Source organism: Primulina tabacum, chromosome 17 (assembly GCF_025594145.1).
Source record: "Primulina tabacum isolate GXHZ01 chromosome 17, ASM2559414v2, whole genome shotgun sequence".
Taxonomy (NCBI): domain Eukaryota; kingdom Viridiplantae; phylum Streptophyta; class Magnoliopsida; order Lamiales; family Gesneriaceae; genus Primulina; species Primulina tabacum.
This window is the reverse complement of record NC_134566.1, coordinates 27,452,593-27,509,132: the sequence shown is the minus strand read 5'-3', so window position 1 is coordinate 27,509,132 and position 56,540 is coordinate 27,452,593. Positions and strand designations below refer to the sequence as shown.

The 56,540-nt window shown below is 35.0% G+C and overlaps 3 protein-coding genes across 3 annotated transcripts; 2 read left to right on the top strand and 1 right to left on the bottom strand.

Annotated features, from left to right (window-relative positions):
* The first annotated feature begins 25,208 nt into the window (after positions 1-25,208).
* On the top strand, positions 25,209-26,851 carry LOC142531452 (uncharacterized). The gene is given in 2 exon segments (XM_075637571.1): positions 25,209-26,245; positions 26,247-26,851. Coding segments are annotated over 2 exon segments (1,407 nt in total). The 5' UTR covers positions 25,209-25,261; the 3' UTR covers positions 26,670-26,851.
* A 634-nt stretch (positions 26,852-27,485) lies between these two features.
* Positions 27,486-30,902, bottom strand: LOC142531179 (uncharacterized). Its single transcript, XM_075637248.1, has 14 exons — positions 30,693-30,902; positions 30,321-30,469; positions 29,748-30,112; positions 29,427-29,531; positions 29,220-29,303; positions 29,036-29,151; positions 28,842-28,943; positions 28,645-28,758; positions 28,499-28,552; positions 28,339-28,405; positions 28,195-28,248; positions 28,029-28,103; positions 27,917-27,952; positions 27,486-27,830 (listed from the first exon to the last, which is right to left on the bottom strand). Exons 4-14 carry the CDS (start codon positions 29,454-29,456, stop codon positions 27,717-27,719), a joined length of 846 nt encoding a protein of 281 aa, XP_075493363.1. The 5' UTR covers positions 29,457-29,531; positions 29,748-30,112; positions 30,321-30,469; positions 30,693-30,902; the 3' UTR covers positions 27,486-27,716.
* A 6,785-nt stretch (positions 30,903-37,687) lies between these two features.
* Positions 37,688-41,650, top strand: LOC142531477 (E3 ubiquitin-protein ligase RGLG2-like). Its single transcript, XM_075637610.1, is given in 14 exon segments — positions 37,688-38,058; positions 38,180-39,040; positions 39,042-39,101; positions 39,312-39,396; positions 39,481-39,621; positions 39,736-39,849; positions 39,932-40,029; positions 40,118-40,197; positions 40,276-40,381; positions 40,456-40,583; positions 40,694-40,718; positions 40,720-40,881; positions 40,994-41,050; positions 41,232-41,650. Coding segments are annotated over 13 exon segments (1,341 nt in total). The 5' UTR covers positions 37,688-38,058; positions 38,180-38,836; the 3' UTR covers positions 41,313-41,650.
* Positions 41,651-56,540: the final 14,890 nt, after the last annotated feature.

Sequence of the window (56,540 nt, the reverse complement as noted above, 5' to 3'; positions counted from 1 at the left end):
AATGCTTACGCAACGTTTGGTAGGAGTGATTATTGTAGGATTAAGGAAGGAATAATATATTATCCTATGTTTGACTGGTTTTTTAGTTCACAATTGATAACTTACAGCCCGTGATAGACACACTGTACGGGCATGAAAAGAAGAGACATTAGTCCCAACTTTTTGGTGGTATACACAATCCTTAAATGAACGGGAGTACATATTTATCCGACCCCTACCCAATTTACCTTTTATCTCACCAACCAAAAACACCAAAATCTTCCCATCTCTCTTCAATGACGTCCTTTCGTATTTCTTCAGGCTTCGAAACTGTTGAAGGGTGAAGTACTTTTCTGTCTTCTGTAGCCGTTTTGTAAGCATCCGTTTGTGTAGGTAAATGTTGTATGGGTTTTTTTGGGCGAAAACTTCATTTTCCCGCTTCTTATTCGTGAACTGATAATGATTGCTGCTGATTTTTCGTTTAATTTCTTTCTATCTGCGACCGTATGGAAGCTTGTGCTATGCTACGGAAGTGAGATTGGGTTAATTGTGAATTTCCCCCAGAAGTTTTGAAGCTACGTTTTCGGAATTTCTTTAGGAGAGTGAAAGAAGTAATTTCCTTTCTTTTCTGTAGTAATCTCAACGTAAATGATAGTTCGTAAGTCTACTTTTTTTATGTAGAATTTTATTTTGAAATTTACATTTCTTAACCGAAAATGTATGGAATTTTTGTTCACTGAAAATTGAAATACAATTTTGCATTGTGTATTTTGGTTAACATTCATGTCCATTAATCGTGTATCCATTAAATCACATTTGTTAGTTACAATGTTCATGTCATTTGTTTGGTAATCACACATAAATTTCTAGTTTTCTGTTGACTTTACTGACAACATGGAGCACCGTAGTAAACTTGTAATCCTTCTGCTGGTCTACTGTAATGCCCGAGAATTTTATCCTAGTAATCCGTAATTCATTGATTTATAATTTGATGTGATTATGAGAGTATTAACCAAGACACGATTTGAGGTAACGTGTGATAATTTATGTGCGAGGACAGTGCCTCTCGCGCACGTGCGCGACGTGATGCGCACCCATGCGCCAAATGGGCAGAAGACCTCGCGCATATGCGCGAGCTGCAGAGGTCGAGTCCAGAGAGCCTCGCGCATATGCGCGGAATTGAGGCGCAGATATGCGCGAGCGGCTGGGAAGACACGCGCCGAGACATACTGTCTCGCGCATATATGCGCGAGAAGGGTCACGCATATGCGCGAGACGCGTTGCATGTAGAATGAGACATTTGCTTTACATGCGTGAATGTATATATATATATATACAAAATGTACGAAAATCCTTCAGAATCAGAAGAGAATCGAGAAAAAGTCTCTGTGAAGTTATAGAAAATCCTTACGTCTTTTGTGAGAAATTCGTCCGTCCGATTTTGAATCCGACTTTGATACTGTGTTCCTATCGACGCAGGCTACAACTGGACGTAAGTTTTACTACGTTTTGATATGTTTCGAAATTATGCTATTGTCAGAATTGAATGGAATTCATATATGATGTTCTTGACATGTTAGACATCATAGAATCGAAGTCAGATTAAGAAACGGACTGATTATGGAATTGTTATGAATTTTTTTGTGTATATTGATTTATACCGGACAGATTTGAATTGGAACTGGATTATAGACTATATTGGATATTGGTTATGGATTGTAACTGTTATCTGGTGATGTTGTATTGACGGAAATATTGAGATTGTACCGTTATACCGTTGATTTTGAATTAAATCCAGATTAACCAGATTCAATATTGAATTGAGAATGGAATATTGATATTAGTATTCCCGGTATGTCATTTCAGATTTACAAAGACAGTCTTGAGTTCAGAACTGAGATTGCTTCAGACAGTGACTACAAACGAAAGGTATAAGTCAATGTGGTATCGGGAGATCGACTTAAGTCGGTTTAGACTTGAGTTTCCCTAAATCACATACTTTATTTTATTGCATTGATATTTGCATTGATTTGATTGATGTACTTGTTCTCTTGATTTATAGATAACAGGTATTAGACGAGTAATCTTGTGACAGAAGTGCCTGATAGTGGCGGGATCGCCACAGGCACATTGCACGATGTCACAAGATAGTGTATTGGCGATAGTGCCAAAGTCTGTCACCGGATGATTGGCTATCGATGTGGATAGAAATGTGGCTTCTTATATTACTGGTGATCGGTATTGTATCGATGTGGATAGAATCATAACTCTTCTATTACTGATGATCGATATTATATCGATGTGGATAGAATCGGAGTTTCTTCTATTACTGGTGATCGGTACTATATCGATGTGGATAGAATCAGAGCTTCTTCTATTACTGGTGATCGATACCCTATCGACGTGGATAGAACTGGAGTCTTTTCTATTACTGTTGGTCGATATGGGAATGCCAACTTCTGGAAACCGGGATCCCTAGACTAGGATTGAGTCTAGTCTGAATTGTAGAGTTACAAGTATTGTCGACAGTCTGATATTGATTATGTTTCAGATTTTGATACATATTGCTGTTATCTGTTACATGCCTTATATTTGTTTATATGATTGCATGTTTCGTTGATTTATACTGGGATTATATTCTCACCGGAATTATCCGGCTGTTGTCTTGTTTGTATGTGTACATGACAACAGGTGGGACATGATCAGGGTCCAGGAGAGGAGGAGAGATCGTGATAGAGTGGAGACTTCGGGCTTTGATGTATATAGGGTTTTGGCACTTGATAATTAGATGTTGAACCTTAGTTTTTACTGATTTGTAGACGGTACAGGACTTGTACTTTATTTTATACTGAGTTGTATATTAGTTTGATTGCACTACATTCCGCATTAAAAAAAGAAAAAAATTTTATGACCCTAATTACTTGATTAGTAAATTGATCCTGATGACGATTAAGAACTGATTAGCGTCCGGGTCCCCACAACAGGTGGTATCAGAGCGATAGATCCTTGAGACTGAGATAGGAGCTAGTGAGCGGGGTAGATTGAGGTTTTCTTTCCTGCTTTTGATTGCTAGCATGAATTACTGCTTTATAATGCATGTTTATCTGTTTATCTGACTTGATTTGAAAACATGTGTTATTGAGAATGGATCAGCACCGATTCTGGATCAGTAGTAAGATGATCGGAGGAGGACTGAAACATATTTGGGTATTGGGATTACTAATCCTTTTGATTATCAGATATGCCTCCGAGAAGAGTACCTGAACAGGGTAGTACTTCAAATCCTCCAATGGATGTGACAGCTACTCCCATGGAGACCTTGTTAAAGAGATTTCAGTCATTCCATCCACCAACTCTGAAGGGTACGGAGAATTCAGTGGAATGCGAGAGTTGGTTAGATGATGTGGCAAAGAACTGGTGGATTACCACAAAGCGGGCCTTGGAACAACGAGGTACGACTATCACCTGGAATGTCTTTAGAAATGAATTTTATCAAAGGTTCTTTCCAGTGTCGTATAGAAAGGACAAGGGAGCCGAGTTTGCCAACTTGAGGCAGGGCCAGCTAAATATTGAGGAATATGTGGCCAAATTCTCTACACTGCTCCGATTTGCTCCCCACGTAGCTGAACATGATGAGGCCGTTGCAGACCAGTTTATAAATGGCTTAAATCCTGAAATCTTTACCTTGGTGACTACCGGGAGGCCAAACAATTTTACTGATGCCTTGAATCGAGCCAAGGGAGCCGAAGTCGGTCTGATGAGACAGAAAGAGACTTCGTTTGTGCCTGCAGCACCAAGATCACAGATGTTTCCACCATCTTCTCGATATGAAAGCGGCAGTGGTAGTGGGAAGAAAGATTTCCTGAAAGCTAAGAGGAAGCAATTCAAGAAATCTGGAAGTAGCTCATCCAGTTCGAGTGGCTCGAGACAGATTGGTCAAGGCCAGAGTTATACAGGACCTTACTGTAGCACTTGTGGAGGGAAGCATTCCACAGAACAGTGCCGAGGAGTGTTCGGCAACTACCGCATTTGTAAACAGCATGGACACTTTGCCCGAGTGTGTCCACAGCGAAGTGCCCAGGGATCCCAGGCCGCTGAGTCATCTAGATCAGTGGCTCAGACAGGGAGACGATCTGCTGGCGTTCATTCCTTCCAGCCAGCACCGCCTACTCAGTCACAGCCGAGGCCAGGAGGGAGCCAGACAGCGAGCCAGCCTCCTAGACAGCAGGCCCGAGTGTTCGCTTTGACTGAGAAGCAGGCACAGGATGCACCTGATGATGTCGTGGCAGGTAACTGTTTTATTTCTGGTTATCCTGCATATGTATTGATTGATACTGGTGCATCGCATACCTTTATTTCTGAGAGGTTTGCATTGAGTCATGCGTTACCCATTGAGTCATTGTCTGCAGTAGTGTCTGTTTCTTCTCCGTTAGGGACAGGTTTGATGTCAGTGAAATCTGTGAAATCTAGTATACTGCAGTATGATAGGCATGAAATTGAGTTAGACTGTATTGTGCTTGGGATATCTGACTTTGATTGTATTATCGGTATCGATACGTTGACCAAGTACAGGGCTACAGTCGATTGTTTCCACAAGATTGTTCGATTCAGACCTGAAATGGCTGAGGAGTGGAAATTTTACGGTAAGGGTTCTTGAGCTAGACTTCCTTTGATGTCTACAATAAATATGACTCGATTATTGCAGAAAGGAGCGGATGGATTCCTGGTATATTCAGTTGATTTACTGAAATCGAGCCCATCATTGGCGGATTTGCTAGTGGTGTGTGAGTTTGCTGATGTCTTTCCAGATGAGATTCCTGGATTGCCTCCGATTCGAGAGATAGACTTCAGCATTGAGTTGATGCCGGGAACAGTTCCGATTTCGAGGGCTCCGTACCGGATGGCACCTATCGAGTTGAAAGAATTGAAAGAACAGCTGGAGGATTTACTGGCCAAGGGATATATCAGACCGAGTGTTTCTCCTTGGGGTGCTCCAGTACTGTTCGTGAGAAAGAAGGATGGGTCGATGAGACTTTGTATTGACTACCGGCAACTGAACAAGGCAACGATAAAGAATAAATATCCATTGCCTCGTATTGATGATTTATTTGATCAGTTGCAGGGTTCTTCGGTGTATTCTAAGATCGATATGAGATCTGGATACCATCAACTGAGAATCAGGGATTCTGATATCTCAAAGACAGCATTCAGAACCAGGTATGGACATTATGAATTTATTGTCATGCCTTTTGGTTTGACGAATGTACCAGCGGTATTTATGGGATTAATGAACCGTGTCTTTCAGAAATATCTCGATGATTTTGTGATTATTTTTATCGATGATATTTTGATCTATTCAAAGAATGTGATGGAGCATGCTGAACATTTAACAACTGTGTTGATAATTTTGAGGGCAGAGAAACTATATGCTAAACTGTCGAAATGCGAGTTCTGGTTGAAACAGGTGGTATTTCTGGGGCATATTATATCCGGAGACGGGATATCCGTTGATCCCAGTAAGGTTGAGGCAGTGATTTCTTGGCCGAGACCGACCTCTGTACCAGAGATACGCAGCTTTATGGGTTTGGCAGGATATTATCGCCGATTTATTAAAGATTTTTCGAGTATTGCCAAACCGATTACACAGTTGACTCAGAAAAATGCTCCGTTTGTTTGGTCTGAGGAATGTGAGACCAGTTTTCTCGAATTGAAGAAGAGATTAACCAGTGCGCCTGTGTTGAAGATTCCTTCAAGTACTGGTGACTTTGTGGTTTATTGTGATGCATCTCACCGAGGATTGGGCTGTGTGTTGATGCAGCGAGGACATGTTATTGCTTATGCCTCGAGACAACTGAAGCCCCATGAATCTCGTTACCCAATTCATGATCTTGAATTGGCAGCCATAGTCTTTGCTTTGAAGATATGGCGACATTACCTCTACGGTGAGAAATTCGAAATCTATTCTGATCATAAGAGCTTGAAGTATTTGTTTTCACAATCCGAGTTGAATATGAGACAGAGGAGATGGCTTGATTTGCTAAAGGATTTCGATTGTGAAATCAAATACTACCCAAGAAAGTCCAATGCAGCAGCCGATGCACTGAGTCGAAAGATATGTTCTTTATCCTTATCGACGATAGGTGTCTCGAATTTAATAGAAGACTGCTGTATGTCTGGATTAGCTTTTGAAACAGATTGTCAGCCTCTGAGATTATATGCAATTCGAGCTGAACCAGAGTTGATATTGAGAATCAAAGAGGCACAAAAGTTGATCAGAGCGTACAGAATTCGATTGCAATGGTCAGAGATGGTCATCAATCGAAATATCAGGTTCGGGATAGTGTTTTGTATGTGAATAATCGTATTGTTGTGCCAAATGTTTCAGAATTGAGACAACAAATACTGACAGAAGCGCACAACAGTCGTTTTAGCATTCATCCTGGTGGCAGAAAAATGTATAATGATTTAAAGGCACAGTATTGGTGGAAGCAAATGAAATATGATGTTACTGAATTTGTAGCCAAGTGTCTGAATTGCCAACAGGTGAAAGCTGAGAGGAAAAAACCTGGAGAACTGTTACAGAGTTTGTCTATTCCTGAATGGAAATGAGATCACATTTCCATGGATTTTGTGACACAGTTACCCCTTTTTTCCCGAGGTTACGATGCGATTTGGGTCGTGATTGATCGATTGACCAAATCAGCATGCTTTATTCCATACAAGATGACATATAGATATGATCAGATGGCCGATATCTACGTCAAGGAAGTGGTTAGACTGCACGGAGTGCCGAAGTCGATTGTTTCAGACCGAGATCCTCGATTTACTTCGCATTTCTGGCATAGTTTGCAGCAAGCTCTTGGTACAAAGTTACATCTGAGTACCGCACATCATCCTCAGACTGACGGACAGTCAGAACGAATGATTCAGACATTGGAAGATATGCTGAGAGCTGTGGTGCTTGATTTTAGCACTAATTGGCAAGATGCGTTGCCTCTTTGCGAGTTTTCGTACAACAATAGCTATCAAACGAGTATTGAGATGGCACCATTTGAAGCGTTGTACGAAAAGAAGTGTCGATCCCCTCTTTATTGGGATGATATCTCTGACGTTCCGGAGACTGGACCTGATATGATCAGAGATATGACTGAAAAAGTGAAATTGATTCAGAAGAAAATGAAGGCAACCAGGACAGACAAGCTAAATATGCCAACCTTCGGCGACGACCGTTGGTATTTGAAGTAGGAGACCGAGTGTTCCTGAAGATCTCTCCTTTCAGAGGTGTGGTCCGATTTGGGAAGAAAGGGAAGTCTCCACGATACGTCGGTCCTTATGAGATTCTTGAAAAGATAGGAGATCATGCCTATCGACTAGCATTGCCACCTTCATTATCTAGAATACATGATGTCTTTCATGTATCAATGCTGCGGAAGTATCTCCCTCATGATTCACATGTTATTCAACCCGACGAGACCGAGCTGGATGAGACATTGAGTTATGTCGAGAAACCGATCCGGATTATCGATCGTAAGGAAAAACAGCTCAGAACGAAGATGATTCCGTTGGTGAAAGTACAATGGACTCGTCATGGCGTTGAAGAAGCCACTTGGGAGACTGAATCAGATATGAGACAGGAATTCCCAGCATTATTTCACTAATGTAAATTTTTAATCGACTATAATTACATTCCTTCTTAATGATATGATTTGACTATCTGTGATTTCGTCCTCGAAATCATATCTTAGGGAGGGAGAAATGTAATGCCCAAGAATTTTATCCTAGTAATCCGTAATTATTGATTTATAATTTGATGTGATTATGAGAGGATTAACCGAGACACGATTTGAGGTAACGTGTGATAATTTATGTGCGAGGACAGTGCCTCTCGCGCACGTGCGCGACGTGATGCGCACCCATGCGCCAAATGGGCAGAAGACCTCGCGCATATGCGCGACATGAGGGCGCGCATATGCGCGAGCTGCAGAGGTCGAGTCCAGAGAGCCTCGCACATATGCGCAGAATTGAGGCGCAGATATGCGCGAGCGGCTGGGAAGACACGCGCCGAGACATATTGTCTCGCGCATATATGCGCGAGAAGGGTCACGCATATGCGCGAGACGTGTTGCATGTAGGATGAGCCATTTGCTTTACATGCGTGAATGTATATATATATATATACAAAATGTACGAAAATCCTTCAGAATCAGAAGAGAATCGAGAAAAAGTCTCTGTGAAGTTATAGAAAATCCTTACGCCTTTTGTGAGAAATTCGTCCGTCCGATTTTGAATCCGACTTTGATACTGTGTTCCTATCGACGCAGGCTACAACTGGACGTAAGTTTTACTAAGTTTTGATATGTTTCGAAATTATGCTATTGTCAGAATTGAATGAAATTCATATATGATGTTCTTGACATGTTAGACATCATAGAATCGAAGTCAGATTAAGAAACGGACTGATTATGGAATTGTTATGAATTTTTTTGGGTATATTGATTTATACCGGACATATTTGAATTGGAACTGGATTATAGATTATATTGGATATTGGTTATGGATTGTAACTGTTATCTGGTGATGTTGTATTGACGGGAATATTGAGATTGTATTGTTATACCATTGATTTTGAATTAAATCCAGATTAACCAGATTCAGTATTGAATTGAGAATGGAATATTGATATTAGTATTTCCGGTATGTCATTTCAGATTTACAAAGACAGTCTTGAGTTCAGAACTGAGATTGCTTCAGACAGTGACTACAAACGAAAGGTATAAGTCAATGTGGTATCGGGAGATCGATTTAAGTCGGTTTAGACTTGAGTTTCCCTAAATCACATACTTTATTTTATTGCATTGATATTTGCATTGATTTGATTGATGTACTTGTTCTCTTGATTTATAGATAACATGTATTAGACGAGTAATCTTGTGACAGAAGTGCCTGATAGTGGCGGGATCGCCACGGGCACATTGCACGATGTCACAAGATAGTGTATTGGCGATAGTGCCAAAGTCTGTCACCGGATGATTGGCTATCGATGTGGATAGAAATGTGGCTTCTTCTATTACTGGTGATCGGTACTGTATCGATGTGGATAGAATCATAACTCTTCTATTACTGATGATCGATAGTATATCGATGTGGATAGAATCGGAGTTTCTTCTATAACTGGTGATCGGTACTATATCGATGTGGATAGAATCAGAGCTTCTTCTATTACTGGTGATCGATACCCTATCGACGTGGATAGAACTGGAGTCTTTTCTATTACTGTTGGTCGATATGGGAATGCCAACTTCTGGAAACCGGGATCCCTAGACTAGGATTGAGTCTAGTCTGAATTGTAGAGTTACAAGTATTGTCGACAGTCTGATATTGATTATGTTTCAGATTTTGATACATATTGTTGTTATCTGTTACATGCTTTATATTTGTTTATATGATTGCATGTTTCGTTGATTTATACTGGGATTATATTCTCACCGAAATTATCCGGCTGTTGTTTGTTTGTATGTGTACATGACAATAGGTGGGACATGATCAGGGTCCAGGAGACGAGGAGAGATCGTGATAGAGTGGAGACTTCGGGCTTTGATGTATATAGGGTTTTGGCACTTGATAATTAGATGTTGAACCTTAGTTTTTACTGATTTGTAGACGGTACAGGACTTGTTCTTTATTTTATACTGAGTTGTATATTAGTTTGATTCACTACATTCCGCATTAAAAAAAGAAAAAAATTTTATGACCCTAATTACTTGATTAGTAAATTGATCCTGATGACGATTAAGAACTGATTAGCGTCCGGGTCCCCACATCTACCATATGTTCTGTCGATCTTTTGTGATGTTATGTCTCCAAATACGAGAACATACACGAATGGTCTCAATTACCCGTCGTGTCCGTCAAAGACAAGCTGCTTCGTATAGCATGATCGAAAGGGTCAATGCTCAATTGAACAATTTGCATAGGATTATTGAAGTCGGAGATATCCAATGTGTGACAAATTTAAGGATGAATCAAAGCACGCTTGCACGACTCTGTTATTTGTTAACAAACGTAAGCGGGTTAGCTGACTCAAGATACGTACGAGTCGAAGAGAAAGTGGCCATGTTCTTGTCTATATTGGCGCATCATAAAAAGAATCGTGTAGCTGGGCATGATTACATACGTAGTGGACAGACAGTTAGTGCTCATTTTCATGATGTTCTTAAAGCGTTGCTAAAGTTACATCCACTACTCCTTGTGAAGCCGTCTTGTAAAGACCCTAAAACTCCTTGCTTTGAAAATTTGCGGAAAATTAAAAATTTTCTTTTTAAAAATAAATGGAGTGCCTCATTCATAAAATCAACTGATAACTCAAGTTCAATGTTTAAAATATAGCAGCGGAAGAAAATAAAGTTTGCCGAAAATAACAATTTAAAAATATTCAACAGCTGATAAAATGTCTGAGCATAAAAAAAGTGGCAAGTGCTGAAACTGAGGTCCTCGGGTGCCACTACTGCCGATCCAAGCTGGCTCACTGGTCCCCGCCCTCGGCCCTGGCCTCATCAGTACCTACACCAATCAAATCTAGTGAGCCTAAAGACTCAGCATGCAAATATCGTAGGTAACGAGTAAATACTGAAGTAAAATGTGCATGGGATAAAATATCATGTCATGAGGCATACTGAAAATAACTTGTACTGAGCAATTATAATACGTGCATAACTGAACTGAAATCATAGTAAAAATGTTTGCTCCTTGGAGCCCTGTACTGAAATAACTGGTAAAAATTTTCTGTTGAGATTATGGTCTACGCCTGTGGCCTCTGCACTGAACTGAACTGATCGGTAACTGGCTACCGGGGAGTATAAAACTGAACTGAGCTGGCCGGTCACTGGCGACCGGGTGGTACCAAACTGAACTGATCGGTCACTGGCGACCGTATAAAATAATGCTCCCATAATAGTGAATTGACCACAAGCCATATCGCATAAATCTCAAAAATAAGTATTTTCTATTTTTCATGCACGTAATATAATTAACTGGCATAATGAAAAATCCTGTAATTTTACCAAATGGATTGGATTGGATCGTCCCCAGGCTCGCTGCAACCTAACTGTCATGAAAAATATGCAATAGCTTAAACTTGACCAACCATGCAATTTACGTTTGAAAATGCGACAATTACGTCTACCGACTTCGTATTTAATCATGACTCCGAACCAACCCGAACCAACATTGAACCGACGTATAGTCATGATTAAAATACGCTTAAAATTATGAACTAATGCTCCTAAAATGATGAGGGTCGAAATCTAGGTGAAATGGAGGCCAAAACAAGAAACGCTCTTTCGAGAGTCAATTTGGCACATCGCACCGTAAATTCTCGTACGACCTCAAAAATGATCCGAATCACAAACGGTCAAAAACACGACCTTCCTAACTCGATGAGGCACTGTCCAGTCCAAGACCACAGGCTAAAAGCCAATCAAGAACTCAAACGAGCCTCCGAACCGACACAACAACTTGCTGTAAATTTCCAGCAGCTGCAACCTTGCTTGCATCGCGTCGTTTGCGAGACTTTTGGCCATTGGGGCTTGAACCACCGACCAAAGCCTCTCCACAACGTCCCAAGGAATGATTTGAACCATGGCTAAGGGCCCTAGGCCAGCCACAATTCGCCTCATTCCAGCAACCACCCGAAAGTTCTTACCGAGGGCCCTCATGCGTGCGTGTGTAGTGTTTTGTTTTGATTGATGTCTCGTGTCGTTCCAGTGGCCATTTGATTGGCCATGGCACGATCTAGACATCTAGGGGCATGGTATGAACCGTGGCTAAGGGCCATAGGCCAACCAAGATCCACACCAAACCAACCAACTCGAAGTACATGTGCTGTCAAAACCGAAGGGGCCGAGAGGGGAGGGGGCTGTTCTTGATGTTTTATGTAAAAACCGATGAGCCATGGACCAAGCCACCAAAAGGGAGACTTATTCACGTCTTATACATGCTAGGGGAGTGATCCAACCAGGGCTATAGGCCCTTGGGGTAGCCAAGATCAGATTCAATCCCTTGACAGAAAAATCTGAAATTTCAAGCACAAAATGGCAGTGGAGGAATGCTGCTGTCATTTTCGGTTCCATCATGCATGGGGCTGATTTGAATGGACCAACATAGGTCCTAATGCACCCTATTACATGTCTAGATGTCGCTTTGGGAGTCTGGAGTCGAACCATCCACCTGAAACCACTAAACAAGAGGAAACGTGAAGCTTGCCAAGGAAAGTCAAAAAAATCTGCACCATGGTTTCGAAAATATTTGGACATGCATCTCGATTTTTTCTTGATAAAACATGATCACATACTGAAAAATAATTGCTAATATGACTTGATTGAGGTTTGAAAGAATCTAGACATGCCTTGGTTATCGTTTGAAATAAAAACGAAAAGAAGAGACGATGCGGCGCGGAGGAGTGGAACGCTTCTCTTGTTTTCTTTTCTTGCTCTCGACTTTCACTCTTGTTCTAGGCTATGAGGGTCACGATTTTTCTACTCTATAAGCTCTGAATTTCGGTCATGGGGGAGGGAGAATGATGGTTAGGAGAGTGAGGGAAGTGGGTGCAAGATATAGGGGATAACTCAAGACCAAGTCTTCACCTTTTGAATTTTGAATTCTAGTTTGATATCAAATGATTTGTTGGTGCATGTTGGGGTGAGGTGACCGATCAATTACCATCTAGACTAGGTGAGGATAAGGTTGATCATTAATTAAATGGTGCTCCCAAAAATAAAAGAATTATCCTACTACTTAAATACAAAGAAAGGGTCAAAGGTGTTGAGTTGGCATATCAATGCTTAATCATCTAAGGGGCCGAAAATTCATCTAATAAATGGAAGGAAAAATGTTTTCTAGCTAGTAAATTTATAACCCTTAAAAGCCTCACTAATCCTTAATTAATTTAGTGAATTAATCCCTTAATTAAGTAACTTAAATGAGCTTATTTCTTAATCACCTCAAGTAATTAAATTAAATCCTCAAAACATCCTTTTTAACTTAAATGAACTTACTTGCTAGCTAAATTAACTTCTGGAAATATTTCTCGAATCTTAAATTCTATCTCAAAGCTCCAACTCCAGTCCGGCCTCACTGAAATAACTGAAAAATCAAACTACTGCATGAAATAATAAAATAATTAACTTCAAAGAAATGCCTTTAAAATAATCATGCAATGAATTCAATTAAATTTTAAAAATCTAGAATTATGCATGGCTTATACGTAGACTGATTTACGGGTTCTACACGTCTCCTGTTGATGAAGATTGTAGAAATGAAACATGGAGGTGTTTTAAGGTAATACCTCATTTGGATCGTTATTTGTCGAAGTTTTGTTTCCTTAATATGTGTTTCGATTATATAAAGGTTATTTACACATTGCTTACAGGGTTGTCTCGGCACATTGGATGGAACCCATATCGGTGTACATGTCCCTTGCCGAGGATAAAGCAAGATACAGAAATCGAAAAGGTACTATGCGGTGAATGTGTTGGCTGTATGTGACCGCAATATGAATTTCATCTACGCTTTGACGGGCTGGGAGGGATCCGCAGTAGATGCTCGAGTTTTACGAGATCCGCTAAGCATAGATGATTCATTGAGAGTTCCACGAGGTTTTATCTGTATTTCTGAACATTCGATTTCTTTGTTCGTTTTGTAGCAAGAGTTCCAACCAATGAGTTGGTTACAAAGATTTGTCAACCTCATAATTATTGATGTTACCAAAACGCAGGTTGTTATTATCTATGTGATAATGGATATGCAAATGTTGAGGGTTTCTTGACTCCGTATCGACGTGTTAGGTATCATCGTGATGCTTGGGGAAATCGTGCTTGCGGGCCACAAGATCACAAGGAGTTTTTCAATTAGAGACACTCTCAAGCTCGGAACGTAATTGAAAGAGCATTTGATTTGTTGAAAAAAAGATGGGCCATTTAAAGGTAGACATTTAATGTATCATAAACTTACCAAACTGCTTGTAGTAATTACTAGTCTTTCAACATGTTCCCTCAATTTTACAGAAACGTAGGTCAACTCCAAAGAAGATATGCAAATCACATTTTAATGAAGGGTCCCAGGGTGGTAGACATTAGCCATAAATAACTTGGTCAAAAATTTACATTTACTAGTAATGTTTACAAACCAACCATAATCGTAGTTCTCGGTCAAAGTCTACATGCTGCTACACCTCTTGCCGCACAGGGGATTTAATACATACACTTTCACCACTAATCTGCAAAAAAAACGTAAAATAAATTAAAATGATGCTCAATCGAAGTTTCCCAACAATTAAGTAGAAAATTGTAGGATATATTTCAATTAATCAACATGACAAGAACGATTCATGGACATACAACTATGAAGGAAGGAATATAACACAAACTGAAGCTGATGATCAGTGAAATGTTTGTAGAACCATAAACAAAGTAAACACTGAAATCAAATCTCCTTACAACGTCAAAACACAACAGGAGAATGCATGACACACTTAAATATTATGTGTATAGAAATTATGTATGTCACACATTGAAGAAAATAAGAAAATTTGTACCACACATACTTACGTGGAAATACTAAGAAAAAAGTAAACTTCCTAATCAGAATAATCTTTTTACTCCTCCCTCAGTTCCATTTGCTCCAACAACATAGCTATCTCTTGGGAGTTCTTCTCCATTCTCTTCGCTAGATTGTGATTTTCACGAGTTAAATATGATATAGCCTTCAGTAAATCACCTAGTTTCTTACAAGCCTTACGTTCATTGTCACCAGTATCATTCGGGTTTGAAGTGGACATATTAGGCTACGAGCATGAAGTTTCAACAGACGTTGCTCTCAAATAACTATCAAATGCTTCCTCGGCCTCTTTCCTACTCTCATACCCTTTGAAACAAGCCCCAGGAAATCTATAAACTTCGGAGTTTGCTTCAGACCACTTCTCATATACACCAGCTTTTCTTCCAACAAAAACAACATAGGTTTTAGGCTGCATTCAAAGATGTTTCAGCACAAACCCGGGTACAGTTTATAATATATATACGTACAATGAATTCATTTGAACAAATCAACAAAAATTAACTACACAAAACCACAAACTGTTATACAAAACATTTAATGGAGTCCAACCAATCCGTTGGACTGGTAATATGGTCAGATTAACATAGAAAAGATAATAGAATTAGAAGACATCACCATCTCTTCGATTAACTATATTTTACAAGTAGCTGGTAATCTTCACGGACGTCGGTATGTAATCCGGACAACACGTTCACAACCTTCGAATGGCCGATGAACGAACACAAACAATACGATGCACAGCAAGGACTCCGTTACACAACAAAAATGAAACGTCTGCTTAATCATTTTCTTAAAACATGCTAATTTTTTTTTTCAAACCTCACATAGCATTCGGCCGAATCATAAAATATTTTGGAACCATTTTAAAAGTAAAACAACCAACTATTTTATCAACCCAAAAACATTATTTGAAAAGTATATCACATACTATAACCTCTCAAAAACCACTAATAAATAAATCGTCGTAAAAATATCTTTAACATAACTTAAAATCATAAATCATATACTAGTGCGGAAAACTAGCGTCGGTCCTCGGGTTATGTGCAACTCCAATCCAGTCAGATCAACCATCAAGACCTCCATTAACATATTATCATAATCACCTGCATCAATCACACCTAGTGAGTCTAAAGACTCAACACATCATATCCATGATAACAAGTAATACATAATACAATTAACATATAACAGTGAAAAATACTTGTACTTAAAATATCATTTTCATGAAGATGCATAAACTTAAAACATAACCATTTTCGTAAACATTTTCATGATCCTTTTTCATAAACATTTTCATAAACATATTCATATCAACATATTCATATTCATATTCATATTCGTATCAACATATTCATATTCATGTTCGTGTTTGTTGAATTCAGATCGTGATTGTGACTCGTATTCTTAATCGTATTGGGCGATGGATCCATCTAGAGAAAACCACAGTACTGGGCGGCGGGGGACACCAGCAACACTCTCACCGGTCAACTGGGCACTGGCCAACGTATTAACATATTCGTATTCGTATTTGTATCAATGGAAACACGATCATCGGGCTCCCACTAGGACCATAACCCTCACGATATCTCCAACATGTAGTAGTCACAATCCCTTCACGTCCTTGTTAGAGTAGGTGCACGTCGAGCCAAGTGTTGGCCGAGTGTTCACAATGAAACTCTATGTATAAACAGTCTTTATTTTAATAATATTTGAAATTATTGTTTTGACACTTCTTTATCTGTATACTCATGCTAGTTGCATAGATAAAGCCCTTGAATATACAAATAGTAGAAAGAATATGAGATGCTCATATGATGAGTATCATGAAACTCATATTTGGAATACTGTATATTCTAAACAGTTCCTAGTCGATTCAGCCGCCGCTAAGAAAGATATAGGCCGCTCGAGTTCGAGACTAGTATCTGCGATGTGAGTACCATGTTTCATTGGTAGGTGACATTGTGATGTCCGAACATGCAGATATGTGCTCCTTGTAGAGTGCACTGAACAACCCTCCATAAAGGACTTTCCAAGTGGTTCTCACTTATCGAGTGGAAACCTCCTAGTTTATGGTTGTACACCATTAGTCCTTATGACCCGGGACAACATTGAGACTCTATGTGCTAGCATTGCACTTTTTCTTGTTTACCGACTCTTTAGGGGTCATAAGGTGGCAAGGTTGGGTGTTCTGTCGAAACGTATAGGAGTCGATGCATTGTAGTCGGGGATTCACCGCTTACCTTCGGGTATGGATATCCTATGTGATCTCATGTGTATGTAGTTTGAAATCTCTGATCAGAGTATGGTGGTAATTATGAAAGGAGTTCCATAGATTACACCATCGATGCAACTACGACATGACACATAGTATCGATTCATTGACAACTCTCGATATACCAATGGTTGTCGAATCGGTCGGGATATATGAGTTGAAGGGACCGTACTGTATGCTAACCATAATTAAATAGGTTCTTGCAGGCACTATCATTTGATACCTAGGGAATCATGTAAGCGATGCTGCTAGGCGTTTAACATGATTGATTGGATACTATCAGACTTGAGTTCTGACGTTCTTGTTATCAAGGAGTTGATAAGTAAGAATGGAGCAATTGGGGTATGCTCATATAAGGACATGTTTAGTCCGAATCACATGGAGATGTGAACCCACGGCTTGTTGTATCAATGAACCATTGAGGGCCACACAAGTACTAGCTTTCTAGATCCCGTTGAGAAGTAAAATAGTTCAATGTGTTGAACGACTTATAAAGGAGTTTATAAGCGTAAGAAAAAATAGAAGTATGACTTCTATAAGGAGAATGTAACTTTTAGTTTGAGGAAGTGTTCCTAAATTAAAAGTTGGTCAAACAAATAATGTATTTGAAGATTGTGATTTTCATAAACATTATTATGGATTAAATTAAATTAATTCAAGTGTTAAATTAATTAAACACTAGTGGGCCTAGTAGAGTCCAAATAATTAAATTAATTCAAGTGTTGAATTAATTAAATAACATTGGGCCTTGTTGAGCCCAATTAGAAATAATTATTAAACTAGTGGACTTGAGTAAAATCAAGTAAAGTTTTAAATTGACTCAAATGTGTTTGAGATATTTAAATAAAGCTCATTGGCTTTGTAAATGTTACAAGCCCACTTAAAAAGCATGCTAGGGAGGTGAAGAGTTGGGGATTACTTTTTCATTAAAAAATTGCATGGCATGCTCATGCATCTTTAACACTTTTTCAAGGACCAAGAAAGAACTCCCTTCTCTCCACACAACACACACATGGCCGAAATTTCTTGAAGGAAATTCTCCTCATTTTTCTTTCTTCAATTGTTGAGGAAACCATACACTTCTCTTTGAAAAATCCTCTTATTTTTTTAGTACAAAATAAGAGGGGTTCTAGCTAGTTGGTGGTGGGACTAATTTTGGAGCAAGGAGAGCTTGAAGATTGTCTTGCCATCAAGAACTTAGTTGTATATCAACTAAGTTGGAGCCATAACATCAATCTTTGAGATTGATAGGTAAAAACTTCTAAACACCCTATGTATGACATTTTGATGTTTTTGTATTTGCTACACACTATAGGCTTAGGGTGCTCGGTTTTGTTTTCTTGTTGAAAAACAAATTTTTGAAATTTCCGTTGCGCATTAGGGCACCTTAATCGATCCTCTTTCAGTCCTTCAACATTTCATATTTCCATCACTCAATAAAAACATGCATATAATATCATTTTATTTTGAAACCAAGCATGCAACATATCTTTTAAATGTCCAAATTAAATCATAAAATTCATAAACATTTAAAAATCATAATTTAACATATTAAAATCATAAATATCCATAAACATTTTAAAATAAACATTTTTAACAGATTAAAATCCGTAAACATTTAAAATAAACGTTTTAACATATAAAAATCATAAAAAGCCATAAACGTTTCAAAATAAACATTTTAACATCGTAAACGTTAAAAATAAATATTTAAATCATAAATATTTAAAATTAACATTTTAACATATTAAATCATAAAACATTTAAACATATTAACATCTTTAAAAATCCATAAACATTTAAAATTGACACATTAACATATAAACATCCATAATCATTGAAAATAATCATATTAGCACATAAAACATCATTCAGGACACTTCCATGACGTTTACTAATTTCTAGGTGTAAAAAGACCGTTTTACCCTTATACGTAAAATTTATCGTTTTTTACTTTTTCTTGATTTCATTGATTCTAACATGTTCCAAATAATTATTTAAGCTTACATTAATTTTCCAATATTTTCGTTTAGCTTAAATCGAGAACTTTTAAATTAATCTTTATATAAGACATATTAACGCGTTTTAATCCCGAATTAAATTAAAACTTAATATAAAATTTCCAAATTAAAAACTTAGACTTATAATAATTATTTGAGCTCAAATATAATTTTTCATAATTTTATAAAGCTTAAAACTAGGCGTTTCAATTAACTCATTAATTAGCGTTTCGTGCGGCGATTAAATCCCGGATAAATCCAAAACTCGTTATTTTGATCCCCAAACTTTAAACATATTATTTTTAAGATTTATTCTACCCTTCCAAGTCATGAGCCACACCCGTGGACCCATGGATTCAATTTTAGCTTTATTATTTTCGAATTTGACACACTAAAGAACCCACCGAGCCATCTCCCAATTTACTCGAGCCACGCCCGAGCCACCTTGAGCCAAAACCTAGCCAACCCACCTAGGGACCCTAATGACCAAGCCCAGCCCGTAAAACCAGCCCTGGCCCGACCAAAACACTTCTGGAACTCGACCCCAAGTGCATGCGTGTGTGTGTTCGTAGTGTCCATGTTGAATTGGGTTTCCTAGTTGCCCAGGACTCTACCAGCCCTTAACCACTTGACCACTCCTGACCCTAACCTTCCCTGGACCATGCCTAGACCAAGCCCAGACCGACCCAAACCCCTGGACGCGAGCAGCCACCTACTGAACACAACAGCAGCCTCGCTGGGTAGGAGCTTCCCTCACGTTGCTTGTTCCTGCTCGTGCCCTGCCTGAACCAAACCATACCAGCCCCTGTCCCAACCCTGGACCACCTTCTCTAGACCCTAAAGGACCTAGCTTAACCCAGCCTAGCCCCCTGGCCGAGCCCCTCCTCCCTGCACAAGCTCTTGAAACCTGCGCAGCCCCTATGCTCTCTCTATCGGGTGGAATCCTTGTGGGCTAGGACTCCTCCTAGCCCTTGGTGTTCGAGTCCTGGCGTGGCTAGGACTCTTCCCTCGACCTCTTACGTGACTCTAGCCCAGCCCTGGTTCAACCGAACACAAGCCAAGCAACCAAGTCCCCAAAACCATGCCTTACATACTCCTAGACAAATTTATGGTTCCAGCTCCGTTTTCCCTGATTTGCAATGTTTTGGTTGTGTTCCAAGAGTCTTTATTTCATGTAAAACCATCCTTGATCATGTCCTAATCATGGCAGCCCCTTCTAACACATAAAAACATATTTTTGGAACCAACAAGCAAGGATTTAGAACACCTATATGCATGGCTACGAAATTTTAAAGGTTGTATGACTTGTTTTCATGCAAATTCATAAAAAATTACATAATATGGTGTGATGATTAGTAAAGGGAGAATATGGCGTGCCTTTGCGTATTAAACGCACGATTTTACGTTGACGATGACGAAGAACGGGACAAGTCCTTGGCTTGAATTTCCTTGAGCTTTCTCGATTTTCCTCTTCAAATTGACGATGGTGTGTGCCGTGTGATAGGGTGAGTTTTTCAGAAAAGAGGCGTGCAAAAGGTGATGGTGTGGGGAGGGTTTTATGTATAATATATACTAATTAATCACTAACAAGGCTTTAGGTTTATTAAGCCTACAATGTAGGCCCATTAGTCTTAATTAGAATTTAATTAAAATATTGAAATAGTTTTGTTTAATAAAATTTGTGAATTTATTAGCCGGGTTGCCAAAACGTTCATATTTTTGTTGAAAAACCAACACCGATAAAAATTACATCCCGACGTATAAAATCACCTCAAAACCCCTTATTTTCAAAAACAAGAAAAAACCCACAATCATATTTTAAATAATTAAAAAACAATTATTTAATAAAAACATTTTACGTTTTTCCGCCCTCGGTCTCCGTTCTTCGATCGCAACTCGAATAACCTTTAAAAATACATTTTAATGCAACCATGTAGAAAATATAATTTAAACATGTCAATATGTACAACATAATTAATTCATGCAATTAAAACATTTAATTAAAATACAAATGAATTTAATAATTGCATGCATGTGGTTCGCGTGGACCTTCGAATTTTTGGGGCGTTACAAAAAAATAACCTCAAATCGTACTAGACCTGTAATTGGTGGAAGAAAAATGAAATATAGGTATGCACAAAACATTTCAGAAGTTAGTATGCAAGAAATTCACCTTTTCAATCGTCCTCCGTCCACCCAACTTTGCGAAGAAACGATGATGAAATCATAAAATCGTAAATCGGAATGAGATTCCCCCAGCGAAAGAGGACGTAAGGGTTAGGATTTGGGTTGAGGAAAGAAAATCTCGTGGGTCAAATTTGTACCCAACTATTTAAAAATTTACAACTATTTTAATGCCTACACTCCAATTTATTTTTACTACATATATTTATGTTATTTTTATTATATCTATATTGTAAATTTAAATATTTAATTATAAATCTAATTATTTTATGAATAGATATTTAAATAGCAATGAGGGCATTTAGTCATTACATTAAAATTTACGGAAATAATCCATCATTTTAAAATCACACCAAACATCATGTTATTTATCCGACCATATTATTAATCCATATCTCTCATTTTTTAATCACTCTGATTACTAATCATTTATTTATCGCATCATTTTTGCCAAACGTAGCCTTAATGAGTATTTATCACGGGCCTGACGATTAATTTGGGCTTTTCAATTTACGAGAAGAACAAATGATTGCAAGGAAGGTGGTACTAATCGTGACAAAATGAAAGACACCAAACGCGCTATTAGGGTAATATAATCATGACATCTTAAAATATCATGATTTGTTATTACATGAATATATTATTTCGTAATATATATAACAACAGTTTATCTTTTTCATAATTAATATTATTAGGTTTTGTCTCGAGAGGGTGTTTGAGTTGACATGATAAACGAGTTTTGAACAGAGGTCAGAAATTTTATTTCTCTTATCAATATTTTATCGGACGAGTTTGTAACGCAGTTTTGTAACACAACTCGTACCCAACATTATTTAAAATGTCATAGTTAGTTGTTGTCACACAGCTAGTACCCAACGTGATTCATAATTTAATACATTAGTTATGAGGTTTATCAGTGCATATCAAAGCATAGGGGCCGCGAGTTTGCATGTCATTAGATCAAATTGAATTCAAAATATAATTCATGTATATTAATAATTTTTATGGGATGAGGTTAGCATACTTTTTCAATTAAAAGTTAATTTTTAAGTTTTTGTTATTTATTTTTATTTTCTTTTAAATATAATTATTTATGAAAAATAAGCATTTTTTATAGCATGCTAATCAAATTTAAGGTTAAATTTTCCTAAACACTTTTGCAAATTTAATGATTGGCAAAGCTCCGAAAACATGACTTTACCTCTCTATCTTTTTCTATCGTGCAATTTTTTTTTTAATCACTCTTGTCTTATTTATTATTTGATTATATGCCAAGGAAAAATAAAAAAAAAATCGATAGCTAAGTGGAATAGTGGAATGACGCTAAAATTAATAATAATAACTTGCCTCCACTTGACAAAATATAAAAAAAGGACAAAATTAATAGATGTACGGGAAAATATTTAAAAGAACATCTTAATAGAAACGACTTTAATATTACTATATCATTTTAAATGAAAGAGTAAAACTTGTATCATTTTGCCTTAGTTGAATTAAGCATTGAAAATTCTAAATCGGTTGAATGAAAGAGTAAGTCTATGTAGATGACATCAATCTCAAATATTTGTATTTATGAGACGAGTTTACATAGTTCATATATATATATATATATATAAGTAATACTTTAAACATATAGATTAATATTTTTCCCATGGATTGGATCATCTCACAAAATTGACTCAGGGCAAAATCTCACAAGTGTTTTTGTATATTTTATATATACTTTTTATAAAGAGACATATTCATTATCTATAACTTTAAGTATAGTTTGGTACACTGGATAAAAGAGATTGATAAATAATCATCATTGTCCCACGTTTGATACATTTTTAGAAAGCTCATAAGCCCGTGATAAATAATTTTATACAAGGATAAAATATCCCTTTTATGAGATATGATAATTTTAATTTAATGATAAACATACCACAAATGAATTAATTACCTTCAATATATAAAAAGCCTAAATCTTATCAAATATTTATATTTATTTTTATATATTATCAAAATAATGGTGTTTTGAACTCAAGATAGTTATATAAATGGTTTTTATAAATATTTAAAGTTCCTCTTGTAAAAAGCCACTGTCTTTCGATCTTAATATAAAATTAAAATCAAATAAATATTTTTATTTATTTTTATATATTATATAATATGATAATTATATAAATGAACTCGAGATAATTATATAAATATTTTTTATAAATCTCAATAAAATTATTAGTATTAGTCAATTAACTTTAAAAATTGATATTTGACTTGACTCACAAAATAAGGGCTCAATTATCATATTCTATAATATATAAAATTAGATAAAAATAAATAAATCATTCAAGCACCGTCGGCGCATGAAGAGATAAGAAATATGAACTCAAGCACCAACTTTGAAATTACAAAATTTATTATGATAAGGTTAATTTTGTCATTACAATCTAATATATAAATTTAATCACTCTTATTAAAATCATACAAAATATTAAATATAATATCATATATCTTATTTATACTTAACTTATCTTTATATTATATATCACATATTTATCTTATTATGTGTATCAAATTATGCCTTACTATTCATCTTAGATGATTCTTCTCATCTTGCAATTAGTCAGTCGTCCAATTACTTGTAAACATACGTTTAGATTTGGTTTCCATAAATACTTCAAGAACAAGAAGTGACCATTGGTCGCAAATTCTACAAGATAAATAAATATTTTTAAGGTTTTATTTGGATTCAATCATTTTGAAATTTTCGAATTTATTTTCATTGTTAAATAGTTAAATAGAAAAAACTCAAATTAATTTTATACTTAATTTTATTATAATTATATATATCATAATCGATTTCAGATGACTCTAATATTATAATAATTTGCAATTCATTGTGATTATCATAATTGTAGTGTAAATAAGTACTGACATTGATTTGAATACATTATATGTAAGTTGTATAAACAATGAAAATATATTTAAATACACTGATGTCAAATTCCTTCATCAAAACATGACATATGTATATTGTAATTAAATCTAAAAAAAATTAAGCACAAAATGGAATTACTAGGAGACTAGAAGGAACCCGATTCGAACAAAATCTTGAGTAGGTCTTTTGTGAGATAGTCTCATAAATATTTATCTGTGAGACAGGTCAACCATACCGATATTCACAATAAAAAGTAATATTTTTTCATGTATGACCCAAATAAGAGATCTGTCTCACAAAAAACGACCTGTGAGACCGTCTCACACAAGATTTTACCTTATAAAATTATACAAAAGAATTTCTCACGATTTTTCCCATGTCGAATTTTTATTTATCTAACAATTTATTTTAAGAATCTAATTTCATGATGAGATATTGCATATTATAAACTACCAAATAATTTTATACTTTATTTTAGAAGAAAAAATAATTTACAAAATTTGAAATCTAAAAGAAGAAATTAAAGTGGACGTTTCATTTCCTTTTCCATCACCAGACATTTTAATTTGTTTTGAGATGGAAAAGTTAGTCCTTCCCACGGCATCTTTATTCTCCACCAGAACACTCCTATCTTCCCCAATCAAATATTTATTTAATAATTCTATATGGTATTAATAGACAGCGTTTGGGACCATAAATTTCTATCCACTTTTATTTTTAGTTTAACAGAAAAATATCTCAACCAATCAATTTCATAATATGAATTTTCGACATAACCCAATTTATGAAATCATATTATTTTTATCGAAAAAATATTGAGATCACCTTATCTCACAGATAAAAACATTTGACCTATTTTTTAGTCAGAAGCTTGTGTGAGACGGTCTCACGAGTCGTATTTTGTGAGACGAATATCTTATTTGGGTCATCCACGAAAAAATATTATTTTTTATGCTAAGAGTATTACTTTTTATTGTGAATATCAATAGGGTTGATCCGTCTCACATATAAAGATTCGTGAGACCGTCTCACAATAAACGTACTTATTTTTTTAATAACATTATTTTAAGTTTGATTACAATTTTTGTTATATTTTTTTAAAAAATTGAGTTGAATAAAAAAGATACAAAGAAAAAAGGCAATGTATTTAAAATTCGTGGTTTAGAAATTTATAATTTCTTTAAAAAAATAAAAATATATAATACCCACGCATGAAACGAGGGGTAGCAACTATATACTAGCAACTTTGTGAGACCAAATAATAAATAACGAGAGAGAGACTTTTATCGAACAATGGACACTCTTCTATGCGATGAGCTTCTACAGGAAATCTTCCACCGCTTACGGCCGCCGTCGTTCGCCGCTGTATCCCTTGTCTCTAAGAGGTGGCGCCGCCTCCTACGTTCTTCTACCACCTCTCTTTCGCTCTATCTTCCCCCTCCATATGACCCCACCACCGTCGCTTCTTTCTCGTCCTTTCTTTCCCAGCACCCTTTTCTCACTAATCTTTCTATCGCCACCTCGCCACTTGCCGGAGTTGGCGACAACCTCTTGTTCTCCATCTCTGCTGCTTGCCCCAAGCTGCGCAAGCTCCGCTACTTGACCAATCCACTCTCACCCTTCTCTTTGGTTGTTATCTCGACTTCTTGTGCTCATCTTTCTTCTATTTCCGTCGCTCTCTCCAGACCCCTTTGTTTTCATTGGCTTCGTTGTTTCAGTGGTCTGAAATGCCTCTCCCTATTTTTCACGAGCCCTGTGTCGGTGCTGGATTCTTATGGGGTTGAAGAAAAAATCGATGCTTTTGATGCGGAGCTCGGTTTGGAGAATCTATCTTTATCTGGAATTGTGTCCGAGGATCTTAGCCTTGGGTTGCTCTGGAGAAACTGCAAGAACATTAAGAAACTGCAGCTCCAGAGCTGTGCGAGTTTGGGAGACTACGCTTCCGTTTCGGGTTTTGTGAAAATCTTGAAGGGTCTCCAGGAACTGGAGTTGAGGGCTTGTAGGAGTATAGTTGATGGGGTATTGCTGAAAGTGGCAGAGCATTGTGTTTCTTTGGACTCTCTGCTGATTTATGATGGTGGCAGCCAAGAGGGTATTATTCAATTTATTAATCAAAGCAAATGCAACTTGAAAAGACTTGAATTAAGATTGCCTCTTGATCTTGATAATACTCATTTGATTGCTTTGGCTGAGAATTTGAATTTCAGGGGTTTGACAAGTTTGAGGTTGGAAAATTGCTGTCTTGTTACTGGGGATGGGTTGAAAGTTTTTGCGAAGGACAATAGGTGTTAAGCTTGAGGAGCTCGCTTTGATAAATTGCGATGTGGTGGAGAGAGAATCTGGTTTATTGACCGCTTTAGGACAGTATTTAAAGAGACTGAGGAAGTTGGATTTATCTTTTAACGAAATGATGGTCGATAAGGAGCTAACTCTGATGCTCGCTTCATGTAATTTCTTGATTGAATTGAAACTTAGAGGCTGCCGTGGATTGACCGAGAAATCTGTGGCCTCAATGGTTAGGAGCTGTAAGAACTTGCAGAGTGTTGATATAACTTACTGTGGAATTGAAATGGAGGGAGTTGAGTTACTCGTGCTAAAATCTAAGCGTTTAAGACAACTGGAAGTGGAGCAGAACAAACTTTCCGATACCGCCAGGATAGTAGCATCTAGTAAATTTATTGAGGTTGTGTGTCTCGATTGATGATTTGCTATAATAAATCTCGAGGAATTCAAAATTAAGTACTCTGTTTATTGCTATGTATAGAAGAGGTACACACGTACGTGGCCTAATTGATGTAGTTATATTTTCTTGCTTAATTGTGTATCTTAAAGTGGTAAGCAAATTCTCCATCCTTCAAATAATAATGGTTGCCTCTTGATTAATGCAACGTCTTCTACTTGAAGGGAATTCCACACAGCATATTTTTTGTTGCGGCTAGATTTTAGCTCAAGATTGGTAATACTATCGATCTGAAGGAGAGTCCTGTCGACTTTCTTGTCGGAATAATCAATTTGGATCCTTCACCGTGTATTTTGAACTGCAAGTTGTGTCTACCGAGTTTTCTGTATACAGATTGAAAGAAGCCATCGTAAAAATGACATGATAGCTAAAGCAGCACGCTTGAAGTCATTTCATTTTCACTTCTTCTTTTTCCTGTTGGAAATGGAACACATTTAATTGAATTTCATTTTCAAGAATATGAAAGCTTTGGCTCGTCATTTAACCAAGCCAGACTTGCTAGTATCCATTCATTTGAATACTCGCAGAGGATTCCATGGTGTCATTTTGTTCACCCGTCGCTGTTTCACCAGGTCATTGTTTCATTTCTGGGACCAATTTTTTTGGTTCTATTTCGCGGGGCATGCTTGATTCAAGAATGTTACATTATTGTAAAGATTCTGTTGTTCTCTTGTACTTGGTTCATTGGAAGAAGCCGTAACAACTGTTTATCAATTTTTCCCTGCATAGACCATTAGTGTTGAATGTTGAGATTTGTGGTTCATTTTCTGAAAGGTGGAAACAAAATTCACCGGAGTTTGATATATTTGGATAAGAGTGAGATTCTAATTTGGACTTGAATAAAACAATAATTCAAGTCAGCCCGGACTGAAAGAAGTTGACCGAACCATAATCCGAAGGAGAGAAATTAATCATCAACTAGGAAGAAACAGAAGAGAGAGCATGGCCGGCTTATACATCTGCTACTACCAAAATCTGATAAGAGAGTGAATTTCGACAGTTTTTTTGCTATCTAGCCGTAGAGTTGTGTGGATCAATTCCCATTTCCTTGTAGTAGGCTTCTTCTGCAGCCGAAAGACGGTCTTGAAACATTGTCCATTCGTTTCTACACCTCTCACGTACCTAAACCAAAAGGATTCACTCAGTTACATGATGAATGAATGAAGAACAAAAGGCATTTTTAGGCTGCAGTTAGTTTCTATACGTACCCCTTCCCATGGTGTCTTGCCATTCTTGGCCTCACCCTGTTGAAATGAGTGTAAAATCAGAAATTTCACGTGAATCGATTCGCCTGACATTTTAGTATAATGTGTAGCATACCTGATTTCCAAGTGAAGGAATGGTTTGGTGCACGATCCACTGAGAATCCACGACTCCCATCTTTTCACGAGCCGGCTTGAGGAACGACGCAGAAAGCACACAGTTAATCTCTATGAGTAAAAATGGAGTGAACTTGGTTACTTTACGTAACCTTTTCATTACTGACCTCCACACATTTCCTAAGCGCAAAATCAAGCCCCCATCCATGGACTAAGTCATTCTGTAGCAAATGGCATAAATGTTTCAGATTTCACTGTGTTTTCGGGGCTCGCCTTAATTATTGAAAACGTTAAACTAAACGTTTCTGTACCTGAATCATATGCCAGACACAGCGCCATGCTTCACGAGAAAACACCGGTGCCATGATCTCGACAAATCTGTACATAAAAGAAAAAGAAAAGAGCACGCCCTTCTTGCTGAGTAGAACCATGTACATTTATCACATTGCTAATATTTGTTCGTCAACATACGCTGCACATGGCGGTAAACCCTCTCTGCACCAGTCTTGCTTTTCCTCTGCATCTCTGTAAAGACGAATGATTAGATCCTAAGTGGTAAAGTTTCAACAATTGTCTGGGACAAAATAAATCACGCTACACAATTTTGCTTGTAATACTTGTGAACTTCAGTGTCATTTCGTTTTCGCGTCATCTCCCATGTCATTCCACTATCTGGGGATAAACCGGGTTGCGAAATATCCAAATCATGCTTCTTCACAAGGTTTATATATCTGCAATGTAGGCATGTAATTTCAGCAAACATTTTTTTCAGTATCAGCTAAAAGATAGAAAGATGTCAAGTGTTTCTACTTACTCCTCAAAGCCAAAATTCTCCACGCCTAAATCTTCATCCCATATAAAAATATAATCGTATGGTGCCACTATATCCGGGTGCAAAAAGCGCTTTGCATACCACCTTGCGAGAATGGAAAATAACACGATCATACAGTTATCCGTTGCAGCAGGCAGTGTGGGAGACCATAAAAAAATACTCATCTTTATAGTTACCATTTAGTCTGCTTCCGCACACTCACGTGGATGGCTCTTTTCGACCACTCGAATTCTTCCCATTCACTTGTCCGATCATCATAGTGAAATAACAAAATTGTGAAGTTTTCTGTCAACTGTACAAATTCATGAACCGATGAAACAGAAATGGTAAAATTAGCATTAAAATGGAATCCCCCGTCACCTTCTTCACCGCAGCATCAATATTCATTTTCTGCTCCAATCCAACAGTAAAGGTCATTAGATACCTCGGTTTTATGATCAAATCCTGTGCCACAGACATTCGTTATTTCGTATTAAAAAAAAATAAGACTGTTATATCTTATCCTCTCACTCTAAACTGTGAAGCAAAAAATTGACCATTCGGATTACATTATGGCAACAAACACACCTCGTCAGGAACACCATACAATCTGTGCATATAAAAATCAGACTCGGGTACAATTACACCAGGTGGTAGTCTTTCAGCGCCTCGGGGATTTGTCGCGACCCATATCTGCATAAAAATTATCAGAACAAGTTAGAAAATGAAGGGAAGCATGCAGCAAATGTTCTTAATCTGTCTCTTAGCCAAACAAAAATCGGTATCAAACTAGACTTATGTCTTCAAATCTCATAAATTCAAAGGACAATTAATTATCATTACATACAAAACCAGTGAGGAGGTGAACAAATTTAAACCTCCTGATTTGCATATGAAACAAAAGGGTACCTTGGTATTGTTAAATCCATGTGAGATGCCTTTACGACCATTAAGAGAAGACCACAGATTTAACAGCGTTCGAGTCGGGATATCAGGGCATTTGTCGTCAATGTCAGCAATGTCGGTGGGAGGAAAGATTCTTGATGACAAATGTGCCTATTGATCATCAAAGTTTTATGAAACAAAACATTTCTTCAAAAGAATTTACCTATCGAGACACGATTGTAACAAATCTATAAGAGGAAGAGTCGAATCCGCATGCCTTTGTGAATGAAAGTGATGGAAAGGACACCCCTAAGAAGTAGCCAACTATGATCCCCACAAAAGTTGTAACAGTTAGCCTCATTGTTTCATTTGTTCTACTTATTTTCAAGCTGCAGCCAAAATAAAGGAACGCAACCGCATTATAATCGATTGAATCTGAACCAGATGCCCGGACCAATAAAACTCAAGAAACTGAAATTTGATATGAAAAATGGCAAGCCCACCGATCCCTGTCCACAGATGAACTTCATGAATGATTCAGTCGTTAAATTAATCTAACTCGATGAACGATTTTAGAGCTTATGCAAGTAGAGTTACTTGGAAATAACGGTTCTTTTCCTGGGTGTTCCCATAGTAATCGCTGTCTTTGCTTCCAATGAATAGTGACTTTCTCTCTGCATGGCAATCCAAGTCAAGGGTTCATTTCTTCAAGAACCATGCGCACGTTCTCAATGATTTCTTCGACCCTGAAACATTGAAATCTTGAAATCCGGATTTAAATCTAAATCCCAGTGCTTTTTTTTTTTCTGGGATTTTTAAACATTTCTTAAAATCACCATTAATTATCTGAAACAGTTGTCTTTCCCGCTACTAAAACACAACCCAAGATTCAAACTTTTTCCCACCGGCAATGAAGCTAAACATCAAGATTCAGTAAACCATGCAAGTGGTGGATAGTTTGACTCTCACCTTTGGCGATTCAAATCACATTCACAATCCCATTGGCCCCAGTTTTTACGAATATAAAACAGGTCCAGACTTCTGATTGTCGAAAATAATGACGCTATAATGAGCCTAGATCACACAAAAAAAAGGGGGGAATCTTTTTCCCTTCACTGGGAACCGAGTTTCAACGGTGACAAATGGCAGATTCAGTGCTTAAAACTATAAAAGAAAAGTTGGTCTCCATGAGAGATGGAGTATTGTGCAAAGTCAGAACTCAGAAGTCTAAGGAATCTAGATTTGTTTATCATTTATTATATTGTATTATTATAAAAGAGTATGACATTCATTTATTACAATATATTTTAAATTTATTTTTATATTTTTAATTAGTAAAATAATCTTAAAATTTCTAAATATGTATCTAATTTAGTTTAATAATAATAATAATAATAATAATAATAATAATAATAATTGTACTTAAAAGTAGATTAGATCGGGTGAATTGAATATATTTTTTGGGATTATGTACCAATTAATAATTGGGTAAATTGTGAAAAAATACTTCAAACCAAACTTAACTTTAAATTTACTTTCTATGCTAAAAAATTTTGTTTTCACCTCCTTAAAAGTATTTGAGAAGACAAAAATACCTTTATTTGTCATTATATGTGATAAATTCAATTGATTGATTTTCTGGACTGAATATGATATCATAACCTATGTAAAATTATTTCAAACATATAAATTTATTATTACTGAGTAATTAAATGATTGAAGAGGAGAATTATTTAAAATATCATGCATATGAATCCGAATCCATGTTCAAGATTAATTCTTTGCTGGAGTTATTCCAAAATATTGGTATATTTGAAACATGAAGATCTAACCTATGTTAGATATAAAGAACAAATAAGAACTTATCAGAGTTCTAAGGTAAACTTATGATTCAAAATAATATGTTCTTTTTACAAATCAAGACAAAATATTACCTTTTAAGTAAAAAAATGTTACTTTTCATTTAAAATATGGATTCGGTTGATCGGTATCATGGATATAAACTTTGAGACCATCTCACAAATACCTACTATATTTTTCAAATGAATATAAGTTCTATCATATATTATACATTATGATAAATTTCATGCTAACGCCAATTTGATTTAATCGGATAGACATCTCATTTCAATTTTACTTGAATCAACTCTCCACAATTCCTATATATATATTTATTACTTTTTAAGATAATTTTGAATAATTTTTTTTGTAACAAAAAAAAAGACAAGTTTAATAATTATAGAGCATAAGATATAACATATTGCGTAGCACGATAAAAACAAATTTTTAATTTAAGTTGTATTTAAATTGTTGACCTCTGAGAGCATAGTGTGAAATGATCCTCTTGAGATTTGTTAAAAGAGACGAGTTGCTCGTTGGCCGAAGCTTTTGGCTTTCAGCTTATCCTTTGACTTTCCTCTCTCTTTTCATTTTATTTTGAATAGGTTTTTTGTGAGTCTGTCTCACGAATCTTTATCTGTGAGACGGATCAATTTTACCGATATTCACAATAAAATATAATACTCTTAGCATAAAAAGTAATACTTTTTCATGGATGACCCAAATAAAGATCCGTCTCACAAAATATGAATCGTGCGAGTTTTTACTTTTTATTTCTCCAGATTAATTTACATTTTGAAACTTTTTTTAATTAATAAAAAAATTATGCAATGTTTCGTATTAATTTCTGCGTTAGACATGGCTGCAACTAATTTTGATTTGTCCAAACCCTGGCATGGGGAGCCTATCAATTGGCTCGTCTGGACTTCTGAGTCCTACGGGTGTGTACGTTTAATTTGGTTCATATAAATTTGTCAACGAAAATCTTTTATTTTTTTATCCTACGATGCACGAAGTATTATTGTTTACAAATAATTATTAAAATTAACATGTACGAGAGTCTCGATGATGACTTAAATACAAATCAAATAAATTGATTATGAATCATACAATTAAAAAACAAATTAGATTTACAAATTCTAGAATAACAAAATTGGAAATGGCAAAAATTTGTGTGAGACGGTCTAACGGGTCGTATTTTGTGAGACATGTTTCTTATTTGAGTCATCCATGAAAAAATATTACTTTTTATGTTAAGAGTATTACTTTTTATTGTGAATATCGATAGCATTGACCCGTCTCACAGATAAAGATTCGTGAGACCGTATCACAAGATATCTACCAATTGGAAATTTAATAAAATGTCATAATCAATGCAATCATTTAAATGTATTTTATATTTTCAAGTATCATCATAATAAAATTTGAGTTTTAATAAGAATTCGTAAAGTCTTGAAATTTATATTTAATATGTTATGTGAATATATTAATATCGATAAATATTTTTAAATTTTTTTTATTCTTGACGGGAAATATTTTTAGGCAAAAACTTGTGTGATACGGTCTCACGGGTCATATTTTATGAGACAGATCTCTTATTTTTATCATCCATGAAAAATATTATTTTTTATGCTAAGAGTATTACTTTTTTTTGTGAATATCGGTAGGGTTGACCAGTCTAACAGATAAAGATTCATGAGACCGTCTCACAAGAAAACTACTCATATTTTCATCCATAACATCTTAGTCAAAATTAATAATTTTAACAATTAACTATATATATAATTTTAATTGTAGTGATGTGCTGCTTAAGGTAAACTTTTAAGGATAAAAAAACCAGAAACAATAGTCTGCTTAAGATAAACCAGAAATTGCATTCATCTTAAAGAAATTCAGAACATAGCCTTAAATAGAAATACCAGACCGAACTAAGACTACTCTAGTGACATTCGTTTTGCTTTGTACTATCTATCAAAGAATGTCCTTATTTGTAGTAGTTGTTGGTAAAATAGTACACCTTATTTAAATGCATTAAATGAACCATAAAAATCCTTTATTGTTCACTACCATTTTGGGTACAAAAACAAATAACAAGTTTATTTTTGGATTCAGATACTCATAACATAAAAAAAAATCGTTCTCATTCGAACGTTGACGATGTTTATAAAAGGCTTCATAATACGTTCACATACACTGACCTTTTGTGAACTTACGAAATCATTCACATCTTCTAGCTTATCATACTGAAAGTCTACAAAAACGATCACACACTTTAAAGTTCTATCTAATTCAGAAAATCATTTGTACTATCATTTGTTCACATACTCTTTCATTGTATTTATCCACTGAAAATGTGAAGTGTGTAATATGTGGAAATTGTCTTTCTCATAATCAATATTTATTCACTGTTGAGTTGTAATACTAAGATTTTCAGTAGGCAATGATAAGTCCTACAGAAATGGATTTGTACAAGTGTCTACTGATCAAAGTCTTTTAGTGATACCTTTTGGAAACAGAAGAATGAAAGACATAAAAGAGTTTTGTCCTTCGAACTTCAAGAAACAAACCTTGTGTTATTTTACCTTCTACTGTTTTTAAGTTTCATCAAGTGTTATGAATTTTTTCCGCATTGTAAAAATACTCCACTGCACTTTCAAATATCGAGATCAGCTTTTGGCTCCTAAAAAAGTTTGAAGCACATATTTCATAAACAGAAGAAATAAAAACTTTGGAGTGTTTCAAGTGTTTCAACTACAGTTGCTACTGAAATACCATCTGAAAGGATTGCTAAGCAAATCAGCAATGATGTTATGTCATTATTCGTCAAGAAATTTTCAGGACTCATGAACAAAAGTCATAGAACATATCAGAACCACAATCGGAACTTCAAGAAAAAGTGACCATCTGGTGACATGACATGTTTCAACAGTGGGAAGACTGGTCATCTTATTGCTGATTGTCATAAGCCCAAGAAAGATGATTACAAGAATAAATGACGTAAGTGCAATGACATAAAAACTAGAAAAGATCGCAAGACGATGATTGCTGAAGAAAGAAAAGTATGTAGGCAAATTCTAGTTCTAAGTTTACTGACTCAGAGAGCCAATCGACTGAAACTGATGTTGATGAAGTCCAATGTTTCATTGCAGATTCTGATTCAACCTAGAATACTGATGGGGTATTTGATTTTGATTCTGAAGAATTTACACATAATTACTTAGTTAAAGCATTGCATGACATGGTTGAAAAGTACTCGAAGCTATCTCAGTCATTTGAGGAAGTTAAAACTGAAAACCAAGGCTTGTTAGATCAAATCAATAAGTTCACAGGAGAGCATCTGCGATGATCAGAAAACTGAAGCGAATAGGTTGAAAACTAAGAATGAACGAGTGAATACTGATCACCAAGCACTACCAATTTAGAATCAGAAGTGGTCGCTACTATTAAATGCATGAAATAACTCTTCTGTTTCATGAAAAAGATGCAAGAGCTACATAAACAATCCAGTTATAAATCTGGTCTTGAATTCAGTAGCCATGAAAGCATTTATGAAATCACTTCTCAACCGAAACTGAAGATGTTCAAATTGAAATATATCTGCCTTGTTAAATCAAGTACAATATATGAAAACAACAAACATAATGTTCAAGTTGAGAAACCTATAAATAAGATGAACAGAGGCAGACATGTTGGTCTTGGCTATGTTGAACCTGAGAGGAAAGTCCAACTAAACAGTGGATCCAATAAAAGATCTGTTTTAGTAGCACAATCCCTAACGAAGATTAAAAACTATTGATACTATAATTGTATGCTAGTTCAGAAAAAATATAGACGAGAAAACAAGAACAACAGTGGAGAACAAAATCCTAATGTTGATTTTGTTAATAATAAATCATATGCTGCACACACTCCTGATGCTACTCAAAGTACAAAATCTTTCAGGATTGTACAAACGTGGGTTCCTAAGGGACATACAATTTTGGACCCAAATAGACTGGGTATCATTCACTGAACTTTGTGACTGCAGGAAATGAAGAATATAATTACAAATAATAGCTCTACCTAATATCTGGACAATGGTTGTTATAGGCATACAACTAGCCAAGCAAATCTACTTTCAGACGTAATTAGTTGTGGTGGACTAAAAATAACTTTTGGAGACAACTCGAAAAGTAAAATAGTTTGTAAAGATAATATTATTCACATAAATGTCATTATTAATGATTTTCTACCTTTTAGAGAATATGTGTTACAATCTAATAAGCATTACTCAACTATCTGACAATGGATACTCAGTAGTCTTCCAGAAGCACACATGTGTAGTTAAAAATATTCATGGTTCTACTGCTTTTCAAAGAAACATTGATGAAAACACCTACAAAGTAGTTTGAAATATTGGTCTAACTAATCATCTTACATACTTGATGACATCTCATAGTGACAAACATTGGTTATGACATAAATGATTAAATCACAATCCAAAGAAACAATTTTTTTTGTATGAAATAGACTTTATATTATATAAAATAAAAGAGAGTTCATGGTTGTTGCCACAAATAAACCTGACACAGTCAATTTTATACATATATATCGCATGTGTCACGATAACTAGTATATATAATTTTTTATCCAGCATGAACGAAGAAAATTTACTTAAACCCACACACAAGTGAGACCAATAACTTTTTCCGAATGTAAAAGTCTTTTAATATTTTCTCCAAACATTAACACGAGCGTGACTTTTTGGTTGCTTTTGTAAAATATGGGCAAGGAATTACTCAACATCATCGTTCCTACGTCAACATATGTTTTAATGATTACGTAGGGATTAGTGCTAAATTATGTCATATGGGGCAAAAGATGGATAACTGAATCTTGTCAACTGATCCAATTTTTTGGAAAAATAATTTATATGTATTATGTTTGATTGGATGGATTTGAGGTGATTAATTTCAAATATTTTGATATGAAATATTGTTGACTCGATCGAGTTGACAGAATTAAGCCTTATTCAAAGTTTGGAGGATTCATCGATATCATTTCATATTTACGAAAACTTTCGTGAGACATTGTCATAAGTCAATTTTGTGAGACACGTCTCTTCTTTAGATCACTCATAAAAAATTATTATTTTTATGTTAAAAATATCACTTATTATTGTAAATATAGATAGAGTTGAACTGTTTCATGGATAAAGATTCTTGAAATTGTCTCATAATAGACCTACTAATCGATTCGTACTTACAAAATTTGCTTGATTCATTGTGACTATAGACCATAAAAAGAAACGCGGTTGCTTACTTTGATTAAGCTTTATCTAGTTTGGTGTTGGTCATAATACATGATTAAAGATCAGAATGGATTTTTTATAAAATGACAGCTCATGGTTTTTGCTGAGACTGAAGAAAAATGGTATATGTTGTATTATTTTATTGAATGATTTCGATACGTTTATTTTAAAATATTTTTATATTTAAAAAATTCTATAAATTATTTCTTCCTTTTGAAAACTCCATTCTTTTTAATACCAAAAGCCTGATTTATCAAAGTTTGGCAAAATATTTTTTTAACATATTCAAATTTTTATTTTTTAAAACAAAATTTAATAAAACAACGGTCTTCTTCGTGTGTTCAAAAATTGATTTTGTCCTCTATGTTTTAATAATAAACAAATGTATGTATTTAGGTAAATGTTATTGTTAGAAAGGTATTTAAAAATAGTAGCAAATAATTTTTTAATACCTGGTAATAATTTTTTAAATGTGAAATAACATTTTCAACTTTTACCAAAATTTTAAATTGTAGGTTTTTGAGATGGTATTACATATCTTTATTTCTGAATTTAGTAATATTTTTGGTATAAAAAAAATAATATTTTTATATAAATGACTAAATTGACTTATAAAACGGACTGATAAAGTTTTTGTGAATTTTAAATTGTTTTAAATTCCAGCTCAGTCTTTTGTTGAACCAAATCCATAAATTTAAAATCTAAATCCAGTTTTTTTTATTGAACCTACCCGAGGAGTATGAGTTGATAGATTCATTGGCATATGGCAACTCCATCCAAGATTGCTAATTTACTATCTTAAATTTGAAAATTATAATTACACGGACCGGATAAAGACAAGAAAAATTCTTCAAGAACAGGAAACCCGAAACAGAATCAAGATTTTTTTTTTAGTTCAGTGAGATTTAATTTGTTAAAAAAAGTGATCTTTGTGCCAAGTGACGCATCTCTCTCTCAAAATCTTTGAAATTTTCAGAGCCCGCTTAACCGAATCATCGCTCATAGAGACGATTTTTGCGATATGCTGCGATATTCATCAAATCTACGTTCGATTCTGCAAACCCTTTTTCTAACAGACAGCCCTGACCCCCCGGCCCAGAACAATTGATCGAGAGTCAATGGTTAGCTAGGAATTGGTTGGGGTTCTATTGGAAATTTCATCACTAATTGCCGCCCCTTGACTTGCTCTATAGTCTAGGACCCTAGGTAGAAATTTCTACATTTAATTTAAGGCTTTTATTAAAGTGCTCAATCAACAAGAACGTAATAAAGCATCCATAATGCTGAAGGTTTCTTCGAATTTTAGCCCTTTTTTCCCCTATTGCAGTCTTCCTCCAAACGATGGGATCTTCCATGCTGCAGGGCATATATAAAGGCATGTTTTTGTTAAGAATTTCATCCCAACTTTGCAGGGCTGTTAATTCTGTTGATTGGTTAACTATAGCAATTATATAATATCATATCCGGCAGCCGTTGAATGATAGTTATGGGTTTTGACCCGAAATCTGAGTTTTTCTTATAGTCCAAGTTTTCATTTAATTCACGCCTCCTCCCGTGGAGTTTCTCTGTTATACCCGTTTCCACACGGACGTAATAAATATTTCGATTTTCGAGGATTCGTGTTTTGATGTATTTCTTGTTTTATCTGTAAGTTTGTTCATACTTCAGACGTCGGTTCGAGTTTTAAAATTCATTGGCGCCGCCATTATAACAGTCTACAGGTCCTTGAATTTTCTTTTCATATAAATATTCATAGAGGTGGTAGAATTTTATTGCATGGTCAATCTAGATCGTTAGGCATTCGAAAGTTATAGCAACTTTTGTTCTTTCTCTGAGCATAACAGAGGAAAAAAACTGGTGGTTTCTGGATCCCTTTATTCTGTGTTGGCCTCTCGTATAATTGATATATAGGACTGTTTCTTTGACTCGCCGTACCGCAAGAGTCCGGGCAGTTTGGTTTCAAGAGATTCGAGGTTTTTTTGTAATGGGAAATAAAAGCTCGAGTCCTAGGGATATGGGAAGTTGGAGGCGATCTTCGTTTAGTTCCTCTCCACAAGCGTCGCATTCGCAATATGCTCGAAATTACCCTGTGCAGCATCCTTATCCAGAAGAGCAAGGGCATGTGACACCGAATCATCACTATGCCCCGACTCAAGGTCATGTCACTCCATCTCAATTGCACGCACCAGCAGAAGAAGTTCGAGAGGAGGTATTCAAGGATCGCCGATAACTATAATTCGTTAGAGGAGGTACGCGCCTGGATAAATATCTGTACATAGAACATTCATAAGCTTTATCTCAATCCAGTTTTCTTTTGAGCCATTTGAATGCTTAATTTTTCATTAAATGTTTATAATACGAAGTTTATTTCTTTCAGGTGACTGTCCAGTTTTCTTTTGAGCCATTTGAATGCTTAATTTTTCATTAAATGTTTATAATACGAAGTTTATTTCTTTCAGGTGACTGAAGCTCTTGCACATGCTGGCCTCGAGTCCTCCAACTTAATTGTTGGAATCGATTTTACTAAGAGCAACGAGTGGACAGGTTCGGTTATTTCAACTATGCCATTTAAATCTCTTAGTCACTAAACTTTCTGTAAAAATATGCTGAGCTCGGTCGAATATTTAGGCAAGAGGTCATATCATGGTCGAAGCTTGCATTATATTGGAAGTGGTTTGAATCCCTATGAACAAGCAATATTTATTATCGGAAAAACCTTGGCTGCTTTTGATGATGACAACTTGATTCCCTGTTTCGGATTTGGAGATGGTATGACACTACAAACTTTCTATTTTTCCCTGTATACGACGAGTTCTTGTGCCCACCCTCCACGAGTTATAGTTTTGAAAAATCTAATCCATATCTTCTGATTAATCTTTGCAGCATCAACCCATGATCGCGATGTTTTCGGTTTCTACCCAGACGGTAGACCTTGCAGTGGATTTGAGGAAGTTTTAAGCCGGTATAAAGAGATTGTTCCTAATCTGAAACTCTCAGGTAACACAGCATATATTTTTAGTCAAGATTAGTATTTGTTAATGAATTGAAATTAGCTTGGACTCTTATCACTTTACTGCAGGTCCAACATCATTCGCACCCATTATCGAAATGGCCATGACTATTGTTGAGCAAAGTGGAGGCCAATATCACGTTTTACTGATTATTGCGGATGGACAGGTATATACAATCAACAATGTTTCTGAGATCTTTATCTAGAGATTCGGTTGGCGTATGTCACGTTTATCAATATTGTTCTTTATGGTAGGTTACCAGAAGTGTTGATACGGAAGGCGGTCAGTTAAGTCCTCAGGAGCAGAGAACTGTAGAAGCAATTTCTCAAGCGAGGTAACTTCAACTTTCTAGAAACATTTCCCAAGTTTTATTGATATGTGTTTTTTTGGGTGACATTTTTAATGTTTGCAGCAAATTGCCTTTGTCTATCGTTTTGGTTGGAGTTGGAGACGGACCTTGGGACATGATGAAGGAATTCGATGACAACATCCCTGCTCGGGATTTTGATAATTTCCAGGTTTGTGGCTTGCATCTAATCTGAATTTGCATACTATTAGTTTGTGTCACTCACGTATTACTGTTGTTATCCAGTTTGTCAATTTTACGGAAATTATGTCCAAAAATGTGCATCAATCCCGAAAAGAGACTGAATTTGCTCTTTCAGCATTGATGGAAATTCCATCTCAATATAAAGCAACCATGGAGCTCAACTTGTTGGGGTAATGATTCCTTCTCTTGGTTCTTTCTGATCATATTTATATGTGATGCATCCACAAACAACACGCATGGGTGAATTCACTACCGATCTTACATTTTTGGGGTGTTGTAGTACACGGAGAGGAAATACGCCTCAGTAGAATTGCTCTTCCACCTCGTGTCTACGGTGCAGCCTCTGGTAGCCATTCAATACCCTCTCGTGTCACTAGTTTTCAGGAAAGCACAAATTCATATTACAACCAGAATCATGTTTTTGGCAGTAAGGTTCCTTTAGCCCCGAGCTCTACATCTGAAAACCAGGTATAGCTCAGTATGCCTCGTTAGATTCTGTTAATCAGCACTTGCTAGATCATTTGCAAGTTTTCTCTTGTAAAAAAAGAACATAACCAATTGTTGTTTTTTTGCTTAACAGATTTGTCCTATTTGCCTAAGCAACTCAAAAGATATGGCTTTCGGTTGTGGACATCAGGTACTTCTATACTTATAAGCAAGATTCTAAAAGGCGTAAAGCGTATCAAAATGTTAGGTCAAGCGTTAAAATTTAAGAGTAATACATATATCTTATGTTGGAGGAAAATGAGCAGTCTTAACATGTATGCGCGAAAAATATTTTAGTTAACTTGAGACAATTTGTTACGTTCTTTTTTCAGACGTGCTGCGAGTGTGGAATAGACCTTGAACTGTGCCCGATTTGTCGAAGTTCTATCCAGACTAGAATAAAGCTCTACTGAGGAGCGTCTCCGCTTCTTGATCGAGTCTTTCAACTCCAGCATTAAATTATTCTTTGCATCGGGTGTGTTACTATTTGAAAGATGAAGTTTTTTGACCTTTTCATGTACAGTATACGAAGGAATTATATGTGCTAGATGGGGATTTTAATAATGAATTTGAAATATGTATGCATTTTATTATTTTTTCCCCCATGAAAGTTTCTTTTTCCTTTTTTTTTTAAAAATACCTTTTTTAGAAAAAAATTGTAATGGCTCTGTGGAGTTAGCCGACAGTTTTGGAAATTAAGACATATTTCATTGGTGTAATTGAGATTGTATGGTTTGGACATTTATTCTTATTCGATCTTCGGGTGCTACGTGATTTTTCATTATTTATTTTGGATATTTTAAAATTTTCTCTCATTTTATTAATTCATTAGTCATTTTATCGGATGTAACTAAAATTTTGCTAATCCCTAATTTTCATAATTACTATTGTTAAAAAGAATGCACTCGGCTTAAACCTTCCACGATTTAATTTAATTTTTTTGTCATATATATTAATTATATAATCGTGGGAAGAAAAATACTTTTGTATGTATTTATAGTATAATGGTAGAAAAATTTAAATTAAAAAAATAATATGAAATGTAATAATGAATTTAAAACCAAGCATAAGATATAAATAATAATTAAAAAGCACTCAATAGCCACTCAAATAATTTGTCAAAAGTTGGTTTCAAGTGATTTTTATTCAAAAAAAACTCTTGTGGGACTGTCTCACGGATCAATTTCGTGGGCCAAATATCTTATTTGGGTCATTTATGAAAAAATATTATTTTTTAGCTAAGAGTATTACTTTTTAGTTTGAATATCGGTAGGGTTGACCCGTCTCACAAATAAAAATTCGTGAGATCGTCTCACAAGAGATGCCACTATATTCTCTTGCTTGTGGTCAACCGTGCTTTTATCTAATAATAATCAAAGTTATGTAATCTGTAAGGCCCGGGGTCGAAGAGGGCGGGGGGTGATCGCCGGTGCCACGAGGTTGCACGGACAATGAGCGGCTCCTGGCAGGCTTCTAGGTGGAGGGAACATGAATGAACCGATCCTATACCGGAATGAGAGGGATTCCGAGACTGTTCAATGTAATGGACTGCACAGTTGAAGAGGGCTTAAAAGATTTGATTGGTACTACTCATATTATGAAGGTGCATCTTCTTTTCGGTAGCTCATCACATAAGAACTCCAAAGTTAAGCGTGCTTAAGCGTGCTTGACTTGAGGCAATTTTGGGATTGGTAACCTCCTGGGAAGTTTCCTAGGGTGCGTGTGAGTGAGGACATAAGCACGCTGGAAAGACTCGTCTTGGTACAGTGAGGACAGTCGTCAAATCTGGGACGTTAGATAATCATTAGTTATATATTATTAATTAATAAGGACTTTATATTTAATTCCCAAATCAAATGCAACATAGTTGGAAAATAGTCATCCCAATAATTAACAAGCAGGTAAGTGTCCATTAACGTTGCTCACTCTTGTACATCAACCAGGTGATTTTTAATGTCATGCATCCGCAACAATTTTAAATATAAAAAACATTTATGCGATGCGTGACAATAATTTTAAAATAAAATAATTAAGAATTAAGTCTTTTAAGACGAGTTGGTTAATGAGATGCTACCTTTAAGGTAATACCTCAATCGTATATCTAAGAATACACATATCAACATATGATGTAATATTAATGTTGATATTGTTAATGTTACAAAATATAAGTCATTTAGGTTTTTATTTATAACGATTTTGGTTGTGATTTGAATAAGATTGAACTAAAATTTATTCTCTTGAATTTAATATTAAAAAGAAATATATTAGACAACATTATTAACATGCATTTTTATTTAAAAAATTAAAAAGGTTAAATTTAATTTATAGTGATAAAAAGTTTAATAATATAATAATTTTATCTGTATATTTATACTACAATATCTTAAATTTAATATGAATTTACCCATTTTGGTTTCGATACTGGACCGTAACTCCATGGTTCTGGTTTTGGAGCGGAAAAATGTGTGTTTTTATTAGTTTTTCACTCTTGTTATTGGCATCTTAGATAGACTTTTTTTTCTCTCAATATTTTGATAATAAATTTCACACACAACTAAGAGCCCATTTGACTTAATTATTATAGACAGCTAATAAGTTTTTCAGAGCTTACCATAACAAGAAATTATATTATCTTATTATATACTCTAATAACATATTTAAAAATAATTTTTTAAGGGTAAATTGGATATTTATCTCCAATCTCAAACCGAAATTTATCCCCTCTCTACACACACACACAAAAGAAAAAAAAAATTATTTCAACTCCCTAAAATACTAAAATGACAAAAATACCCTTATATATGTTGAATTTAATGATTAATTTTACTAGGTCAAAATGGTATCAGAACTTAGATAAAATTATTTCAAACATATAAAAATTATTATTACTGAGTTATTAACTGTTCGAGGAGGAGAATTTTCTTAAATAATATAGATCCGAATCCAGGTTCGAGATTAATTATTTGCAAGGTTAATCCCAAAATTTTGGAATATTTGAAACAAGAAGATCTAACCAATGTTAGATATCAGGAACAAAGTGGAACTTATCAGAGTCTTAAAGTAAACTAATGATTCAAAATAATAGGTTCATAGAAATAGTACATTATTCATCTAAACTCTCTGGAGATCTTAGATAAATTCAAAAGGCAGTACAAAATTATGGCAACATATTGTATTATGTACACAAAATGTGGAGAAAATCCTTGAAAAACAAGAAAAAATTATTGGAACATTAAATGATATTCAAACAAGATTTCAAACCTTAGAACAATCAAGTTCTAGTAAAAGAACTTCAGAAGGAAGGTTACCACTATCCTTTGGTACTGAACCCTTATTACACCAAAGAAGGAAGACCAAAGTAATGCAAAAGCCTTAATTGACGAAGAAAAAATGATCAATCTAATTAAAATTGTCAGGAAAAAAAATTAATCCCATGACAAGTTTAGAAAGGATTGGTCTCGATGATCTCCAAGAGCTTGCAGAATATTTTGCAAATCTCAAGGTCGTAGATCTAAAGATGAACATAACTGAGGGTGAAACACCCGCAATAACTTGGTCATCTTCTCATGTACCACCAAGAGAAAGTGTGAGATCTCATAATACAAATAGGAGAAGACCTGAAACATATTTTCATACTAGAGGAGAATCCCACCCAGTGGGAACAAGGTTAAGGAGAAGTCAATTCTTTTGCATCAAACACCCTTCGGGAAATCTATTTTGGAACTCATACATCCTTATGAGGTTATGCTTAACCTTGATGTAATGGACCTCAAGAACAGAGAATATCTCATAGATGATTGGACATCGACTATGAGAATCACAGTAGGAACACTTTATCTTAACAGAGAAAAATTTATTAAACTTTTAAAAAGAAGTCTTATGGGATCAGACAAAATTGTTTGGGACATGACTTCAGTAGAAACCAAAGAGTCAGTCCTAGCCAGAGAATATCTCAGTGAGATAGCCAGAAGAATGACTACCATATTTAAAGCACAATTTATATGCGTAAACTATTTTAACAGTCAAGACAGAGAGAAGAAAAAGAAATATACTCAAGCTTTGTATAGTTTTAAATTACATGACATCTGTTTAATTGATGAATATATTATGTTATTCACTAAATATAGATGAAATTCAGGGGTAAAAGAAAATATAGCAATGCAACTTTTCTTCGCCGAAATGCCAAGTCCCTGGAAGAAAATTTTAATTAGGAATATGTCCCGGGCAATCCAGATTCTTTGGCACGAAGAACCTCTTTTCTCAAAAGAAAATTAGCAGAATGATGTCATATGACGGCATTACAAAAGAATTACAAACGGCTAAAAGCTATTAACAAACGTACTTTTTTATGCTGTAAATAAAATGATATTCCAACAATTTTTGGAAATAGATCACAAAGACAGAAAATAAAGAGCTTTAGATCTCATCCTTATGCCAGAAGTAGAAGAAGTGAAAGAAGTTCTTGGAAACCGAGAATAGTATGGTCCAAACAAAAGGTTGTATCTTATAAATCTAGGCAAAAAGTGGACCATCAAGAAGTAGGATGTCATCCAAAGCATCGAGCACATCTCGAAGCACGAGAAGAACACATACAAGAAAAACTTTCAGAAGAGCTCATACCCGAGCTAATGAAACTTTTAAAGATTGTAATTGCTGGACATGTGGAGCAAGATGTCATATTTTGACCAACTGTCCATAAAATGAAAGAAGAGGAAAAAAACACTTCGATCCGACCTCGGATATTGAAGAAACCGTTTATTACCAAGATCTTGTTCAAATATATCAGTTTGAGAATATTTCCTCAGATGGAAGTATATACGAAGAAGAAGTCTTAAGTCAAGAAGAATCAGATAGAACATAATCCGAATATGACAGAAGACGAGGTGTTTCGATACGAAACAGGTGAATATTTGTCTGGTTTCTTTAGCCAGACAACAATATCTCATAACATTGTCCAAAAGATCATGAGAGAAAATCTTAGCCTACAGAGATATATAAAATTCTCTGCAGGACATATAGAAAAATTCTTAGCATAAGAAACAAAAAACATCTTCTAATTTATAAAAGTTTCCAAAAGAGAAATTGCAATCCTCGTGGAAATTACGAGAAATAGAATGAAGATGCAATTAATTCTTTTTGAAGAAATAAAAGAAGAAATATAAAAACTCAAAATAGAAGTAGCACGAACCATGTCCTGGATTCGTATTGGAGCAATCCAGATTATGATAAAAGATACTTTTAATGAAAGAATATATTCACCAATTGATATTGCTATATGCGATAAACGGATGTGTAAACTTCAAGATACAATACTGGAATATCAGGGAATCTCTATGCAGGAAAATTTTAGGAGTAATTTATTCAAGAATTGCCTACAACTTGACAGATTGAGATTTCAGCCGAGCTTTGACGTTGCATTAGAACTTCAAAGAAAAAAGGCTGATGAAAAATGGTAATACACTATATTCTATTACCTATCAAATTTTATATACTCTATCTAATAAATATCATTCAGAATTATTTATTAGAAATGAGCTCACTAAAATACCTGATATATTTGAAAAATTTGTTCAGACAATTTATCCAGAAAAAATTGAGTTTTCATTAATACATGAAACATATGCCCATATCCAAGACAAATCGATTCTACAAAGAATCAAAGTTTTAAACTGGAACCAAGAAGACTATCTTTTTAAGGAGACATAATTACGAGCTACAAGTAGGGAAAACACATGTCCAAGTAACCCAATAGGTAATAAAAACCTTTTCGACAATGGGAAAGATTAGATGTCCAGAAGGATGGACAAAAGTCAAAATAGTATTTGATATTATAAAACAAAGAAATCAATATCCTTGTAATACCATATACTATTTAGAACAGCCTATGATAGGAACTTATCAAAGAATGATTAATATAAGAGAACTAGAAGTTCATATAAAAGGAATTCCGGGAAATGAAATAGATCAATTGGTTCTTGGGCTAGAGTTTCTCAAGGAACATAAACCTTAGAAACGTCTAGAAAATAGAATGAAGTTCATTACATATGATAGAATGTGGAAAAATCCAATGATCAGAATCTCATTCTTGATATACATCCCAGTAGAGAATTTATACGAACAATATAATGCATAATATTTTACTGCTTATATTGATTCAGGACCTAGAATATGTACAACAAAAGAGAAGCTTTTCCAAAATAATTGGAAGAAGAATTACCTCAGATTGCTTGACGAGATTTCTATAAACGAATGTTAATCTTATTTAAAGGGATTAAGATGACATAAATAATAATCAGATGGACTGGACAAACATTATCTAATTGGAATTTCATCCACCATGAATGTTTTCTTTGAGAATTTTCATACAATACAATGGTATCCCAAGCCATGATATAATCATGATAGTTAAACATATTAGGCATTGCCTGAAAAGTGTTTAATTGTCTGGCTTGACCAAGGGGTAAACCCCAATTAGCTGCTGGGATTATCTTTTTTATTATCATTTTAGAAAATGCATAATCGCGATTGCGATCCATGTGTTGAATTTCAACTGATCCAGTTTCTACTAAAATTTTTTCAAAGTAGTCTCTGGTTTTTCTGCCCAATATAGGTTGTAAATCTTTTATTAAATAGCTTTGAGCTATATGAATAGGTGATAGACCTTTAAGGTCTTTATCAACAGAACAACAATTAAGACATCCTGAAATTAAATAGGGATATTTTAATTCCTCTTTTGATCCTTTTAAAGCGAATATGACATTATTATAATAATGTATGTCATATGCAGTAGGATTTTCTGCAAATTCTTTAATTGGATCAAATTTTTCTTCTTCTGTGGTAGCCATATTAGGCTGAGAAATAGTGGCACCTCTTTTAAAAGGTGGTTTATTCATCGGCTTCTTTCCGGTGGCTGGTCTTTTTAAGACTGTCTTCCAAGGCTGATCCCTGCAAGAATTCTCGAGTTAGAAAGTCTGGTAGAGAATTAGATTTTCCAGATATATGTTCAATATCAAAATCAAAACAAGCTAATATAGCTTGCCATCTAGCAAATATTTGTTTTGATGCTATAATTTTAACATCTTTTAAAAGAATATCTTTGGCAGATTTGCAATCAACTCGTAATAAGAATTTCTTATTTAAAAGATCACTTTCAAATTTTGTAATACATTTAACAATTGAAAGAATTTCTTTCTTTATTGTAGAATAATTTTTCTGTGTATTATTCCAAGTTCCAGAAGTATATTGACAAGAATTTCTTTAGATGTATTATCTAGTTTTTGTTTAAGTATTCCTCCGTATCCAATATCAGAGGCGTCCACTTCAACAATTTTGAATGCTTCAGGATTAGCAATAGATAAATAAGGGAGTTCTTTAACTCTTTCTTTTATTTTTTGTATTGCCAAAGTATGACTATTAGTCCATGGTTGAGGATTTTTCTTCAATCTTTGAAATAATAATTTACAATCTTGTGCAAGATCTTTATAAAAATCTCCTATATAATTAAGACTTCCAAGAAATCTCTGTAATTGATTTACATTAGTGATTTTATCAGGAAATTTATCAGCAAAAACAATTGCTCTTTCAATAGGAATTATTATTCCATTTTCAATATAATGTCCTAAGAATTTTATCTTAGTTTGAAAAAGTTTTACCCTTTTCTGGTTTACTGCTAAACCAGCTTTTTTAGTAACTTGAATAAAAATATTAAGATGTTTAAAATGCTGATCAATATTATCAGAATAAATAAGGACATCATCTATATATACTATAATTTAATCAATATATGAATTATAAATTTCATTCATTATATTTTGAAATTCCATAGGAGCATTTTTTAATCCAAATGGCATTACATTCCATTCGTAATGTCCAAATGGTATAGTAAAAGCTGTTTTATATTTATCTTCTTCTTTTAGAAGAATTTGATAAAATCCTGATTTTAAATCGAAAGAAGAAAATATTTTTCCTTTGAATAATCTATTTAATAGATCTCTTTTATTTGGTAATGGATGTTTTATCCATTTTAATGCTTTATTAAGTGGTTTATAATTAATAACAAGTCTTGGAGCCCCTCTTTCTATTTCAGCTGCATTTTCTACATAGAAACCTGGACAACTCCAAGGACTATTACTTGGTCTAATTAAATCCTTTTTAAAAAGACTATCTATTTCTTCTTTCCAATAGTTTAAAAGTCTAGGCCCATTGCAATAGCCTTGCTTTTGTAGGAATTCTATCCTCATTAAAATCATCAGTATAAGGATGACTAACTTGATGTTTTTTCTTATTCCAAAAGGCATTAGGAACATCTGCACATATCTCTTTAGATATGGTTTCTGAAATAATTTTTATTTTTTCTTGAATTTTATCAGAATTTATTTTTTCTTTAATATTTTTAAAAAGAACTTCATCTTTTAATAAAGTAACAAAATTTTATTTATTAGTTACTATTTTTTGTAAAATATTGATAGATTTTAAAACTGGTATTGTTGTAAAAGGAAAGAATAAATCATTTCCTTTGATATTGGTATATAACCCTTTTCATTAATTTTATTAATGGGAAACAACATTTGAAAAAATGGAGTTCCTAAAATAACAGGAGTAGATATATTTTTAATAAGAATAAAAGTAGTATTTAAACAAACTCCAGAATTACATATTGCCACATCGGACAATTTGTAATTAACTATAAGAGGTTGCTTATTAGCAGCTGTTATAAACTGAGTAGTCTTTTTATACTATTTAGAAGGAACAATTCCTTCACTGATACAATTTACATCAGCTCCTGTATCTAATAGTGCTTCAATCGTAATTTTAAATTTTTTATTAATAATTAATGTGACCTTTGAGTACCATTTTTGAGAAATAATCTGATCAATTTTATTGATCCAAATCATTTGATTTATTTCATTATTATTATCATCTTTGAGTAAAATTTCTTCTTCTTCTTCATCAGAAGTAGAATCTTTTTCTCAAATATGATTATTATTAATACTAAGAGTATTTACTCTTTCTTTTAAATATTTGATCTCAGATTTTATCTGATCTATTTCTCTTTTTAATTCGGATATCGTAGGTTCTCTTTCTTTTTGTTTAGCCTTTTCTAATATTTTGTTATAAGAATATAATTCATGTTCTTGTACCGTATTTTGTACAAGTTTAGTGGGCTTATGATTTGCCATATTTAAATAATGTTCTTTAGCTTTTCTTTTTTCCATAGGATCTTTTATTTGATCTATGAGATCTAAAATCAAAATTTCTTCATTTGATATAACATTTATTTCTAGGCCCATAAAATTTATGAGACAAGTATCACAATCACAATCTGGTTCACAGATTTTATCTTCTGATATTTCAGAATCTTTATCTGAACTACTATTAGAATATTCAGAGAATTCATTATCAATAATATTGATATAAAAATCTTTTTGTTTTAAATTTTCTTCTTTATTAAGAAGAATATTTATCAATGATTCTTTTAAATCATTGTTTATATTAAGATTATTAATCTTTTTCTTGACATAACACTTATTAGCTTTATGCCCAATTTTTCCACATTTCCAGCATACTGGTACTTTAGTAGAATCATTTTTTGTGGGTTTTTTAAATCTTTTCTTAGAATATTTTTTAGATTTTTCTTTATCTTTTAGATAAGGTTTCTTCCTTTTAAAAGGAAATCTTTTTCTTTTCTTATCCTTTTTAGGATATTGTATTGGTTGAAAGCCTATTTGCTCACAAAAGTCACCAATAATATTTCTATTTTCTTCCTTTTGCATATCAAGTTGTCTTTTTAACTTGATATATGTGTATTTCATACCTAGTAAAAAATATTTAATCAGTTGGATACGTAACGCTAAAATATTCTCTCAATTTGATTGTAAGTCTAGATTTTATCAGATTCGGATGTATGGAGAAATAAAAAAATGCACAGTTTTCTCAACACCATAAGGACACTATATTTGGGAAGTCTTACCAATGTGATCGACTAATTCATCCCAGATATTTCAAAGCAAAATGAATAATCTATTTAAGATTACTTCAAATTTATGTTTTTTTATATTGATGATGTTTTAATATCGGCTAAAAATATGAAAGAACAGATCAAGCATTTAGTGATTTTTTCTAAAGTTTGTAAGAAAAAAGGATTGGTTTTATCTGAAAAGAAAGTAGTCATTGCCAAAAGAAAGATTAAATACCTAGGAATAGAAATCGATGAGTCAAGAATAATTTTGCAAGAATACATAGTAAAAAATGTGCAAAATTTTCCAGATATTCTAAAAGAAAGAAACAAATTCAAAGTTTCTTAGGATTTGTTAATTTTGTTGGGATGTTTATTAAAAACCTAGTAAAACACAGGAAAGTGTTCAGTCTATTGTTGAAAAAAGATGCAAGATTTATATGGACAGAAGAACACACGAAGGGACTTACTCAACTAAAGGAGATTTGCAAAAATATTCCAAAAATGGTTATTTCTCAAGATGAAGATGATCTGATACTATACACAGATGCTATTGATCATTGGTGGACAGCGGTTCTAACAAAACTCACACCAAAAAGAGAACAATCATGCATGTATTCAGTTGGCTATTCTCAAAAGTTGACGTCATAAGATGACATATCAACGAAAATGAATTTTATTCATCAAAAAAAGCTTTTGAAAAATGACCATTATTTTTACTGGCAAAGAAATTTACTTTAAAAGTTGATAACACACATGTAAAAACTTTCTTGAAAAATAGAATATAATCTAAACCCGAGAAAGCTAGATTAATAATATGGCAAACTGTATGTCAAAAATATATTTTTGATATTGTGATTATTAAATCTCATGAGAATATTTTTTTAATGATTTTTTAACAAGAGATGGACAGCGGTGACAACGATGTCATCATAAAAATACAGAGGCATTTGAGTGAACACCTTGAAATGCTTCAAAACAAGTTCAACAAGCTTGCCCTACATGCAGAAGTTGCAGCTATAACAAGCTGATAAGAGAATTGTCTCTGATCGAGTTATATGATGTTTACAAGCTTATACCTAGCTATGATCTGTAATACAAAGTCCTATTCTCCTACGCATTGAGAAGCAGCTGGTTTCATAAATGGAGAGTTTTCATAAATGGAGAGTTTTCGAGTACATGACTCTATACCTGGAGCTGGGGATTCAAATACCCCTAACACAAGTGTTAAGTCGGGATCATCTCCAGATGAGCTAGTTGAAACAAAAATTGAAACTCCAGATCCTTATCTCGAGTTTTCAAGTCAACCCTTCACCTTGGGGATTAGAGAGGTAAAGATCAACCTTACAACGAATACACACAATGGTAAATCTAAGGATGGTACTAATGAATAAATTTCTATATTTCAGATGTATCAACAGAATCGGGAGAAATTGAAAACAAGAATAGATATTAACCCAACCACAATATGCGTTGATGTATCAGGAAAATATTCCAGGATATGAATGAAACTAAATTCATATCCAAAAGAGGTCAAGACATGGTGTGTACAACATCACCCAGCTTCCCAGAAATTTCATGATTACCTAAATGGATCCATGAAGCGATTCATGAAACATGGGAAAACAACGACTATTTTTCCAAATGAGATATTTTGGAGCTATACTTTTTCAATACAACACCAGAACCAGATGGAAAAAGCTCACACGAAGCCTTTCATTTTATCAAATCAAGTAGGCTAGATATGAATGTTTAAAAGTTTATCAAAGATCTTCCAGTAGAAGAAATTCCTCTTGTTGCTTCGATAACTGAAGATGACATCCCTACAAGAAGAGCATAATGTCAATGGGTCTGTCTAACCGAGATAGACAAAAGTAAGTTTTCATTTAAGTTTTTATCATAATTTTGTAAATGGATCATTCCTGCTAAATAATATGAAATGAAAAATAACAAGTTTTGTAGAGACTTATTTGAAAAGAAAAGAAATCTTCTGTAGAATAGCAAACTGTCGCGGAGTAAATAAACTCGCCGAAAATTCTGTAACATAGCTGTAAGGACCGTGTATCGTATTATCATAAATCCTGTATGATTATCGATAATTTATGAAGTTGTCATGTGATTATTATTTGATGTATATCGTGACAATGAAAATGAGAAAATAAGTATCGAATATGAATTGACGTTGTAAGAGCTCGAGTGGAGAAGTCGGACGCCAATATAGTACAAAAATCAATATTTGTATAGAACGTGTGGCGCCCGGGCGGTAGAAAATGATCGCCCGAGCGCCAGGATATATGAAATGTGTGTTTGGGCAGAACGTTCTGTGCCCGAGCGGTAACTTTTGACCGTCCGAGTGCGGCACAAATTCAACTCGGGGGCAGAACGTCTCGCGCTCGGGCGCGAGAATTCTACCGCCCGAGCGCCGAAGCGGTGGAGATAAGAATACTTCTCTTTCTTCTTTTATTCTTCACTTTCATTCAGCAACTTCGAGAGACACGAGAGATTTTGAATTTCTTTCGTCCGAATCGACTTCGAAACGCTGTCTAAACGCGAAACAAATTATATATTCGAAATCTTCGCGTCGAGGGCTTCTAACTGAGGTAAATTTATTCTGGTTCCAGCAGCTCTAAATATCAAATTACTGGAATAACATGTATTTGAAGTTGAAATTCCTATATGTAGTAGAATAACCGACAATAAACTCATATTCGAAGTCGGAATTGAATTATGATTTGATATGAATTTTTGAAGTTTCAAAAGATATTTGAAACTCATATTAATGATTTTGGATTATGTTATTGATTGGAATGAGTATGTTATTGATGTAGATAAAGTATTATACCGATATCTTCAGGCTACATCAACTGAAAACGAAGAATTGAGGTATGTTGCGACCTTGTAACATATGACAAGTATCTGTATTATATGATATATGTTGGATTGGTTTGATTAATTGAAATGACAATACATGTCTATATGCCTTATTTGTTGAGTTTATGTGGCATACATGACATTGTGATTGGAATATCGATGTATAAAATAAATGTTTGTTAACACACATCGTGTGATGCATACATCGATACATGACATGCACGTTGAGCTATGATCCTTGGATACCATGATATGATTTGATTGGATTCTGGGGTTTGTGAACACAATGCTATGTTTGGTATTACATGACCCTTAAAGCATAGACATTAGTGGCCCCGACGATTGATATGAGATTTGGGAGTTGATGGCGCTTCGTCGACGCTATCATACGAGTATCCCTTATTGAGGCCGGTGTGCCAGCTCGAGCATTGATTTGATAGCGATTCGTTTGATTCTGACATGTGCTCAGTGGATGGGCATTTGACCTGATACCTCCACGACATACATGCATTGCATACCATATATCATTGCTTAGATACTTGTGGTATATATTATGGTTGTTCCATATGGAGCTTTGCTCACCCCCAAGGGGGGCTGTTGTTGTCTTTGTGTGTGGACAATGGCAGGTACTCCAGGATATCAGGAGACCGGAGAGGGTACTTATGGAGGGAGTCACAGTTTTAGTTGAGGATTATACTTTGTTCCCAGTATATATGTATATGTATTTATATACCGGGGCATGTCCCGAGGATATGAGTTGTTTGTATATGATTGATTTTGATTACGTGTGGGCATGTTTATGATGTGAGATTAAATACTATTTTTAGTATTTAAATTATAGAAGAAATATTTTGGGCTCATTGTAAAGAAATTTTAAACTCGTTTTCCGCTGTAATTAGTTAACCCTAATCAAAGTGCATTGTAATAACGATTAGGAGTTAAGGGCCCCACACAGAGTGGTATTAGAGCATAGCTGGGAATGCTCGATTGAGTTTTGTGTACACTTGAATAGGCACAAATGAATTGTGCGCTTGTGTTTGATCCATTTGTATTACTTGCTCCTACTTGATTTATTTTGAGTAAGTTATTGATGAGATTGATGATATGAGATGATGATGATGTGAAATTGATATTGATTTGTGATATTCATCCTTTGATTGTAGATGGATCACACAAATGAAACTGCGAGTAGCAGTACTGAGAGAATAGTCGGACAATTTGAAGGATTGTCCATGGATATAGTGATGGTTCGATTCCAGGATCTGAAACCACCGAGGTTCTTTGGCACTGAGAGTGCTGAAAGAGCAGATGCCTGGTTGAAAGATATCGAGCATTTGTTTAATATTGTTGAATATTCCAAGGCTCGAAGACTGAAACTTGCTCTCTATCAGTTGAAAGACCGAGCAAAATCTTGGTGGGAAGCCGCTGAGATTGGATTGAAAGAGGCCGGGATTGAAGTCACATGGGATGTCTTCAAGGCCTAGTTTTTGGAGCAGTATTCCCCTCCATCCTATTATACTGCTCAGGAGAATGAATTTAATAATCTGCAGCAGGCAACGATGACTGTTGCAGAATATGCTTCGAAATTTTCTACTCTGTTGAAGTATACACCTCACGTAGCTGGGAATGCAAAGGCAAAATATAACAGGTTTGTGAATGGATTGCATCCTGCTTTATATACTTATGTTGTTTCTGGATTGCCTACCAGCTACGCAGAGGCAGTTGAACGAGCCAAGGCAGCCGAGGCTGGACTTAGGCGAGGAGGTCCACAGTATACTCATCCACCTCCAGTGTCAACTCAGCAGCCTACCTTGCGGCCGAGAGGTAAGAAGTTCAAGAAGACTGGTACTGTTTCTTCATCTTCTTCGAGTTCTAGTGGATCCCAGAGAGGGAGTCCTGTGATTGCTCCATACTGTAGCCATTGTGGGGGTAAAAATACTATCGAGCAGTGTCGAGGTATGTTTGGTACTTGCTATCAGTATGGGAAGGAAGGCCATTTCTCTCGAGTATGTCCGAACATGGGTACGACTTCTTCCCAACCCCAGCCAGGATTTAGAGGTGGCCCTAATATGATGAGACCTGCTGTTCTTGTTCCATCCTTTCAGCAGTCGAGTGTCCCACGATATCGAGGACCGGGTGGTCAGAGTGCCCAAGTTTCTCCTCAAGTGAGAGTGTACGCCATGACCGAGGATCAGGCGAGAGAAGCTCCTGGTGGCGTGATTGCAGGTATTTGCATGCTTTGCGATTATCTTACACGTATTTTATTTGATACAGGAGCATCTCATTCATTCATATCTCATGCATTTGTTGCATCTCACGATATTGAGTGTACCCCGTTGTATGATACTTTGTCGATAGCCACGCCAGCAGGGAAGATTATTTTATCTGAGAAAGTTGTGCATAATTGTGTATTGATATATGAGGATAATGTGGTATTTCTGAATTTGATTGTCCTCCCGATGCACGACTTTGATTGTATTGTTGGCATGGATATTTTGATGACAAATCGAGCTACTGTTGATTGTTGTCATGAAGTGGTTCGATTTCGACCGATTGATGGACCCAAGTGGAATTTTTATGGCAAGGGTTCCCAAGCCAAAATTCCATTGGTATCTTCCTTGAAAATGTCTCGACTTTTGACTGGCGGAGATGAGGGTTATCTTATCTACGCTATTGATATCTCTAAGAAAGAGCCTTCCTTATCTGAGATTCCTGTTGCGAAAGAATTCTCGGAGGTATTTCCCGATGAGATTCCTGATTTTCCTTCTCATCGAGAAGTTGAGTTTAGTATTGATCTTGTGCCGGGGACTGTTCC

Bases quoted from the DNA above. Each gene is read 5' to 3' on its own strand.
- LOC142531179 (XM_075637248.1), bottom strand. From the start codon at position 29,456: ATGCACAGATTGTATGGTGTTCCTGACGAG. The intron at 29,152-29,219 runs GTGACGGGGGAT...GAATTTGTACAG, and splicing joins TTGATGCTGCGGTGAAGAAG to TTGACAGAAAACTTCACAAT. The intron at 27,953-28,028 runs GTATGCTACACA...TCATTTCAACAG, and splicing joins TTCCTTCACTTGGAAATCAG to GGTGAGGCCAAGAATGGCAA.